General features: G+C 38.8%; 1 protein-coding gene across 1 annotated transcript; it reads left to right on the top strand.

Moving 5' to 3' along the window:
• Nucleotides 1-44,676: 44,676 nt before the first annotated feature.
• Nucleotides 44,677-71,554, top strand: LOC148037859 (uncharacterized). Its single transcript, XM_087676822.1, has 2 exons — nucleotides 44,677-45,118; nucleotides 70,442-71,554. Exons 1-2 carry the CDS (start codon nucleotides 44,807-44,809, stop codon nucleotides 71,093-71,095), a joined length of 966 nt encoding a protein of 321 aa, XP_087532948.1. The 5' UTR covers nucleotides 44,677-44,806; the 3' UTR covers nucleotides 71,096-71,554.
• The last annotated feature ends 535 nt before the right edge of the window (nucleotides 71,555-72,089 follow it).

Raw genomic sequence — 72,089 nt, 5'->3', positions numbered from 1 at the left:
CCATGAGCTATAGACATTGCATCTATTATTTCATGTATTATATTTAGTATAGATTTTACAAATGCACATGATCTTTCCTTTTTTTACATCATTCAATACAAGATTAGAAGCTAGATTTTGAACTGAGCTTTGATATTTTGTAAGAGAGGGGGGACTTAATAACATGGAAATACTAGCTACACTTGCTGGTATATAAGGTGAGAGAGACTTAATTTTTCATCATCAGATAATTAATACAAGTCTTCTTTCTCCTTCACCTTGCTCTCCAAGCTTCCATGTCTTCTCTCTCTCTCTTCCTATCTTTCTCTCTCCATTTCTAGTCTTTCTCTCTCCTCGTACCTGTCTTTCTCTCTCTTCTACTCTTCTTCTTCTTCTTCTTGCAATCTTCTCTCTCTTCTTTCTCTCTCCTAGTCCCTCTCCTTGACGATTGTTATCAGAGCTTAGGTTCTTGGTCCCAGTTAGTCCTTCATCTTACCCAGTTATAACTTTCTAGTCACATGGAATTTTGAGTCACATGTACACAGGTACAGGGAGTAGTAGCGGAGTTCCCAAAGATTTTTGGACCACAAGGACTGCAGGTAGGAGCATTAATGGCAGCTTGGACCAAGTTTGGAGGAAGGAAGACCGACTTTGGCAGCTCGTTGGTCATTTTGGCCCCACCTCCCGGTGATCTGGAGCCCAAAACTCGTTTTCACGTGCATGTATTTCTTTGGAAATTGAGAAATTGACTTGGCATGATAGAAATTTTGATGACTATGGCATGACACACTCTTGTGTGCATGGGATGTATGATTGTACTTCAGCAAATGTATCTTTAGATACACACGCAGCTATATATGCAGTGATTTATGGGAATGTATTGCTTCACTTGGATTGAAGATGGATATATGTATCATGGGATACACCTATGCAGTAAGGGCAATGGTTATGCATGCATGAGAGCCTATCTTGTTGGATATGGTAGCATGGGAATGCTTACTCTTATGCTTAATAATGCTGAAGTGATGCCAAACATGCTAAGGGATGCTAAAGTGATGTATGATGTTAAGCAAACAGTGAATCCCACAGTGCAATAGAAGGGGAACCCAATTTTAGCCCTCTTGTGACTGTTTCAGGGTGCTATAGAGAAATTGCTTGCATTTGCAGAGGTGTTGCCATTCCCAAGAATTGAGATGCTGACCTTGGAGAATACCCTCAGGCCTTGCCGAGAACCTCGCTCAGTTTTGGATACCCACTTGGAACATACCAAATACCTATAGCCCAAAACAACCCTTTCCTAGGTGTAGACAGGGTGTTGGACTGCACAGAACAGTCCCACATTTCTGATTACAGAATTTTCTATATAAAACTTGGGAACATGTGCCTATGCTCATCTCGAAGAGGGCATTGCTGCCTCCGTTTTGAACAAAAAAATAGTCAATCGGAGTTGTCTAGCTCTAGTTATAGCCAAAACAATGACAAGTGGTCTCACGGGACTGCTACCTAGACATGGCGGGTAATAGGGGGAAAAACAAAGCAAATGAAGATGCTCAGCAATATATAAGGGATGCGCGCACCCCAAGGGATGACACCAACTTTGAGGCTGAAGAGGAAGACCTCTCTCACACCATGGGAAGTCTTAGTACACTCAATCATACCCTCAATTCACACGAGACTAGACATGCGGAGAGGCATAGGGAAGTAATGGAAGGTCAAGCTCAAATGGTGACGGAGATGCGCCAAATGATCTCTAACATGGAAGCACTTGTAGCCAAGTTCTCAGTGTGGATGGATTCCCAAATGAAAGGCAAGGAAAAAGAGGATAGACCAAGCATGCAAGCTGAAAGAGTGACCATCCCATCTGTGAATGCATCCTATGCAAGTACCCAATGTATTTTGGGAAGAACGGGCATTCCCAACATCAGCTTTGAGCAAGGAGAGCCCTCACAATAGCACGAGCAAGGAGAGCCCTCACAAAGGCATGAGGAGCCCATAAAAAATGGGTTGAGGAGTAAATTTCAGCCACCACCCTCGCCCATGCCACCTATGCGCGCTCAACGGTCTTTCGGAAGGAATCACTCAAACAATGGGTCATTTCTTGGCAGCCCAATGGATCAGCCCCACTTTGGGTATATGGGACAACCCCCCAACCATGAAAGGGAGTTGAGAGACAAAATCATTTTCTCAAAGTTCAATGGCCAATCATCCTCCCCGGCTGAATTAGAAGAATGGCTCTCGAAGCTTGAAGACTACTTTGACATAATGCCAAGAAATGACGATCAAAAGAAATACTTTGTCACAATACACTTAGAGGGCTTTGCCCACACGTGGTGGCAGTACATAAAGAGGAAAAATCAGCAGCTTTTTGACACTTGGGATGTATTCAAAGCTCTTATGATTCAAGCCTTTGTATCTCCGGTTGAGAAGGAGAAGCTTGCAAGGCAATGGTATGGCTTAGAGCAACATGGGATGACGGTGTGTGACTACACAAACCAATTCCTCAATCTCACAATGTATGTTGAGTCCATTAGTGACGATGCAAAGCTTCACAAGTACATTTATGGTTTGGATCCCCAACTCTCGGCTGATGTTTCAGCCCAAAGTCCATCAGATTTGTTCAAAGCTATTGAGTTGGCTGAGAGGTACTCTCATAAATATCGCCGAGATGCTTCATTTTAGCATGGATAGCAAAGAGGGGCATCTCAACCACTGTTTGGGCAGCAAAGAGGACCTATGCAGTCACATTTTGGGCAGCAAAGAAGTGTTGTAAGGCCCGGGTAGTTTGGGGCAAGTTATGGTGGTGGAAATGTGCCATTCAGCACCCCGAAGATCCCCACATTGTCGGGGGTAAAGGCGCCTCCACCATGCCGCCCCATGTATTACTACACTGACAGTACCCGCCATTACACACTGCAGGTGGCGGGCGCCTGTCACGTCACTTTATTCTTTATTCTTTTAGTGACAGTTTGAATAAAGGAAGGCCCGGTCACACATTGTGACTGTTGGAGTTCCCATTTCTTGTCTCTCTCTTTCTTGCTCTTGCTCTCCCGCCATAGCTCGCGTGCAAGCTTCGATCCTTCTCACCTTTCAACTGGTATCAGAGCTTGGCATTCTCTTGATCGAGCTCGACTCGGTGCTTCCCGACCTTCGCATTGACTCACTTCACGCATTGGGTCTCCATCCCGGCAGCCATATCCGATCTCCCCGAGCTCCCGTCACTCCCCGGCTTCCCGAACACCTTCCCAGCCTATTGAGGCACCTTCAAGGCATTAATACTAAGGTATTTGATCATTCTTTCAGGGTTTTATTTCAGTCTACAGGTTGCAAACAGCAAGGGCAGCCATGGCTTCAAACCCTTGAAGCTTATTCCCCTCATATTGTGCCTTACACCTATCAAGGCTCAAAGAGGCTTGTCATAGGCCTTTGATAGGCCCTTCTTGAGCCCCCCATTACCCCCTTTTCAACCCATGTGGAGCAGCAGCAAGTTCAGCACCAACAGGGCAGATTGCATCATTTTTTTCCAGACTGTGAGCACTCATCTACTTTAGCTCCACACTTGGCCATTGCTTCTTGCTCTCTACCTTGATCAAGAGGGCTATAGACTTCATGTTTGATGTCATTCAAGCTTTGGGCATTGGTCTTGATCATTCGGGGCTGATTTCTTCAGATTTGGGACTATCATAAACTGTCATCCACGAGCATGCCAAGTCGGTCCAAATGCCAGTGAAGACGGAGCTAATGCGAAGCTCAAAAGCATCCCATAATCTCATACATATGCTCCAAGCCATCCCCAAATGTCAGAGACATCATGCCAAAGCTCAAAGCATACATCCGGTATCGGTAGGTAAGTGCCAAAGCATGTAAAGTACCTTCAGCCCACTGTTATTCCAGCATGTATTTACTGTTCTAAACAGTAGATTTCAGCCCCGAATTCAAGCCAAAATCATGGTCAAACCAAATGCATACATCCCCAATACATCCGGGTAGGAAGTAGACCGCATACGGGCATCAAATAAGGTAACCAGAGTAGAGTATAAGCATCAAATGCCAATGCCAAGTGTGGCTGCCCTATTTCCAGCACTATATAACAGTAAATAACAGTCCCAAATCAGCCAATATTTCAGGCCAAAATCATGGCATAATCATGTGCATACATTCCCAAGGCACTAGGCCTCATGTCTCTGCTTGACAGTTAGGCTTTTGCATTACATGATTTGGTTCATGACATATGCTATTTGGTTCGTGTATGCCATACCGACATTTGGAGCTTGGATTTGGATGTATTTGAGCATTCTCAGCTTACTTGATCACTGATCTTGGTTGTTATTTGGATGTCATTGAGTTGACCGAGAGCTTATTTGGGCTTATGTATTGCTTCATGGTTAACACGACCGGTGCTTCATGTATGTCATGCTCTCTTGGATGCGCTTGATGCATTGACAGGGTCACTTATCACTGGTGCTTTCTCTTGGGTTGTTTGAGCTTCTGAGCTCGCTTTATACGCCTTTTGTGCCAGTGGGAGCATTTTACATGCTTGCTTGACCTTTGACAATTGCATGCTATTGAAGCACTTACATGTATTTGGAGCAGTTTATGTCTTGAGCAGCTACATACGCATTGAGACTTTGGGATCATACTCCGATCTTTATGGATATGCATTGATGTACTCTTGGTTTACAGGAACACTTTGCCTAGAGTGTCTCGGGTTGTGCCTTTCACTGGCAGATGTTATTTTGACATGCTTCGGTGTTGAGCTCATGTTCTTTTCACTGTCATTGGCCTTGCTTATGTCTGTTTCATGCCGGCTTTGGACCTAGCATTGTTTGCTTGACATTGGATCCTATTTTGGGACAGTTTGCTCTCTAGACTGCATACCTGCAATTTATTACAGCAAGCAGTTATTGGTGGACTGAGGTGTACTTTTCATGCTGAAATATCCTGATTTGGTGTACCGCACCTAGTACTAAGTGGGCAGCAACTTTTGGCACACTTTGCTCGCCCTTTGGACCCCGTTTTGGTCATTTTTGGGCAGTTTTTGCAGTAAAACAGCAAGCAGTTTTGGACTGTTTGGGCATTTCTAGCCTGCATAATGGCATCATCTTCGCATGATAGTGCCATCTTTAACATTACAAAGTTGGATGGTACCAACTACTCTTACTGGAAGAGTCAAATATGGTAGGTTTTGGTGCAAAAATCTCAGATTAAGCCACTTCGGTTGAGTGGGGAGCAGCCTGAAACTATGGACAATGACGACTGGCTTGAACTTGATTAGCTATGCAAGTCCACGATTGTATTGTCTCTCACTGAACAGGTACATTATAATGTATTTGAGGAAGCACAAAGTGCATGGGATCTATGGAATAAGATCAAGAATCTTTATGATAAGAAAAGTCCGGCGAGTCAGATGTACTAGTTGAAGCAGCTTATGGATGTGCGCATGAAGGATAATGCGACTATGTCTGCTCACTTGAGCCAGTTCCATGCTATACTGAAGAACCTGACTTCGCAGGATATCACCTTTGGAGAGGAAGTAACTCCTCTTTTCTTGCTTGGGACTCTGAATGAGTCATGGGATGTATTCCGCACTGCTCTTTGTGCCTCTAGTGCTACTCTAAAATTGGCAGATGTTGAGAGTACTCTTCTTCAGGAAGAGGTGAATCGCAAAAACTTGGATGCTTCTCGTGGTAGTCATGCTTTGATAGTTAGAGGCAGGAATGACAAGTATGACCATGGTAATAACCGTGGCTGTGACTCGCAGAAGGGTCGGTCTAAATCTCGTGGCAAGTCGTGTAGTAAGTCGCGTGGGCGCAATGCAAATGTCACTTGTCATCATTGTGGGAAAAAGGGCCATATTAGACCACAGTGTCATGAGTTGCACAATGAGAAGCGCAAGGATAAGGGGAAAGATAAAGTGCAAGAGAAGTCCTCTAATCGCAGCATAGTACCTACGAAGTCCAGCGTCAAGATTGAGGAAATTAATGTCACGCAGACTGAGGAGTCCGATGGTGGTGATGAGTTTATACTTGCAGCTAGTTCTTCTGATGCTTCACACTTGACTGAGACACCTAGTATGTATGCACAGTGCTGGTTATTGGATTCAGGTGCGTCCTTCCATGTGACGCCTTACCGTGAGTGGTTTCACTCTTACCGTACTGTATCTAGATCAGTCAGACTTGGAGATGACATGTCTCTTGATCTTGTGGGTTGTGGAGATATTCAGTTGCAGTTTTCCACTGGCAGTTCCTTTTTGCTCAGGGATGTACGTCATGTACCTGCGCTTACGCGCAGTCTTATGTCTGCAGGACAGTTGGATGATGCAGGGTTTCATGTCTGTTTTGGGGATTCTGCCTGGAAAATTACCAAAGGCAGACTTGTGCTTGCTAGAGGCGCCAAGGCTGGCAGCCTCTATCCTCTTGTTGTATCTGGGTCTTCTGTAGACCATGTTTTGGCAATGGGCTCTATCCCACATGTATCACTTTGGCATGCCCGTTTGGGGCATATGTCTTTGAAGGGAATGAAAATGTTATCTGGTTTGCAGTATCTTCCGCCTTTGGACTATGCACGTTTTGACTCGTGTGATCATTGTCTTTATGGTAAGCAGAATAGATCTACGCATAAGAAATCGGGTAGGCCACGCATGAGTGAGCCCTTGGCATTGGTGCATTCTGATGTTTGTGGGCCTATGCCTTGCATGTCTATGGGTGGCGCGAAGTACTTTGTTACCTTCATTGATGATTTTTCTAGGAAAGTGTGGGCTTATCCCATAAAGCAAAAGTCCGATGTCTTGGCAGTCTTTCAACGTTGGCTTGCTCTTGTTGAGAACCAGACTGGGTATAGGCTGAAATGCCTTAGGACTGACAATGGGGGAGAATATGTCTCACGCGCTTTTGAGCAGTTTTGTGATGACAGGGGTATTAAGCGTCAGTTGACCGCCCCTAACACCCCACCCCAGAATGGTTTGGCTAAGCGCATGAACAGGACTATTCAAGAGCGTGTGCGCTCTATGCTTAGCCATGCAGGCCTACCCCAGAGTTTTTGGGCTGAGGCAGTTAGTACGGCAGTGCATGTCATAAACCGATCGCCTTCCAGTGGATTGGATTTCCAGGTTGTAGAGGAAGTTTGGGCTAGTAAGCCACCCTCTTATGCGCATCTCCGTGTCTTTGGATGTGAGGCATTCTGCCATGTGCCCAAGGACAAGAGGAGTAAATTGGATCCAAAGAGCATTAAATGCATATTCCTTGGCTATGGTGAGTCAGGAGAGATGGGCTATCGCCTATGGGATCCGCAGGCATGGAAAATAGTATGCAGCCACGATGTCGTCTTCCATGAAGACAAGATGCACATGCAGCCTGAGAAGGTGGTTGAGATCCGCAGAGTGATCTTTCAGGAGGAGCCTAGAGCTCCAGCATAGCCAGTTGTACAGCCTGCAGCAATTTCTCGACAGGGCCAGGGTGTTGGACAGGCAGTTAGACAGGCAGCAGAGCCTGCGGTGAGACGGTCTACTAGAGACAGACGTCCACCTGACAGATTTCAGCCCTCTATGCATTATGTTTTGGTTACAGATGCAGGAGAGCCTTTCACTTATGATGAGGCTATGCGCAGGGGTGACAGTCACTCCTGGGAGAGGGCTATGCAGTCTGAGATAGACTCCCTACATAAGAATGAGACTTGGGATTTGGTTGCCTTGCCTAAGGGCAAGAAGGCTTTGCCATGCAAGTGGGTGTACAAGCTGAAAAGTACCCCTGGACACCCCAAGCCGGCATACAAGGCTAGATTGGTAGCAAAGGGTTTTAAGCAAGAACATGGTGTGGACTTTGATGAGGTCTTCTCTCCTGTGGTTAAGATGACCACCCTGCGCTTGGTCTTGGCTTTGGTTGCATAGCTTGACTTAGATCTATATCAGATGGATGTCAAGACGGCTTTTCTACATGGGGACTTGCATGATGAGATCTATATGGATCAGCCTAAGGGCTTTGCAGAACCTGGCAGGGAGCACCTAGTGTGCAAGTTGAAGAAGAGCTTGTATGGCTTGAAGCAGGCACCTAGGGAATGGTATCATAAGTTTGATGCCTTTATGCAGTCACAGGGCTATAGCAGGAGTGCTATGGATCCGTGTCTTTACAAGAAGAAAGCCCGTGATGGCAGTTTGCTTATCTTGGTACTCTATGTTGATGATATGCTGATAGCAAGGAAAGCTCATGATGAGCTAGATGCTCTTAAATCTCAACTGAAGAAGAGCTTTGAGATTAAGGATTTGGGACAGGCCTCACATATACTTGGGATGCGCATTAAGCGCGATAGGTATCAGGGGCTTTTGTATCTCTCACAGCGGGAGTACATTCATAAAGTCCTTGAGCGCTTCCGCATGCAGGACGTAAAGTCTATTGGCTGTCCATTACCTTCTTATGTGAAGGTATCACAGGCCGATTGTCCGCAGAGAGATGAGCAGAGGGCCGAGATGACCAATATCCCTTATGCTTCAGCCATGGGCAGTTTGATGTATGCCATGATAGCCACTCGTCCAGATATTGTGCATGCAGTTGGTGTTGTGGCACGCTATATGGCTACACCTGGCAGCAGACATTGGGATGCCGTGAAGGGTATCATGAGGTACCTGAAGGGCACAACAGATATGTGTATTTGCTATGGCAACCAGGATACAGGGGTCATGGGGACTGAGGCTTGCAAGGAGGCCATATGGTTAGGCCATCTAGTTGCTGACCTTGGGATTGATGCTACACCTACACTGCATTCGGATTCTATGAGTGCCATTCAGTTGGCTAAGAATCCGGTCTTCCATGCGAAGACGAAACACATTGAGGTGAGGTATCACTTCATACGTGGTGTCGTGGAGGACAGGTCTATTGACCTTGTCAAGATCTCCACTAACGATAATCCTGCAGATCTGCTCACGAAGAGCCTCACTACTGAGCGCTTTGCCTTCCTCAGGAGGTTGATGGGCATTGGATGAGATATCGCCTTTCCTCATCCCTTGTACCTATGTACATTTGTACTGTCTTTTCTTTTTTCTTTTCTCTCTCACTAGGGCAGATTCACCTTTAAGTGGGAAGTTGTCGGGGGTAAAGGCGCCTCTGTCGTGCCGCCCCGTGTATTACTACACTGACAGTACCCGCCACTACACACTGCAGGTGGCGGGCGCCCATCACATCACTTTATTCTTTATTCTTTTAGTGACAGTTTGAATAAAGGAAGGCCCGGTCACACATTGTGACTGTTGGAGTTCCCATTTCTTGTCTCTCTCTTTCTTGCTCTTGCTCTCCCGCCATAGCTCGCGTGCAAGCTTCGATCCTTCTCACCTTTCACACATAACCCACCTTTAATGCCTCTAGGCAAAATAGTAATTTTAGGACTGCAAATCAAGGAAGAGCTGAAATAGATAAGGGGACAGCATGGATAAAAATGCTTCAACTTTTGGTGGTCAACGCTCTATCCCGATGGACCTCTACAAAGAGAGGAAAGAAAAAGGACTTTGCTTTAAATGCGGAGAAAAGTATACAACCGAGCATGCATATAAATGTGCTCATAGGAATGCAAAAGCAAGGGTACATAGCATGTTAGTCTTTGATGAATCTAACGAGGATCATGAGGATGCAAGGGCCTTTGCAATCACTGCCGAAAATGATGAGGTTGAAGAGGAATGTGGGCAAGAAGAATTCTTTAACCCGGCTGACACCTTTCCATTTGACCCTGGCGGTTATGTAGATGTAAATATGGGTGATAAGAATGGCTCACATGCTACTGCCACTATTTGTAATCTCCCTGGATGCTTGGACGGGATCTAAGAGCCCCAATACTCTTCATCTTCAAGGAAAGATTCACGGGAAAGATGTATTTGTCTTGGTAGATAGTGGTAGCACACACAGTTTCATAAATAGAGCAGTCATGGACAGGCTGAAATGTTTTATCTCTGATTTACAGCAACCAATGAGGGTGCAAGTGGCCAATGGGAGTGAGGAAATTAGTACTCATGTATGCCCAGCTGTACCTATTAAGCTTGCTGAAAATTATGAGCAAAAACTGGATTTGATTGCACTCAATATGGGGCTAATAGACCTTGTGTTGGGCTGCTATTGGCTGAAAACTTTGGGCACCATTTCCATGGATTTTTCATTACTGTGTATGCAGTTTTTCAAGGCTGGACATCTTTTTCACATGTAGGGAATTAAAAGCAGCAGTGAATTTCAGCTTATTACAGCCAAACATCTCAAGAAAGAGTTCAAGAAATGCTCCCAAATTTTTGTGCTACAATTAAACAAGGAAAATGTAGATCAGTCCCGAAAAATGCATGATAATTCAGCCCTTAAGGCTCTACTTGCGGAGTATGGTGACTTGTTTCAGTTATCTACAGCATTACCTCCCAAGAGAGTGGTTGGTCATCCCATTGATTTGGAGCCCCACTCCAAGCCGGTCAATAAACCCCCTTACAGGTTGTCCAAATGTGAAAGAGAAGAAGTGGCCAAGTAGGTCAAGGATTTAGTAGATATGGGATTTATTGAGCCTAGCTCATCCCCTTTTGCATCACCTGTCTTGCTAGTCAAAAAGAAAGATGGCACTTTCAGGATGTGCATAGATTACATAGATCTGAAGAAGATCACTATCAAGAATAAATACCCTATTCCTAGGGTGGACGACCTATTAGATGAGTTGAAGGGAGCTAAGTATTTCACAAAGATTGATTTGAGATCCGACTACCATCAGATATGCATGCGTGAAGGGAATGAGATAAAGATTGCATTCAAGACTGATCGTGGGCTCTATCGCTTCTTCGTCATGCCCTTTGGCTTGACTAATGCACCAGCCACGTTTCAGAGCCTCATGAACAAAATACTTCAGCCGTACTTATTCAAATTTGTATTGATATTTTTCGATGGCATCCTCATTTATAGTCACTCAAAGAAAGCTCACCTTATGCACATGAGGTAGATATTTCATATGCTTAGACAGCATAGACTCTTTGCTAAGGAGACAAAGTGTTCGTTCATGCAGACTGGGGTTGAGTACTTGGGACATATTGTCAATGAGGCAAGCATTAGAGCTGACCCAAAGTAAGTGCAGTGTGTTAGAGATTGGCCCACACCTGCAAATACTACCTCTTTGAGAGGATTCTTGGGTCTCTCCTCATTTTACCGCGGATTCATTTGGGCACTATGCCACTATTGTAGCCCCTCTCACGGATAGGCTAAAGAAAGAAGCATTTTTCTAAGATGCATTGGTAGATAGAAGCTTTAACCAGCTGAAAGATTTGCTTACTTCAGCCCCTATCTTGGTATGCCCTGATTTTTCTAGGAAATTCACCATTCAGTGTGATGCCAGTGGGAGAGGAATTGGTGCAGTCTTGCTGCAAGAACATGGAGTCATAGCTTTTGAGAGCCGAAAGCTGGCTGAAAATGAGAGGGTTATGAATGTCTATGATCACGAAATGCTGGCCATCCTTCATGCCATCAAGAAATGGCATCATTATTTGTATGGCGGTCGGTTTAGAGTGAAAAGCGACCATAGAGTACTCAAGTACTTCTTGTCTCAGTCAAATCTAACTCCGAAGCAGAGGAGATGGGTAGCCACCTTACAGAACTATGACTTTGACATCACCCACACTCGTGGGAAGGACAATGTAGTGGTTGATTCCCTATCTAGGATGTGGGCATGTAAAGTCTCTGCTATCATGGAGTTACACAGTGATTGGATACATGAGCTTCAGGAGGCTTACCTATTAGACGCTGATTTCAGCAATGTATTTCAGAAATTACAGCAAGGACCATGTGTGGAAAACTCTTCGTATCAGCTGAAAAATGGGCTTTTATGTTATAATGGCCAAATTGCCATCCCTCATGCTTCCCCATTCAAGCAGAAAATCATGCAGGAGATGCATTCAGCCCCTATAGCTAGTCATTTGAGAGTCTTTAAGACCTATGACAAAATTGCTAAAAGCTTTTACTGGAAGGGCCTTTGGTGAGATGTGAAAGACTTTGTCTTAGGCTACATGCCTTGTCAGCAAAACAAGGACAGCACCTTAAAACCAGCTGGTTTACTTCAACCATTGCCTATGCCTAAAGGCAAGTGGACACACATCTCTATGGACTTCATTACCGGCCTACCGGTGACCAAGAAAGGTTGGGACAGTATCTATGCAGTTGTGGACAGACTCACAAAGGCAGCCCATTTCATTCCCACAAAGACTCAGTATAATGCTTCTCAAGTAGCCAGCTAATTCATGGAATATGTCTTCAAATTACATGGCTTACCACTGGTCATTGTGCATGACCGAGATGCTAAGTTTATGAGTAACTTTTGACAGGCAATTTTCAGCTCTATGGGCACTCAGTTAGCCCCTTCCCCTACTTACCATCCATAGACAGATGGTCAGATAGAAAGGGTTAACAAATGGCTGGAAACTTACTTGAGACATTTCTGTCATGATGTGCAGCATGCTTGGGACTCATGGTTACATTTGGTTGAGTTTACCTATAATAACTCTACACATGCTAGCATTGGAGTTTCACCTTTTGAGGCCCTGTATGGCTACAAGGTGCCCCTTCCTATGGTTATCTTCAATGATAAAATAAATCCACAAAGCAAGGAAGAATTGGATAGAATGCAGGCCTTACTTCAGCTGTGTAAAGCTAACTTGAAGAGAGCTCAAGATCAAATGAAGCTTTATGCTGATGACAAAAGACGGGATGTGGAATTCCAAGAAGGGGATTTTGTGCTCTTGAAAGTGCCTAAGTCTAGATATGCCTCCCTTAAAGATGGGTCCAACAATAAGTTTGCACACAAGTTCTATGGACCATACCGGATTATCAAGAGAATGGGAGACTTGGCATATCGATTGGCATTACCCCCATCTACGAAGATCCATAATGTCTTCCATGTGAGTCAGTTGAAGCCCTTCATTGGCTTAACAGTGGACTATGTTGAGGAACTCCCACCGATAGATGAAGAAGGCATCATTCAATACATACCCAAAAAAGTCATAGGACAAAGGGAAAAGAGGCTTCGCTCTCGCTCAATCATGGAATACTTGATTAAGTGGCAAGGTTTACCACTCTAGGAAGCGAGGCCAGCTTTAGTTTTGGAAGAGTTCCCATACCTTTTAGAAGCAGATTTTGCTGAAATCTAGCTAACTATGGCCCTGTTTTCTCCCAGATTGACTGCAGACAACACTCTATTTTAAAGCAGATTTTATTATGTACTATGGACAGCAATGCACACCATACATGAGCTGAAAGTACTTCTCAAGAGCTCCATTTTGATGTATAGCACACCCCGTTCGGAGCCTCCAACAGAAAGTTATGACAGATTCACTACAGCAGGGTCCTGCAATAAGCTGCTTGCTGTCCACTTTCTGCAGCCCACGTTTACTCCAGATATTTGGGTCAAAACTATTGTTTATAACTCCCCAATAAGGCCCATGTATCGTACATATCCCATGACCTATCATACACAATAATACATCTTCATTCATCAATATACCCTTGTAATAATGCAGCAGAGTAGTACTCTAATCGGCCCCTCCTAGTTACCACACGTGCCCAAATTGTTTTTGAGGGCAAAAACTTCGAGTGGGGATGGAATGTAAGAGAGAGGGGACTTAATAATGGGGAAATACTAGCTACACTGGCTGGTATATAAGGTGAGAGAGACTTAATTTTTCATCATCAGATAATTAATACAAGTCTTCTTTCTCCTTCACCTTGCTCTCCAAGCTTCTATGTCTTCCCTCTCTCTCTTCCTGTCTTTCTCTCTCCATTTTTAGTCTTTCTCTCTCCTCTTGCATGTCTTTCTCTCTCTTCTACTCTTCTTCTTCTTCTTCTCTGCAGTCTTCTTTCTCTTTCCAAGTCCCTCTCCTTGACATATTTTTCCCAAAATGATAATATGATAGGATGTCTTCTATTATGAACCCCCCATACAAGGTAAAGACATTAGCATGTTGTGAATGTACCTCCATTATAAAAAGGAATTGTTACAAATGGTTGGTATCTGCTAAATCCTATACATCTTACTAAACATCCATGGATTAATTGCATATTTTGCTTACAAAAGAAAGAGTAGATATTCTCGAGTATGCTTGCTTTGTATCCTTTTCCGCAATATGTTTCACTACTCATAAAATTGGGAACACTTTCAATGCTGAGAGTGTAACATTCTCCAAAACTAATCCCATCTGCAATTTGCTCTTCAAACTTAATTGCATTATATGACAAACTTGTCAATAACATTGTTTCTAACATTCTTACAATGTTTTCTTATGACTATTCCCAACGTTATTATTTGAAAAGCCAAACTTGTTATAAAAAGCATCACTCGCTTCTCTATATCTCTCGTTAATAATATCAACTTGAATTTCTAACATTCTTATCTTTTTTATGCATCTATGATTATTCCATATATCATCCCATTGTTTTAGATTTGACATGTCAAGAATTTTTGGAATATCAAAGCTAATATTTATGTGTGCTTTCTGTGTATTCCCATTAATGCTTTCCAATATTTATTTGACCATCTGAATTTGTGAGCAAAACATAAATGCTATTTCTTCATATATTTTTTAATATAATATTTTTAAGGTTTTTTTCAATATAATTTCTTTGAAGTTCTATATCCACACATTATCACTAATTACTTTCACCATCTCGTTGCTAGTGTGCTCACTAGTGCACTTATTCAAATTAGATATTATTACATATTTGATAACATTTATAATAACCTTTTTTTGCAATGAACCATATTTTGACTCCATTTACCATAGATAAAGTTTTTGAAAAAATAAAAAACAAATTATATATATATATATATATGTATGTATGTATGTATGTATGTATGTATGTATGTATGTATGTATGTATGTATGTATGTATGTATGTATGTATGTGTATGTATGTATGTATGTCCATAAATTATAATCATAACAAAATTCATCTTATAAAAGTGTGTATTTATTTTTTATTCTAATATTATTTAAAAACTTGCACCAAGAAGCTCATCAAATAAACAATATATTATCCATGCACATGAGATTTTGTTTTTTAGGAGATAAGAAACCCATATAAGTTATATATGTACTACTAGAATAATTAACTTAGTATACTTGTATAATACCCATTATATACCCTTATAAAATAAATTATGTACAAGTAAATTTATTTTCTATATAATAATAAATATATCCATATATCTCATTAATTATATCATAAATTAAATATAATATATTAAATATATAATAATATCAATATTTAAGAAATTTATTATCTTTAACACTTATAGTAAGAATAAACTATAAGTCTAATAATATCAATTATTTTTCATAGTAATTAGATATTTTATTAAGGCTATTTAAAGACTTTTAATGATATTAATAATGACCTAGTAACTCAATAGATTTTTTACATATAAAGTGTATTAATAACTTTTCAATCTTAAAAAATAGTAATTATGTTATCAAAATTATCATTTATTTTAAAACTTTCAACTTGGATTTTATATAATCATTTGTTTAGAGATAGTTTCACAAGGTTTCATTCAATATGAATTGTGATTTTATTACATTGGGTTGTACTTTTAAAAGATTGATTTATTAAATATTCTTTAAAATATTTTACTTAAATATTTAAATAATTCAATTTGGTAAAAGAAGTCCTAAATATAGGGGGAATGCACTTTTATAACTATATATGTAAGCTATTGCCTAAAATAAATAAGATCTACATTGATAAAACATAAATTTCTATATAAGAAGATAATATATTATACATTTAAAGAAGTTATTCCACAATTCAAAGAATTGTAAGAAGGCTTAAATTACACATTTAGTTAAGCAACTACCATACATTGAAAATATTTTTATCATAAGTTTGGAAGAATTATTATGATGTATATGAAAGTTATTCACAAATCTCACCAAGTTACAAACACCGAGAAAAATTATGGACTATTACTAAATTTATCCATTATCAACTTGTATAAATTATTTATTTGTTTGAACTAAAATTGAATGCTAAGATTTAAGGATTGTATTAATAGCAAAAAAATTATCATTCTTCTTTTTGAAAATATTGCGAACTCATCTTATAAATCATTTTGAATGATTAGATTTAGCAAATAAAGTTATAACATATGAATGTAATTTTTTAATCATGGATATTGGCTACTATCAAAATTATCTATGTAATTTCATAACCATATGTATATAAGCTATTAATCAAATTACAAACATAATAATAGTGGCAATGTATAAATAAGATATGTAAGTATACAATAAGATAATACTTTATAAATCTAAATGGTTAGACATTGGTTTTTTGGAAAAAAATATTGATAATGAATCGTACAAAAAAATTCTTACAACATATTGAGATGATCAAATTCATATATAGTAATTAGATCCTTCTAAAGTGTAACTATATGCCATTTAGTGAGGTAATCAAATTCATATACAATAATTACATGCTTATAAATTATAAACACATGACATATTAACATATGATTCAAATAATTTTTTTATAAACAACATTGTGACACTTAAGCTATTTAAGTATTGCTACAAGTTCTTCAAGAATTAAATAAGCATTTATACAATTGCAAAAGCATATTTTAGTAGAGATAAGAGGCTACTATATGTGCACATCCCTCGTAGGCCTAATGGATATAAAAAGAAAAGTGAATTTATACTTGGATAGCTTAGAATTATCATTTACAATGAAATTATTGCATAGCTCATCAAGCTCTTTTTTTATGAGGTCGACTACATTTGCTAAATAAGTTTTTATAAATAACATTATGTGACTTCAAGCTACTTAAGTATAGCTACAAGATCTTTAAGAGTTGAGATATCATGGACAGACTCATAAAATATATCTTAGCAAACATAAGAGGCTACTGTTTGTGCACATCCCTCATAGGTGCAATAGATTATAAAAACAAATGTGAATTTTTGTTTGAGCAATTTAAAAGCATAATGTACAATGAAGTTATTAGGTAGCTTGTCAAGCTAGTCTTTCAAAAAGAGTAGAGGTGCTAAAAGAAGAATATTTGCACTATTTAAAGAATCTCTCCCTTATATCATGTATTGACAAAGAACATTAGAAATAATACACATGTTTCAAGGAAATATAATAACTTATATTGTATACTATCTTTATCGTCCTTACACTCAATAACATCTTGATCACATATCCACTAAGTTTAGACTTTTTTTTCAGTAAACATTAGTATCTTTTAAACATAAAAACCAAATTTGCAACCTATTCCCACTCATGTGTCATCTTATATAGTAATTATTACTTTTTTATAAGTTATTTCTTTTACACGTGTTATTTTTTAAAATATATGGATGAAAAATACACCTTCAAAATATGCACATAATTTTCATATCCTTTATTTCATCAATACATGAGCATTTTACTCGTATTAGATAGTGAAAAAGCTTGGCTATTGATTCTCTTGGTAAAAAAAATTTGTAATGAGGGATGAAGTGAGCATCAAAGAGTTAAACACTATTGATGCTAGTTACTTGATTCTCATGCTTTCTTTCATGTGACCCTACATCACAGTTAGTTCTATACTTATTATACAACTTTTGGTTTAATACACATGGGAGATGATCTTGTCTCTAATATTGTTGGTCTTTGTGATTTATATTTGTAGTTTTCCATTGGTACTTCCTTTATTCTCCATGATGTATGTCATATACCAGCTTTGACCAAAAGCCTTATCTCTACAAAAAAATTGGATGATGTTGGATATCATGTCTCTTTTGGTGATTCTATATGGAAAATCACTTGTGGTAAGGCCTTGTGCATATGCCACTCAAAGGAATGAAAGTTTTGACCCATTTGCAGTATCTCCTACCACGAGATTATTTATGTTTTGATTCTTATGATCATTGTTTATATGGTAGGTAGACATGTAACACACATAAGAAGTCTAGTTTTATGCGCATGGTGAGCCCTCGGCTCTTGTTCATTCGAATAATTGTGATCCCATGCCCTGTTAATCCTTGGGTGGTGCTAAGTACTTTATCATGTTTATTGAATGACTTGGAATTAAAGTTTGGCCCTATCTTATCAAGCAAAAGTTAGAGGTTTTGGCCACGTTTCACTACTTTATTGCTTTGGTTGAGAATCAATTTGGGCATAGGATGAAATGCCTAAGATTTAATAATGGGGGTGAGTATGTCTCATGTGCTTTTGACTAGTTTTGTGATGATCGAGATATTAAGCATTAGTTGACTATAAGTTGTAGATATCTTCACAAAGTCACTTGCACCAAATAAGTTCGACACTTTCAAGAACAAGCTTAGAGTATGAAAGTGCACTTCTCTACTTGGGGGGGAGGGTGGGGGGTGATAAAGATTAGATACTAACTAGTACTTAGACATGTGCTAAATAGCATATAGTAGTTAGAACAAAAGTTAACATACTTATCTTGACTAGGATTATAGAATACAAACTTATTGAAATAATTCTATGTGCACTATCAATACTAATTATTTTGAAAGTTTCCCATTATTTTGGTTGAAAAAAGGAGATTTCATTAGCACTACTCATTTCTCAAAATGATAAGGCTTGCAAGAACTATACCATTCCATTGATAGAAAAAGCCACATGTAAGACCAAAGTAAAATTTTAACAAAATATAATAATTAATTGATATACCTAATTTGATTTAAAAAGCAAGAAAGCCACATGTAAGAGTAAGTAAAAACTTATTTGTTTTCTTTCCAATTAAAAATGCTTTATGGAGATTAAAAGATAAAGCATATTTATTAAGCTAGCTTTCAATTAGATTGATAATCTACTAACTATATTAATAAGGTACATCCAAATGCTTGAAAGCATTGTTTGATAGTGTATTTTTTGTTGTATTAAATCTTACCTGCAACATGAATATTGATGAAATATATGTATGTATACAACATAAAATATTACATATCCAATGAGTCAATAATTATTTTTTGAAAAATACTGATAATTAATTGTACATATAAATTATTACAGTATAATAAGGCCATCAAACTCATACACAATAATTTCATCCTTGTAAAGTATACCCACATAGTATACTAACATATATTTCCAATATTTTAAAAAACAATATTGTGTGACTTTAAGCTGCTTAAATATAACTACAAGGTCTTCATGAGTTAGAATAACATTCATACATTTATAAGACTATATCTTAGCAAAGATAAGAGGCTACTATTCGTGCACATACCTTATAGGTCCAATGGATTTTAAAAAGAAATGTGAGATTGTATTTAGATACTTTGGAATCATGATGCGCATTGAAGTTATTAGATGGGTCATAAAGCTAGTCTTTTAAAAGAAATATAAGTACTTAACAAAAGAAATTTAATCAATACATCGCACATAAGCACAATAGATTTTAAAAAGAAAGTTGAGTTTGTGTTTGCATAGTTTAAAAGCATCATCTACAATAAAGTTATAAGGTATCTCATCAAGCTAGTCTTTTAAAAGGAATAGAGGTGCTATAAAGAAGGGAGATTTAATCAATGATACTGACATGAGACACAACCTAATAAAGATGCCTTCAATGAGATTACTTAGAAATCTATACATTAGTCTTAGTTATTGATCTCACTATTTAAAGAATCTTTGACTACAATGAGATTGCTTATGGATCTATATATTAACATATATTTGTTTTTATAAACAATGTTGTGTGACTTTAAGCTACTCAAGTATAACCGCAAGATCTTCAAGAGTTAAAATAGCATTCATACAATTACAAAAGTATACCTTAGCAAAGATAACTATGTGCGATGTACTTAGCAAAGATAACACTTTGGTACTTTTGAATCATAATTCGTAGTAAAGTTATTAAATAGCTCATAAAGCTGGTGTTTCAAAAAATATATAAGTACTTAACAAAAGAAATCACTACAAGGGCACGAAGACATACCAACTGTCATCTCTAATGAAAATTGGCTATGTTGCTATCTGTGACATAAAAAGTGTCACAAAACGAGTTACTATTTGCAACACAGATTGCAATGCTATTTTACAACTCAAATTGCAACACTCTTTGCAATAAATTTAGCAACACACATAGATAGTGACAACATTCTGGGGGAAAAAACAAGGCCAAAAACCCGAGCACAACATAATGAGGGAAACAAAATAATTTTGAATGAAAGAGAGAGGGAGATAACTTGAAGCTTAGAGAGAGAGAGAGAGAAAGAGAGAGAGAGAGAGACCAACCAGTCCATCAATGCCACCACTGTTCGCAAGGCAAGAGGAGAGGAGCACGAAGGAGAAAAGGGAGGGAAACTACAAAAACAAAGTGTTTCTTCTTCGAGCCCTTGAGGTAGGTGCATTGTTTCTCCTCTCTTTGTTTGTGTATTTTCTTCTCCTCTTTATCTTCTTAATTTTGAAGAGATGCATTGGGAGAGAGATAGAGAAATAGAGAGAGGGAGGGAGGGAGGGAGGGAGAGAAACAAAGAAGAAGGGAGAGAAACAAAGAGGGAAAGGGGGGAGATAGAAATATATATATATATATATATATATATATATATATATATATATATATATATATATATATATATATATATATATATATATATATATATATATATATATAGAGAGAGAGAGAGAGAGAGAGAGAGAGAGAGAAGAGGGTGAGATAAAGGGAGGGAGGGAGAGAGAAATGAAGAGAGGAGAGAGGGAGAGAGAAATAAAGAGATGAAGGAAGGGATAGAGACAAAGAGAGGGAGGGAGAGGGAGAGAGAGACACAAAGAGAGAGAGAAAATATGATAAGATAAAGAGAGGGAGTGAGAGAGAGAGAAATGAAGAGAGGAGAGAGGAGGAGAGGGGAAGAGAGAAATAAGGAGATGGCAAGAAGGAGATATATATATATATATATATATATACATATATATAAGGAGAGAGATAAATTAAAAAAAGACGGGAGAAGATAGAGAGAGAATGAGAGAAGAGAAGAGAAACCAAGAGAAAGGGATGGAGGTTGAGAAACAATGACATAGAGAGAGGGGAAAGAGATGAAAGGAGGGAGAGAAAGAAATAGAAACAAGGAGAGAGAGGGATCGAGAGAGAGAGAGAGAGAGATAGAAATATAGGGGAGAGAGAAAAGGGAAATAGAGGGAGGAATAAGAAAAATAGAGAGAGGGTGAGAGAGAAAAATAGAGAGGGGAGAGAGAGGAAGAAAAACAAGGAAAGAGAGAGAGAGAGAGAGAGAGAGAGAGAATGAGAGAAGCCAAGAGAAAGGGATTGGGGGTAGAGAAACAAAGAGGTAAAGAGAGGGGAAAAGAGACAAAAATAGAGAGGGATGAAGAGAAAGAAATAGGAACAAAACAAAGAGAGAGGGGGAGGAAGAGAGAAATAAAGCTACGAGAAAAGAGTGGGGAAGAGAGAAATAAAGAGAGGGAGGGAGAAAGAGTTAAAGAGAGGGGGAGAGAAACAAAGAGAGAGAGTGGAAGAAATAAAGATGAGACAAAATTACAGGGAGAGAGAAACAAAAAAATAGAGAGAGGAAGGGAAAGAAACAAAAATAAAGACCCATAAAATATAAAATATAAAATTAAAATTAAAAAATTAAGAGAGAAACAAAGAAAGAGAAGGAAAGAGAGATAAAAAGTGAAAGGGGGCAGAGAAACAAAGAGAGGGTGGCAAAAGAAATAAATATGCGACGGGAGAGAGAGAAGTATATTGTCTACCATGACATAGAGAAGATGGACAACGATGAGCACCGCAATGTTCAAGATCAAGAGGCATATCTCAATCAATGTGTCCCATGTCTATGCACTCAATGCAAGCTTGCAATTCGATGAAACTGTAAGAGACGGGGAATACATGGGGAAATACGAAAATAAATAATGGAGGAAAAATACCTGCTACACTGGTGGATATATAAGATGTAAGGGGCTTGACATTTTTTTCATCAAATTATAGTAACAAGTCCCCTTCATCTTCTCTCCCTCTCTCTAGCTTTCATGGCTTCCTTTCTTCCTTTTCTATCTTTCTCTCTCTTCTTCTAGTATTTCTCTCTCCTTGTCACTCTCTTTCTCTCTCTTCTATATTCTTCTCTCTCCTCTTTCTCTCTACCAATCCTCTCCTTAATCATTGGTATCAGAGCCATAGGTTCTTGATCTAGTTGGCCAACATTCCATTTAGTTATCCTTTTTCAATCACACAGATCTAAGAGCCACATGTACAGACATGACATGGAGTAGCAATGGAGTTATCAAGGATCTTTGGACCACAAGGACTACAGGTCAAGAGCATTAATGGCAGCATGGACCAAGTTTGGAGGCTGGAAGACCAAATTTAGCAGCTCATGGGTCATTTTTGGCCAATTTTGAAGGTATTTTCCTAAAAACAATGGTAAATGGATTAGAAGAGAGTATAGTCTTGGTTACTTTTCATGAAGAGTCTTCTCTCTCATCATTCTCAAGCTCCTATCAAGCTTCCATGTAGGAAAACCAATCCAGATCTTTTCCCTCCCACCTCCATTAATAAAAAGGCTTCTAACTAGAGCTTCCCAGGGACCTTGAGCTTTATTTCAAGCAGTTATTTGGTCATTTCCACTCTGACTTGGCCTACAAGAGGCAGCCTGAAAAATCACAATACAGTTCACGCTACCTTACCTTATCAAAATCCTAGCACTCCTCAACTCTTGCTCCTCAAAAATGGCCATTCCTACCTTCTCCAGCAAGTTGTGATCAATGGGAAGCTTCCTTGCATCATTCTTGGACTCTCTTGAATCTCTAAAACCCTAGACAGGTGCAGGCCAGAACAACCATGAAATTTCTCTCTAAGCTCTTCAAATCTCGAAGGATTTTACTTTTTTGGCCCCAGGAGCTTCTGGATACATGCACATTTGAAGATTAGAGCATCAAGAAGCACAGATTTGAAGGAGGAAGCATTGGGGTAGCCATATCCATAGTGCAAGAACCTCAAGTTTCTTCAAGTTACCTTCAAATTTTGGTCATGAGACTTCAAGATTGGAGTCTACACAACCATTAGAGCTTTCTTACCAGTTTGGAAGAGCCTTTGATGCGCTTGGAAGGCATTATGGGGTACATTTATGGAAGATCTCCCTTCTATGCCCATCTATGCAAGCTGTGAGCTATTGAGAGCTCAATCCTCCCATCCCAATTGAAGATTTTTCTTCTTCAAGCTCAAAGATTCCTCTCTTGGCTTAGCATTGCAACCATGGAGCTTATTGGAGCATAATGGAGCATCTTGGAGCACTCAAGAAGGGCAATTCCATCTTCATCAAGCATCATAAGGTACTTGTTTCTTAAACTCTTATTCTCTCAAATTCATCCTCTTGCTGAGCCATAACCAATTGCTTGAGAGAATGCAAGAGCTCAAGTAGGCATTAAGAGATAGAATTGATGCTTATCTGCTGTCCAATTCTTCACAATCATTTTGCCTCACTCTCATTGCATTAGAATGGATAAATTCATGGTGAAACTCATTCAGGATTATTGCTTCTGCTTACCTTAACCAATTGAGTTGTTGTTTCTTGACTAAGCCACTTAAATAACAAAAACAAATACGTTGTATAAGGGTAAGTCAGCACAGTGAGTCACTACTTGGTAAGCCCCTACCCTTGATCCCAATTTTCCATTCCGTGCATTTCATGAAAAGGTTCAATTCCTACTTCCAAATGCATCTCATGCTAGGTTTTTGATTAATAAATGTCTACGATGTATATTCCTGGTGAGAAAAAAGCCCGATGCCAAGCAAGGTGGCAAGACAAAAGAGGGGTGATCCCCCCTTGCCATCAAGGACCCTAAAGGGGTGCACAACTCGATCCAAGGGGAACTTTGTCCACCTCCCAGTGACCCGAAGCTTGAAATTGCTTGTAGGTGTGCTGGTATCCACTTAAAGAACCGAGATATTGACTTGGCACTGATGTATGAGATGTATTTGCTGATGTATGGACATATTATTGGGTACAAATGTATGGAAAAATGCTATTGAAGGTGTATTTGCAGACATGAGAATACATATGCTATCAATGGTAGTGAATACAATGCTTGGAACATATGGGAGATGCCTATGCATGGGGAAATTATGCTAAGAGATGCTTATGGCATACTCAGTTTTGGAATGTTAGCCCCAACACGAAGAAACCAAAAGGAAATAAAAAAGACGCAGGGCAAAGGCGGAAAAAAGGCAACCCAACATGAGAAAGCATTAAAAAAAAGGCCAAAAGCGTAGAGGCAACCTTAAAAAGTCCAAGGCAAATGCAAAAGGGGAAAGGTGCATTTTAAAATACAAAGGCGCACCCTGAAATCTTGTAAAAGATTGCCATGCAGTGGAAAATCCGGAAAGCTAAAACAGAAGATAAAGACAAAGGCCAAGGCAAAGAGAAACGGAAGACAAAGGTGCGCAAGGAAAAGTGCAAGTAAAAACTTTCGTAAAAGGGTGCAAGCGCATCATGGTTTAATTCAAGGAGCGCCGGGCTCTCACCCATGCAATTTGTAAATGTAGTAGGTCTGGGGGAAGGAAGCTAGGAAGATAGAAGGACAATGGGAAAAAGGGCCTAGGCTACGGCCAGCCATGTAAAAAAGGAAAAAGGGGATGACCGCCCAAAAGGGATTTAGGGTTTTGTATATAAAGTTGAAAAGTGAATGAGAAGCTCATTCTTGTGTGTGGCCAAAAGTAGCTCTCCTCTTCTTCTTCTTCTTCTTCTTCTTCTTCTTGCTTGCTTGAGCTTGTGCTTGAGAGAGGGAGTGTGAGAGTGTGAGGGAGTGTGTGTGTGAGGGTGAGGGACCGTGGGGTGAAGAAGCTCTCCATCTTCTTATCTCTTCTTCTCTTCTCTTCTCTTCTCTTGCTCGCAGTGATGGAGCTTGGAGCGTGGAGCTTGAGAATGGAGCTTGCTTGAAGCTTGCACTTGGATCGTGGAGCTATCGGAGTGCGCGGGACAGGAGGTAACTTGAACGGCATGGAGGTAAGCTCACTACACCCGTAGATATGGATGGCGCATCAGCTATGTGAGAGGTAGCCATTAGTGCTTGGCTTGGAACGCTTGAAACAATAAGCGGTCCGTGGGTCTTGGCAGTTGAGTGAAAGCTCCCACATGGAATAAGGTTGCAAACAATGAATTTGAATGATTGGACAATGTATTATGCCCTATGGAAAGACCTTTCAATCATGTATTGACGAATTGATCCCTTTCAACCCCTTTCTTGACCCTGCAAGGTGCTGTAAGCAATTTGCTTGCATTTACAAAAGTATACCTACTCCTAAGAACTGAGGTGCAAGTCTTGTAGAGAGTGTCCACGTGTCCTACTAAGGGTCTTGATCAATTTTGGAGCTCTAGTTGGACCCTACAAGATACTTATAGGTCAAAATAAGCCTCCTATAGGTGTAGACAGGGTGTTGGGCTCCACACAGTACAACAGTTCTTTTCCTATTACAGAATTTTATGTACAAAAACTAAAGTGCGATGAATGACAATAGTACTTTTCCTATCAAAGACATGAGGCTATTTTGGAAAGACAAGAGGTTGTACTTGCAGGCATAGCATCAGACATAGAAAATCATGCTAAGATGATGAAGGAAATGCGTTAAATGAGAGCCACCATGGACACACTTAATGTCAATTTCTCTAAGTGGTTGGAGGTTCAAATTAAGGGAAAAGGGCAAGAAGATGGGTCACATGTACATGCTGAAAGAACCACCTTCCCATTAGTTAATGCAAATCCTCAAGGCATTTTAGAAAGAATGGGCATTCCCAATAGTAGCTTTGAGCTTGCTGAGCCTTCTCAAAGGCAAGAGGACCCGTTGGGGAATGTATCATGGGGAAATTCTTAGCTCCCATTAGCCCCCATGCCTCAGCAAGGTTTCAACAGTCTTTGGATAGGAATATCTCTCATAATAGTACCATTTTTAGCACTCAAAATGATCAATTTCAGCTTGGACAGTTTGGACAGGCCACTCCTCATGAATGAGAGCTGAGAGATAAGATTATCTTCTCCAAATTTAATGGCCAACCCTCTTCCTTAGCTGAATTGGAAGAATGGCTTTCAAAGCTTGAAGACTACTTAGATATTTTGCCAAGAAATGATGACCAAAATATCCACTTTGCCACGATCCACTTGGAAGGATTTGCTCATACGTGGTGGCAGTATATTAAGAGGGAAAATTAGCAAGTTGATACTTGGGATGCATTTAAAGCACTTATGGTTCAAGTTTTTGTGTCTCCCGTACAGAAAGAGAAGCTTTCCCGACACAGTGGTACATCTTAGAGTAGTGTGGCTTGCTAGTTCGGGACTACACTAATCAATTTCTTAATCTCACGATGTATGTTGAGTCCATAAGTGATGATGCAAAGCTGCATAAGTATATATATGGCTTGGATCCTCAGTTTATCAACTGATGTTTCAACACAGTCACCTTCCGATTTGTTCAAGGCTATTGAATTGGCTGAAAGGTACTCCCATAAGTATTATAGAGATACTTCAATTCATTCACAATATGGACAACAAAGAGGCTTGCCTCAGCCATCTCTTGGGCATCCTAGAGGGCCTACACAGTCCAATTTTGGACAACAAAGAGCTGCCATAAGGCAGGGCCAATTTGGGGCCAGTTATGGTGGTGCAAATATGCCATTTAGCACCCCTAGAGTTCCCACATATCCTACCTTCAATGCCTCAAGGCAAACCAATAATTTCAAGGTAGCAAACAATGGCACAACTAAGAATAAACAAGGGGACAGTAGAACAAGAATGCCTTAGCCTTTGGAGGTCAATGATCCATTCCCATGGATTTGTACAAAGAAAGAAAAGAAAAAGAACTTTGTTTCAAGTGTGGGGAAAAGTACACAGCTGAACATGCTTCCAAATGTGCTTATGGAAATGCAAAGGCAAGAGTCCAAAGTATGTTGGTCTTTGAAGACTCAGAGGATGACCATGAGGATGTAAGTGCCTTTGTAATCACTACTGAAAATGATGACGTTAATGAAGAAATTGGGCAGGAAGAGTTCTTTGATCCCGCATACACCTTTCATTTTGACCCCGATGGTCATGTACGTGTAGATACGGGTGACTAGAATGACTCATGTGCTACTGCTACTATTTATACTATCTCTTTGGATACTTGGACATGATCAAAGAGTCCTAATACTCTTCATCTTCAAGGCAAGATTCATGGGAAATATGTGTTTATCTTGGTAGACAATGGTAGCACACACAGTTTCATAAATAGAGCAGTCGTGGATAGTTGAAATGTTTTGCCACTGATTTACAGCAACCTTTAAGGGTGCAAGTTGCCAATGGGAGTGAGAAATTAGTACTCAAATATGCCAAGATGTATATATTCAGCTTGTTGAAAATTGTGGGCAGAATGTAAAGTTATTTGCACTTGACATGGGGCCAATAGACATTGTGTTGGGTTGTGATTGGTTGAAGACTTTGGACACCATTTCTATGGATTTCTCTTTGTTGTATATGCAATTTTTCAGTGCTAGACAACTTGTTCACTTTGTAGGGAATCCAAAACAGCAATGAATATCAGCTCATTACAGCCAAACAACTTAAGAAAGAGTTCAAGAAACGCTCTCAAATTTTTGTATTGTAGTTAAATAAGGAAAATATAGATCAATCCAGCAATGTGCAAGATAACTCAACTTTAAAGGCTCTTCTTGACAAGTACAGTGATTTGTTTCAGCTACCTACAGCACTATCTCCCAAGAGGATGGTTGACCATCCCATTGATTTGGAACCACACTCAAAGCCAGTGAATAAGCCTCCTTATAGGTTGTCCAAATGTGAAAGAGAAGAAGTGGCCAAACAGGTTAAGGATTTATTGAATACGGGGGTTCATAGAGCCTAGCATCACCTGTCTTGCTGGTCAAAAAGAAAGATGGCTCATTTAGAATGTCCATAGACTATAGAGATTTGAATAAGATCACCATGAAGAACAAATACCCTATCCCCAGGGTGGCTTGTTGGATGAACTAAAAGGGGCTAAATATTTCACAAAGATTGATTTGAGATCTAGCTACCATAAGATACATATGCTTGAAGGGGATGAGATTAAGACAACATTCACGACATTGATAGTGGGCTTTATCACTTCTTGGTTGTGCTCTTTGGTTTGACAAATGCACTCGCAACTTTTCAGAGCCTAACGAATAAAATACTTCAGCCATTTTTATTCAGATTTGTGTTGGTATTTTTTTAATGACATTCTCATCTATAGTCGTTCATTGGAAGCTCATCTATTGCAAATGAGGGAAGTATTTGATGTACTTAGACAGCATAGACTCTTTGCTAAGGAGTCAAAATGTTCATTCATGGAGATCGAGGTAGAGTATTTGGGCCACATTGTTAGTGAGGCATGCATTAGAGCTTATCCAAAGAAAGTGCAATGTGTCAGAGATAGGGCTACACCTGCAAATACCACCTCTTTGAGAGGATTCTTGGGTCTCTCTTCATTCTACCGCAGATTTATTTGACATTACACCACTATTGTAGCTCCTCTCACTGATAGGCTGAAGAAAGAACCATTTTTCTGGGATGCCATTGCATATGGAAGCTTTAATCAGCTAAAAGGTTTGCTTACTTTAGACCCGGTTTGCCTTGATTTCTCTAAGGAATTTACCATTCAATCTGATGCCAATGGGCGAGATATTGGTGCAGTATTGCTGCAAGAACATGGGGTAATAGCTTATGAAAACCAAAAACTTGCTGAAAATGAGATGGTAATGAATGTTTATGACTAGGAAATGCTGGCTATTCTTCATGCCATAAAGAAATTGCACCATTACTTGTATGGCGGCAGGTTTAGAGTCAAGAGTGACCATAGAGTTCTCAAATATTTATTATCTCAGTCCAACATTACTCCTAAGCAACATAGATGGGTGGCCACATTTCAAAATTATGACTTTGACATTACTCATACTTGTGGGAAAGACAATGTAGTGGCTAGAACGTGGGCATGTAAAGTCTCTGCCATCGTGGAACTGCATAGTGATTGGATACGTGAGCTTCAGGACGCTTACCTATTGGATGCTAATTTCAACAGTACATTCTAAAAATTATAGCAAGGTCAATATATAGAAAACTCTCCATTTCAACTAAAAAATGGGCTTTTATGGCTTAATGGTAGGATTGTTATCCCTCACACTTCCCCATTCAAGTAGAAGATCATGCAAGAAATGCATTCAACACCTACAACTGGTCATTTGGGAGTGTTCAAAACCTATGACAAAATTTCCAAGAGTTTTCATTGGAAGGGACTTTGGAGAGATGTTAAAGAATTTTTCTTGAGATGTGTGCCTTGTCAACAAAACAACACATTAAAGCCGAGTGGGTTGCTACAACCATTACCTATTCCCGAGGGCAAGTGGACTCATATAAACATGGATTTTATTACAGGTCTACCCCTCATTAAGAAAGGGTGGAATAGCATCTATGTGGTGGTGGATAGGCTCACAAAGGCGTCTCATTTTATCCCCACTAAAGCCCAATTTACTACATCACAAGTAACCAGCTAGTTTATGGAACATGTGTTCAAATTGCACGGTTTACCACATGTCATTGTGCATGATCGGGATACAAAATTTATGAGAAATTTTTGGCAAGCAATATTCAATTCTATGGGCACTAAGTTGGCTCCCTCTATAGCTTATCACCCCCAAACTGATCCCAAAGAGTTGACAACTGGCTATAAACTTATCAGAGACACTTTGTCATGATGTTTAGCATGCTTGGGATGCATGGTTACATTTGGCTAAGTTTGCCTACAATAACTCCACCCATGCTAGCATTGGAGTTTCACCTTTTGAGGCTTAATATGGGTCTCTCCCCATAGTCATCTTCAATGACAAGATCAACCCTCAAAGTAAGGAAGAATTGGACAGGATGTAGGTCCTACCTCAGCAATGTAAGCTGAACTTAAAGAGAGCTCAAGATCAAATGAAGCTTTATTCTGATGAGAAAAGATAGGACATTGAGTTTCAAGCTCGTTCCAGGAAGGGACATTTGGTTTTGTTGAAAGTACCTAAGTCTAGGTATGCCACTCTTAAGGATGGCTCCAACAACAAGTTAGCTCACAGGTTTTATGGGCCCTATCGGATTATCAAGCGTGTCAGTGACTTGGCTCATCAGTTGGAATTGCCTCCTTCCACCAAGATTCACAATTTTTTTCATGTTAGTCAACTCAAACCCTTCATTGGATCATCGATAGATTACTTAGAAGAGCTGCTAACTTGGCTGAAATGTAGTCAACGGGTAGCCTTTCCCAGTTCAGATAGCTCTCTATTTTCAACCAAATTTGATTATGAATTATGGATATCATTTAATGTCGTATATGGTCTCAAAGTACTCGAAGTAAGCTCCATTTCTATATGTCAAACACCTCGATCGGAGTTACCTATCAAAAGTTATTGTAGATTTACTACTGCAAGGTCCTATAGTAGTAGACAATATGTTGTTCACTGTCTACAACACTCAATTCCTCACTGAATATGGGTCAAAATTGAAATTTTCTTATTCCCCAATCATGCCCATACATCATACTAGATCCATAACCCAACATACATACATAACCCCCACATGATTTATTAAACAACCCCTTGTAATCATGCAATAGAGTAGTCTTTGGACTACCCTACCATGTTTTATAATAAGTGCCCATTTTGTTTTTAAGGGCAAAAAGCCTTGGGTGGGGATGGAATGTAAGAGACGGGGAATACAAGGGAAAATATGAGAATAAATAATAGTATAAGGGGAAATACGATAATAAATAATAGAGGAAAAATACCTACTACACTGGCGAGTATATAAGATATAAGGGACTTGACATTTTTTTCATCAGATTATAATAACAAGTCTCCTTCATCTTCTCCCCCTCTCTCCAGCTTTCATGGCTTCCTTTTTTCCTTTTTTGTCTTTCTCTCTCTTCTTCCAGTATTTCTCTCTCCTCATCACTCTCTTTCTCTCTATTATGCTTCTCTTCTTCTCTCTCTTCTGTAGTCTTCTCTCTCCTAGTCATCTCCATGACAAAAATTGTCACTTATCTATAGCCCATGTGCGATGCTTCGATGAGTTTCAATCGAAAATCATCGATCAAGTGGTCTTAAACTTTGAGTTAACGGTGAGCAAAAGTATGTATCATCCATGCTTTGCAATCAAACCCTAGTTGAAATCAACTTCAATAATATTAAATATACCCTACAAATGTCCATAGAGAGGTGCTACTCCATCTTAAGCGATGCACCTATTACATCCCATAAGAAGATTTTGTGGCTATACAGTAGGAGTGCTCGAGCTAATAAACCCATTAGAGGGCACTCCACCAACTACACTCTTGACACTATAAGACATTAGGGACTATCTAGACCTCCCTTAGATATTGGAGCTTGAGATGGAGGCTATGATTGATGCATTACTATCCATGGATACATGATCATCTGATCCATTAAGAGAGGAGGCATCCATACCATTATATCATGGATGCTAGGTATCTCACTTAAGGATGCTCCTTCTACTCCTAAGTAAACATGTAAAGTACAAATGAAGTGATACAAGCATGACTAAGTTGTTCACATATATGCTACACTCCTTTGTCTTGATGCATAAATAAGAATAGTTTTTTATTTCTTCAAAGGTATTTGGATTTTTTTCACGTTACTAAAATGTCACGTACTATTATCTGAAAACATGATGTCCGAATCTTGTGATGATGTGCAACAAGTGTTGCGAAAGCTCGACATAGATTATAACAGTATTCATGCATGTGTCAATGATTGTGTGATCTTTTGAGAAGAATAAGAGTCCATGAAAACATGTCTGAAGTGTGTTGCTAACAGGTATCGCTAAGACCTACAGGGGCAAGCCGTTTCTCAAAAGGTTCTCAGACACTTTTCACTTATATTGCACATCCGTACAATGTTTCACATAGCAAGCATGGAGATTTTAACAAAGAGGCACATGCAAAATAGGTCCACAAATGGAACCCAACAAATATCAAGAGACTTGTGTGCATAGGGTCACATTAACTCCACCTTTCCAAGCTTTTCATGAGAACCAAGAAGCTCTGTCTTCTTATGGATGGCATGAATCCATTCGGACTCTGCTCGACTTCTTACAATATTTGGCCAATAGTCCTTGTGAATTACAACATCCCACCATGGCTTTCTACGAAGAAGAGATACCTAATCCTTAGCTTGCTTGTTCCTAAGCGTTACAAAGTTAAGAATATAGACATCTATCTCTGTCCATTAGTTGATGAGCTCAAGATTTTGTGGAAGGAGAGGATTGTTGTGGAAGACATGACCAAGCATATTGGGAGGCATTTTGTTAACATACGAGCCATTCTTATGAGGACCATGCACAACTTTTTAGGCTTCAACGAGAGCTCATGTATGTTTGCTTCCATTCTATTGTCGGTGTCTCACATGGCTTGATTATGTTTGCATTGACAGTATAAATACTGTGACATGCTTGGTCACATCGAGTTAGTATGTGTGTCCATTGTGTGAACCAAAGTGGACTCTTGAAGGGGGTGAACCATGAAGAAGATGGTCTATTTAGGGACATGATATATTCTTGTCGAAGGGCCATGGGATGAGAGCGGGATTTCTTGGATGACCTCTCACAAGAATAAATGCCCAAAGCTTATATGAGTGGAAGATAGTCCACAAAGAGTCACTTCCATGTGAAATCTAACAGTTTTTAGTTTTTTATCAGTTGCCATATTGGACCCATCTATAGGTCAATCCCATGTACATTTTCAAGAATGTTGGTACCTTGCTATTGGACCCCCTAGAGACATGAATGGATTTGAAGAAGATAGGGAAGATGGAGGCACTTTAGTCACAAATGAGTTCTAATGGTCGTATGCAACTACCTCGTGCTCCTTGGGTCCTATCTAGTAAAGAGAAGTGCACGGTGAAGCAATTTATCAAATCTATCCAGACATCGATGGGTATGATGTGTTATCTCGTGTCTGCATTTTCTAAAGATGACCAAGTAACTTGACTAAAATCCCATGATTTACACAAGATATGCAAGGTTTGTCCTAACCTTGCTAGTACGACCATCTAGTATGTCATTACATTGTATCAATAGATAGTTTTTAATGCTTTTTTTTTGTAGTTCATATTACTAATTGCAGTCGAGGGGTGTCTCACATCGGAGACACCGATGATTTATACATTATTGAATTTGGTGCAGTGGATCTCATAGACGGAGATCAAGATATCATCCATTGAGTCTGCAATGAGCAGTGCAAACGATTTCTCTCTTTGAGAATCACTTACCCATGAGTATGCTGACGATATAGACTCACCTCTTAGTACATCTCATGGATGAAGTGGAGATTACAAGACCCGTTCATACCAGATGGGTGTTCTTCTTAGAGCGCTTGCTTTGTGTGACAATGGGCTGGGTAGCATGACTGAAGATTGACTATTATCAAAGGTGTATATTTCGGAGTGGCTATCAATGGTGGATATAGATAACATGATGCTGTGGACGTTGAAGAACAACGATCGACTAATAAGATGTGGCAGTGGAAAATGGAATAGAGAGGAGAATGGATGGCATAATGGAGGAGAAAGTGAATCGTTTTTGTATGTTGCATCACGTATCTATGGAGAAGTGGCTCCGTAAGTGTGAGAAGGCCAGAAGAGAACACGAGGTAGCATGATTAGAATATCGGCATAGTTCATGCCAATGACAAGTTCCATATCCCAAGGGTATGGAGGATATATTGTGGTTTATGTCTATGAGATGGTTGCATGATGCCTTGATCGACACTTCACACCAAGGGTTGGAAGTCTTTAGGGAGGAGTGGGAGTTCTCAAGGGGATGCAATCCAAAGGTAATCACATGTTGTCTTTGTTATTGTATCTTATCAACAACAGCTAACCTAGGTGTTTCAATGTATAATACAAAGTCTATAGCGCAACATGGTCACATGGGTGATACTTCTAAGTTGAGTGCATTGACAAAATACACTCAATGATGACCAACTATGGGGTCATGGCAATTTTTGAGTAAGAAAATCGACGACACTCCACGAATTTGAACATTATAGTGGATGAGATGGAGTATTTTGGCAACTTGCAAAGTATTCTTTTAGTAGATTATTATAGCTTCTCTATGATCATATTCGATGTACAATGGTTTATAGTATTATTGGAAGGAAAAGGGGCAACCTTTTGGCAAAGACCCTCTAGATTCTTAGAGGTAGACTTTGAGAAAAGATGGAATGATCTGCATATGACACGTTTTCTTGTCAGATCATGTGAATAGGTAATCTTCTATCCAAACCCACGATGACCTCATTCTTTGCAAAAAGCTTTTATGGCATATTATTGAACAAGTAATCTTCTACCCAAATCCGCGACAAACTTATTGGTAGTATGTTGTGTCATTGATGATTCAAAGTGTTCAAGTGTATGATGAAAACAATGTTTCTAGTGTTGTCGATGAGAGTATGTAGGTAGAGCAATTGTTATTACAAAGGGGTAGAGAAGGAGAATGGCTTATAGTGTGCAGATGAGACAACCACGTGCAATCTAGGCAAAGAGTCTGGAGTACAAAAATACTTCAAGAATGAAGTAGACTCCTCTTTTTGTGGGGACATATGCATAGACCTTCCAATGTATGCCGAGCTATGTCAAGATCTTGTCATGGAGTCATAGCACCGGTCATGTTTAGGTTCTCTTGTCAAATTTATTGACTATTCATTGTTATTGATATTTTATCACATATTTTTTAAACTAACATTCTTCTTCGTGAATATATATTATATTGGGTCACATTCATCCTTATATTGATTGTGTTGAAATCTTAATTTGGATATGTAGGTCATTGTGGATGATCTAGAGAGCATGATAAGTCAAGGGATAACATATAAGGAGCTACAAGACATCTTCGTGCATATGTCTCTAGATCAAATGATCCTCTTTAGCACGTTCTACCTCGGCATGCTCCAATGCATTGATCTCTAATAGGTAGAGTTGACACTCTAGGCTAGTCATACAATGAGGTTAGGGACAATCCTGCTTGATCGGTGGAGGTGGTGGGTGCCTTTCAAGAGCTATAGACTTCCTATCTCCTCATTTTAGGGGTGGTTTTGGGGGGTCTTGTGAAGATACAGATGTTATGACCCCGCGGGGCTGAATGCTACTCCTTGATATCCTACACCGGTTCTAGGGAGGCTGGCTCAGGTGGATGATGTGTAGACACTAATGCAATGCCCCCATCCTATCAATTGAGTAGACTCTTATCACCTCTAGGATTTGCTACATCTATAGGGACGTCTACTCCCCTGATTATAGGTTTCCCTCAGCCATCCACCATAGGTGGCACCCCTATGAGTGCCACTCTGAGAGATACCACTTCTACAGGTGCGCCAAACGGATAGGGGTCTCTTGGTTATGCCCAGGAGCATGGTCTCAAATGAGAGAGGGCACATCTTAGAACCACCCCACTAGGGTATGGATACTTAATGGATGAGAAAATTGGTGTCGTAATCATGAATGTTGAGGGAAGGAGAGTGATGTCACACATTAGGAAGTTGTGCAAGCAGATATTTAGGCACAATATTCTGGACTACTAAAAAAACATATAAGAGGGAGCCAAGGAGTATGTGATCGCATCCTTGCACAAGGAGTTCCTAGTACCTACAACGGCTAATCGGTTCTCCACTGGATGGATGATAGACTGTATGCATGCATATATGTCACACAGATGGTCGAATGCACGCAAGGTAGTCATCAAGAGTGGCTCTCCAAAGCCTAAATGGTTAGACACAGAGGATTGGAGGAGACTGAGGAAGAATGTCCCAAATTCTTTAGGACAATGGCAGCAATAGCCTGAGGTAGCGAGGGCATAATTGGAGGCAAGGGTTGTGCATCATCTCTTGGCAATGGTGGACATAGAACTTATTTGGAGGATTGCAAAAGTTTTCTTTCGGCTATGTTTACTTTCTTATTTAGTGTAGTACATGTACTAATAATTTTATTTCTTACAGTGCTACTTTGTTTTGTAACACTTGATCACAAACCGCAATCCTAAAGGGTTGGAGGCTCGTGAGGTATACAACAAAGCATGGCCTCACTTCTCTTATCATTAGATTGTATACGCACGGCGGTCCGATAAGTTGACTTTTTTGTGTTTTTAGTTTCTAGTTTTTTTATGAAGCATTATATTATATAGATTAATCTTTTGTTGTTTCATATTGTAGAGTCCATTCGATGCTCCATTGTGTTAGGATGAGTTCTCAAACATGGAGGACTTGTAGCAGTTGCTTAGGTTTGTGGAGCATGCATCTCTTTCTTTTTTGGCCCTACTGTCCATGTAAGCTCTTTCTATATAGGCTTCCTTCGATATATTTTGGGTACATGGCAGAAAGCCTCACAACCAAAGACACGTAAATGAGTATGCGAGGGAGGTTTTCTAGACCACATCTCCTCTGCAACTTGAAAGTAAATAGAACTGCAAGGAGATCGATTGATCAAGTGTACGATAGTAGTCACTGCCTCAGCCCAAAATTGCTATGGTAAGCTTACCTAGCTAAGCATACTACAAACCCGTTCATGTATTGTCATGTTCATGTGATCAACCATACCATTCTGGGGTGGGGTGTACGAGGTGATCAATTGACACTTAATACTCATCTCATAGCAAAACTGCCTCTAAGGCTTCAGAGACATACTCACCCCCATTATCTAACAATAGGCATTTTAGCCTATACCTAGATTGGTTCTCCCAATGCAAGCCAATGCTAAAAGGTAGCCAAAACATCAATTTTCAGCTTTATGGAATATACCTAAACCTTATGTAAGTAATTATCAATGAATGTGACAAAGTACTTCATGTCTCCTATGACTGACAGGGCATAGGTCTATAGACATCAGAATGAACAAGAACCAAAGGCTCACCCATGTGTAGAGTGCCAAATTTCTTATGCATACTTACGTGTTTGCCTACCATACAACAATGATCACATGACTGAAAACACTTATAGTTAAGGGGTAGAAGATACTGCAAACAAGTAAGCACTTTCATTCTCTTTAACGACATGTGCCCAAGGCGATGATTCCCAAAGAGATACATGTGTATTTCTCATTTTTGTATGGACTCACATTTGTTGATATTTATTGATACATCTGTGTGTTTTTGGATTTTGCTCTCTATCAATTTGTGTAATTTTATGAGATGTCATTTGTTGATGCTATACTTATTTGGAAATTAAATCAAATAACATTTTTTTTCTACCATCTCATGATGCATGTGTTTCGATAATAGTTATCCACTCAACCTATAAATGATTTATGAAACCTTTTTCAGCACATTTGGTTGAAATGATTTTTTTCCCATTTGTAACTATCGCTATTAATGTTACAAATAAACCTGCATGCATCACTATTATTATCAAAAATAAAATTGCACGTGTCACAATATGTGTCGCTATTTCATGCAAATAGTGACACATATTGCAATGATTTTGTAGAGATATGTATAGTGATCACTTTAAACATCGGTATAATATGGCTTATATCTTGTAGTGAATTTAATCAATGCATTATTCATAAGCACAATAGATTTAAAAAAGAAAACTGAATTTGTTATTTGGGTAGTTTAAAAGCATCATCTACAATGATGTTATTAGGTGACTCATTAGGCTAGTCTTTTAAAAGGAATAGAGGTGCTAAAAAAAGGAGATTTAATCAATCATACTAACACAAAATACAACCTATATAAAGATGCAACATATCAAGACTCATGTATATGTTTGAGACAATCTAATTACTTACATTGTATCATCTTCATAACCATTACACTCAATATTAAATTCCACTACTATCTCATTCACATCCTAATTACATATCCAATAATTTAAGATTTTTTTCAACAAATGTTAACATATTTTAGACTTGAAATCCAATTTGACAACCTCTTATTGCTCATATCTCATCTTACATAATGGTTATTGTTTTTTCATAGGTTATTACTTTTGCATAGTTTATTGATTTTACACAAGTTGTTGTTTTTAACATATGGATAACAAACACGCCTTTAAAATATTTCTATAATTCTCATATCCTTTGTTCCATCAATGTGTGAATTTTTTACTTGTATTAGATATTGACAAACCTTAGCTATTGATTCCTCTACCAAAATAAATTTTGTAACAAGGGATGGCCGAGTGTATGTAAAAAAATTTAACATTATTGTAAACTACATTTAAACATAATTTTTTGGTTGGATTATAAAATATATGTTTACATGAAGTAAACGGTTTTATGATTTTATGTGTACTTTCAACACTAATTATTCCAAAAGCTTGCTCTTAATTTGGTTTAAAAAGACAAATTTGAAGTTTGTTTTCTCAATTATTTAAATAATTAAATTTATTAAATCAAATCATAAATAAATAAAGAAAAATAAATACAAATTTATAACTATGTATGTGAGCTATTGCCTAAAATATCAACGTAATGATAGTCACAATATGTAAATAATATGTATATTGATCAAACATATGTTTGCATACAAGAAGGTAATATATTACATGCTCAAAAAATTGGGATTATTCCACAATCCAAAGAATTTGAGGAAGGTTTAAATATATAGTTGCATAAGCAACCACCATATATTGAAAACATTTCTATCATAAAATTGAAAAAAAAAATTGTACATGAAAGCTATTCGTAAATCTCACCAAGTCAAAATTATGGACTCTAGCTAAATTTATCCATTATAAACTTGTATAAATTTCTTATTTGTATCAATTGAAATTGAAGAACTATAACCCAATGCTACCTCATTCACATCCTAATTACATATCCAATAATTTAAGATTTTTTTCTACAAACATTAGTATCTTCTAAACCTAAAATCCAATTTGACAACCTCCTACCGCTCACATGTCATCTCACATCATGGTAATTGTTTTTTCATAGGTTATTGCTTTTGCATAGTTTATTGCTTTTACATATATTGATGTTTTTAACATATGGAAAACAAACATGCCTTTAAAATTTTTGTATAAATCTCATATTCTTTGTTCCATCAATGTGTGAATTTTTTTAGTTGTCTTAGATATTAACAAACCTCTTTATTGATTCCCCTACTGAAATAATTTTTGTAGCAACGGATGGAGTGTACATTAAAACATATTTTTTTAGTTGGACAATAAAATATGTGTTTACATAAAGTAAATCATTTTATGATTTTATGTGTACTTTCAACATTAATTATTCCAAAAGCTTGCTCTTAGTTTGGCAAAAAAAGACAAAATTTGAAGTTCGTTTTGCTTAAATATTTCAAGAATTGAATTTAATGGATCGAGTCATAAATATAGATAGAAATAAAAATAAATACAATTTTATAACTATGTACATGAGTTATTACCTAAAATGCCAAGTAATGATAGCAATATATAAATAAGATGTATATTGATCAAACGTATGTCTGTATACAAGAAGATAATATATTACACACTCAAAATTTTGGGATTATTCCACAATCCAAAGAACTAAATGAAGGCTTAAATATATATTTACCCAAGCAACCACCATATATTGAAAATATTTTTATGAGAAGATTGAACAATTTCTATTTTGTACATGAAAGCTATTCGTAAATCTCACTAAGTCACAACATCAAGCAAAATTATGGACTCTAACTAAATTTATCCATTATCAACTTATATAATTTTTAAAATTTGTATCGACTAAAATTGAAGAACTATAACCCAATGCTACAATTTGAGGACTTTATTAATAAAAGAAAATGTATAATTCTTTAAGAAAATATATTATGGACTCATCCTATAAATATTTTTGAATGATTAGATTTAGCAAATCAATATAAAGTAATACTCGTGTATGTCACCTATTATCCAAATCATCAATGTAATTTCATAGCCATATGTATATAAGTTATCACTCAAATAGCAAATCAAGTCATAAGAAACAAATAAAATTTAATAACCATGTATGTCAGCTACTATCCAAATTATCAATGATACATAAGTTATTACTCAACATACAAACAATTTAGTTTTTTAAAATATTGATAATCAATCTTGTAATTTAAATATATTAATATAAGTCAAAAATTTTAAATTATTAATAATTTGTAATCACTTTTGCAACCTCTATATCAATCATATTCACACACACACACACACACAAAATTTTGATTTAATAAACTGTTCAGAATAATAAACACTTTAAATAAAAATCATACTACAAGCTACTAATATTTTTAAACATCTTTCACTGTAACAAAGCATATAAATCAATAATAAACTTAAATAAAATCTCAATAAGATTTATTACCATCTCTATTGCAATTGCAATTTAATAAAGCACACAAATTAATAACCAATTTACATAAAAATCTTACAAAAATTTACCAACACTCTTAGTACATAATTTTCTTCAATCGAATACAAAAACTTTACAGTTTCCTATGTTCTTATAATTTATTTATTTATTTACTTGTATTTATGCTAATTTAACTATTGATATAGAAGTGATACATACAAGCGATACTTGGCTTTAAAAGTTGCTAAAACAATTATCACTCAAAATAAAAAGTATGTATTAAAATTACATGATGACACATAATACTGAGAGAAAAATGAGAAATCATTTTTCTAATTATTCAATGCCAAAATGTAATTTCTATATAAGAAAATATGGTTTCATTATAATTCTTCTTTATAGAATGTATTTGCATAAACATGTTTGCAATAATTGCAATGATATTTTAAAAAAATAATAACTAATGAAAAAATCCAATATTATTCCAAAAAGTAATCTACTTTTTAATCATTAATCTAAAATATAAATAATACAAATATTTTCAATATGAAAATATGTATTTGTAAATCTCTATAATAAATCACGCGAATTGTAACAAAAACAATCAATAGAAGAAAAATATTAAAAATTAATATATTCATTAATTTAATTTTTACATAAAAATAAATAATTTATAAAATAATCATAATTTATAATCTCTTTATTATTTTCTCTAGCCTAATATATACAAGAACACACACACATACTACTATATTACTATCTTTTTTATTATCAAATTAATAAAAAATAATTCATCTTTAAAAAAATCACTACTACTATCACACACACACACACACACACACACACACACACACACACACACACACACACACACACACACACTCACTCACTCACTCACTCTCTCTCTCTCTCTCTCTCTCTCTCTCTCTCTCTCTCTCTCTTTTCATCTAACATCTAACAAAAAATATATTATTAACAAACTAACATATAATAATATATCAAGAAAACGTATATATACACACAATCAAGAAAAACACATATATATTTATCTAAACACATACACACATATGAACATATAAAAAATAAAAATCTATAAATGTTAATAATATATTTTATATTTAATAATAATAAAATATTAACTTATTTTTTCAATATTAATTTTAAAATATTAATTATGATAAATTAACATTAAAATAATAAAAGTTTTAACAATTTATTAAAATAAAATTATCATAAAAATTTAAAAAAATCTAATATCTAATCAAATTGGTAAACAATAAATACTTAAGAAAGTTAAAAAATTAAATTAAAAATGTTAAACATTAAAAAAGCAAAACACAATTTAAAACTACTTACATTTGGTTCGATAATAATATCAATACATTGTAAAAAATAATAATCAGTAAATTATTTTAAAAATTTAAAATCAACATAATATTTTTAAAACAAAAAATCTATATTTGTTTATGTAACTTTGACCCCCCTCTCTCTCTCTCAAGCCATGTGGGCAGTCGTTGAATGGGGGTACGTCTTTCGAATGGCTCTCTATCTCTCTTTGTCTCAAGCCACATGGGGGCACGGGGTGACGTCTTCCAAACGCCTCTCTCTCTCTCTCTCTCTCTCTCTCTCTCTCTCTCTCTCTCTCTCTCTCTCTCTCTCTCTCTCTCTCTCTCTCTCTCTCTCTCTCTCTCTCTCTCTCTCTCTCTCTCTCTCTCTCTCTCAAGCGCCACGTGGGTAGCTACCGTTGGAGGTGGGAGCGACGACAACACCTCTTCTTGCAAGGGGGGAACAGACAAAATACCATTTGCCACAAGGCCAAAACGAGTAGAGGGGCACCTTTCTCTTGGTGTCTCTCTCTCTCTCTCTCGCCCTCGGTCAACCACCACACTCTTTCACCTCCCCTCTCCTCTCTCTCTCTCTCTCAACCTTGCTCTTCCTCTATCTTTCCATCCCACACTCTCACTCTACCTCTCTTGTTTTGTGCGTACTTCTTTTTTTCTGCTCATGATCCACATTAAAAAAAACTAGGTTGACATGTGCACCTCAGTAAAGGAGTCTGAAGTTCTATATGAAGTTCTTGCATGTTTGTTATGTCATAGCTTTATCGATGCTGTTTAGACATGCGGTGTGTTTCGAAGCAAGGTACATTTGTAGATAAGTTTTTGTGTTGTTTAAATACATGGAGGATGTCGGAAGGAGAATATGTATGCATATGTAGTTTGAGTCATTGATCGTGATTTTGAACGTTCATATTTCTTTTAGTTGTAGGCGCCATGGTCAAGTGGGAATAAGAACGGAAACACTGCATTTTCCAAGGTGATATCTAGGGAGGGTGAGGTTCTTACAAGCAAGCCGTTTGTCCTGAATGTCATTATTCTTTCAATGAGAGACGGTTATTATTTCGTAATATGATGCATGCGAACTCATGCTGATCAGCTCTTTGGAATAATTGTTTTGTCGGCTTGATTCGACTACATTTTCGAGCAAACTATAACATCTTTCATCCTCATGATTTGCTTGGAGCATTAAGTCGAATGGAGAGCTTTCACGATGGAGCTCTATATTTCGATGGATTGCTTATTGAGGATGCAAAACCCTATCCTTGGATATGGATGTTCTACTATAGCCATGTACTTCTAGATTGATGGATTATGTAGCATGTTGAAAGTAAACACATCCACATATATTAGATGTAGTCAAGTCAATTCTAGTAGATGGTTGTGAAAGCGATCCATCATTCCAAGAGACTAGAGAGTTATCAAGAATAGATCGATGGTCCAACGTTCCGTTCGCAATCGCTTTTGTCATTTTGCAAACCGAGATGGATGTATCAATGATGCTCAATAGTTGAAGCTATAACGACTTTGCATTGAGAATTCGTTTTGTATAGTCTGGTAAGAGTGACATCACATATTTATTTCTCTCTTTCTTCGCAATAAATGCAAGGATAAGAACAATGCTCGACAAAGCTACTGTAACTTGTATTTATTCTATAGATGAATAGTTCTTTTGTGAGTTGACACTATGATGTTGCATTGTGACTATACCACAAGATGCGCACATTGTCAGTCTTCCAATGATGCTTTCACATTCTATCGCCCAAGTTGATTTGGATTTTTCTATGTCGTACCAAGTGGTATCAAGTGGTTTTAGTGATGTTTTTCTAGAAGCCATAGTTTTCCTTTTTTTAGAAGCCTTAAAGGATGCCTTGTGACTTTGTTTCTTCATAGCGTCAATTGATGTTGATGAGAATAATATGTTTTTATCATAAAACTGTAGTACACTTGTTCACAAAAAAATATACTATATTTTGCAATTTTAATTAAAAAAGACAATTCATTTTTTCGACGTGTAAGGATGATGATTTTTTTAATTCTTAATAGTAATCCTAATAAAATAAATAAATAAAATTAATAAACAATAACAATACTTCAAAAACTAAAAAAAAGAAATGAAAAAACATGCTATATAGCATGTCAAAGAGTTGATACAAATCTCTTTGTAATTAAATAATTATGGGAGAAGGTGCCATTCCCCTGTCCATTTAAAATATATGGTTTGTTGAAGTTTTATATTTTTGTTTTTTTTTCAGCGCATTCGAAAGTTCATTACGCTTTCATTTTCACCTTATGTTTAAAAGATCATTTTCTTACATTTTCATTTCACTACTATTTACTAATCCTAAAAAGAACGAATGATGAAGATTTGAATCTAATCTTAATAAACTAAAAAGACGAAGGACAAAATTGTTTAAACTAATCCTTTAAAAAAAATGAGAAAGATTTAAATATAACTTTTTAGCTTGCAAATGTGATGACCGAGGAATTGACGTATGTGTCTCCACACACTTGTGTATGATTTTCCTCTCTTCTTAAATAAAAGACAAATTTCATAATGGAAGAGAATGACCCATACTACTTAACTCTCCCCCCTTTATATAGACTTAAGGCTTCCTGATGTTCATAGATTTTTTAGTTACAAACTTGAAAAACCTAAAAGCTTTCAAATGTTTAAGCTTTTCTTAAAAAGTTTTTCTTCAATTTTGGGTGTACACTTATGTTTTCCTTCTTTAACCCAAAAAAATAACAAAAAAGATAATTATAAAATGTCACATAGTTGCACTTGTAAAAAAACAAACTTTTTATATTCGTTATCGAACCAAATACAACGTGCTTCTCCCTACGTGTTCTTTATGGCTTCCAAATTTTCAATGCAAAACTTTTATACTTATAAGGTAGTGTCATTTACAAGGAGGACAAAAAACCATTTGGAGCAAGTAAGACTTAGAAACGCAAGGTTTTGGACAAATTAAAGTTATCGTGCGCCTTCCAAGGATTTTTGAGAAAACTACTTGCTCCTCATTATCGTAATATTGGAAAACAAGAAGCAAAGTAGGTCGACCCGGGTGGGGGACAGAAAGAGCTGGTGCTTCTTTTTCTTGTGCGGCAACGAACCCCGGTGCTGTGTCCACCCATCCCGCCCCCGGCGCTCTTCTAACGACCTTTCCCAAACTTCACGAGAATGTCTTTTCCTCCTCCTCCTGAGCACGAGCCAGAGGAAGAGGCCTCTGCTTCCCCGACGAGCCCCGACGCCTCTATCAATCTTCTCTTCCACCATCACCACCTCCACCCTCACCAGCAGCAGCAGCAGGAAGACGGCTGCCATCACCACACACAAGAGCATGAACCGCACCACCACCCACACCATGAACCACATCACCACCAGGAACAGGCCCCGCAGCAGCAGCAGGAGGAGGAGGACGAGGAAGTGTTCCAGCATGACGAGCCCCACCTTGCAGTTCCGCGAGCTATTCGCTCCAACCTCCATACTCTGGTTAGTGCACGAGAGAGAGAGAGAGAGAGAGAGAGAGAGAGAGAGAGAGAGAGAGAGAGTGCGCGCGCGCGCGTGTGTGTGTGTTCCCACTGTTGAGACGCATGCTTTTTTATCCTCATAATGCACGACCGTCAAAACGCAGTCTTCTTGCCACGACTCCTGACGTTTTAGTTTGTCAACTCTGTGTCGGGCCTTGGCTCTTTTGGTCACGCGACGTGTAAGTTCTTTGCCTGTTGCAAAAGACATGGGTTATCATCTTTCCTAGTCGATTAGGCCTCATCTTTTTTCATTTTTGGGGTCAAGAAATACAGGTGCTAGGTTTGTTTTGCTTCCCCATCCACAATTTTCCACAACCTTGATATCGTAACTTTAGGGGCTGCTAATTCTTTGGCAGACAGATACCAATAGGGTTTTATTTAAAGTGTACAGAAGGTTATAAAGTTCAAGAGAACCAGTGGTAATGGCATTTTGGGGAATTACGTATTAACTCTGAAAATAATTTAAGTATTAAGTCATGGTGTAGGACCTACAGCTATGTGTGCAGCAGATCTTTTTGTAAGGCAAAGGAGATTGGATAACTCTTTATGTCCTCCGCATTTGTGTGCAAGCTCTATATGGCTATTCAACCAAGTTAAGGCATTAAAAATTAATTTGGATTGGTGAAAGGGCCTCATAGGCTCATTCCTTCTTTTAGGATCTTTCCTTTAAAAAGAAATGGACTTTTTATGCGAGACAATGTGAGGATACACTCGGGTTTGCAAAGAGAACCCAGAGTGTGTATGGACATGCCTAACACATGCAATGAACTTAGACAAGAACACAAATAGAGAAGAAGATGATGTATGCTGAAATGAAGGAAGAATGAATGAGGGTAGAGACACAACTGAGTGCGCTGAAGGAGTGCAGGTTGTCCAACAACCACCTTCTCTCATGGGAGTGGGCCAAGGGAGAGTGTCATGCTCCTTGGTTGATTCCTAGTGCAGCAAACCACCAATATCAATGAAGGAATTTGATGTACACCCCTATGGCAACAAGACAAACGAGGGTTGTCAAACATAGTAGGTTTGAAGAGGATAGGTCATGGTAGACGGCTGAAGACAGCATGGCAGCATGCTGGATGTTAAAAGACAACTGTGTTAGAGGCTGAGGATGACGAACACAACTGTGTGCAGCTTGGCAATAGGCTTTGGAGGCAATAGCAGCAGCTGGAGACAAAGTGCAGCTGAGGGAGATGGCTGCAAGTGGAAAGCACCATGCTGGAGGGGGTGGAGAAGTAGGCTATAGCACCAGGAGATGAAGGGGCAGCTGGATCTCAGCCTGCAGGAGAGAGAGTGAACCACTGCAGGTGTAGACAACAGGGTGACACCATCAACAGGCAAGGCAGAAGCAACCAAAGGCTGGGCTGTAAGGAATTGCTAGAGCAGACAGTGAAACAGATCAATAGGCAAGGTGGAAGCAACCAAAGGTTGGGCTGTAAGGAATTGCTAGAGTAGACAAAGAGAAGCACAAAATGTGGAAACATAATTTGATGAATGCTCAATGAAGATGAAGGTGTATAGAGATCATGAATGATACAAAGGGGCCTTGAATCTTTGTGTCTCAAAGACCAGGATAGAGCTGAGCTGAGAATGGTGTCGGAGATGGCAAGAACAACTATGAGAGTGTGTCATACTTGGGATGAATTCCAAGACACATATAGTAGTAATCATTGCGATTGATGATAAGGTTGGCAACAACAAAGGGAGCGAAACATAGTCCTCTAGGTAGTAGGATGTCTAATGTCCTTGGGCATTGCACACATACACATGCTCATACACTTGCAGGCAATGGCAAGAACAAATCCCAAGACACACAATACTAGTCATTGAAAGTGATGATAACATAGGCAACAATAGAGGGAGCAAAACATAGTTCTTCAGGCAGTAGGACCTTCGCAAGGTACATGGGCACTGTGGATATACATGTGCTTATACGCTTGCTAGCCAATGGGATTGGTGGAGGCAAATGATGTGGCAAGGGAGTGCGTGAGAGAATGGTTGTGTGCAAGGCAAGCCAAGGTGTGCAAGGTCATCACATACAAATCGTGCCTTGGTGAACATGGTAGCAAGTTGGGTCAAATTGTGAAGGTAGAAGTGATGCTTTTCCCAATAAACACAATCTTTAAAATGTTCATGACATGGCTTATTGAGGTTGGACTGATTTAATCAATTGAAGGTTGGTTGTTTGATGATTGGAAGGTGTTAGGCTATTTTTGGAGTGAGTTTCACATCTCCTCTTTGTTGGATAAGAATGAGAACAATGATGACCGTTGGAGATCATCGTGGTGCTCATCCTTGTGTAGACAAGCAATTGCAGCTACTTTTGTTCGCGTTGAGTCGCGAGGAGCAGAGTGTAAGTCTACATGCATGCAGGAGTGCATGCGAGATTGAGGCGAGTTAGAGTTTTCATGGCTTGATCAAGGTGAACACTATTTAAGGTAGATTGAGATGGAGTGAAGAGATGTCCCAAATAAGATAGTTGGGTTACTTGGTGGATTTGAAGTGTTGGTTCAACTCTTGGATCCAATACTTGCAAGTTGTACAAATCTCTACTTAACTTGTATCATTAAGATTTGAGGACCTCTTCCACCTTTCTTGGATTCTTTGATATTGTTAAGTTGTGTATTAGGACGAGTCTTATAGTTTGTATTTGAGCCAACATGCAAGGAGCTATTCGATCAAAGGATTCTAGAAAATTTACTTATTTTTTTGTAGGTCGCAGGGATTTGGTTTTTTTGACCATGGATGATTTGTATGGTGACACTTTTATGTTGGCCTTGTGATGCAAGTGGAGACAACATGAGTGGCTCACCTTTGTAGATGTAGCACATAAGTTGGATGCGTTGTATGATGACACTTTTATGTTGGCCTCATGATGCAAGTGGAGGCAACGTGAGTGGCTCACCTTTGTAGATGTAGCACAACAGTTGATTGATAGCTTTCTATCATTTCCACAATGGCGCTTCTACCTAATCCCATGGTATAGTGGTTTCATAGCTGAGAGCTTTGCACTCCAAATAGATTCTTTCGGTATTCGGTCACCCTTTTCTTCCTGAACTAGTAATCGAGTATTGCGAATTAGTAGAGGATTTTGGGTGCCTTTTTGGCACACTCTTGCCTCTCTCATTTGCTGATGCAATGATGTGCAGAGGGGTCCTGAAAGTATAAGTGGTAGTGGAAGATACCAAGAAAATGCTTGAAAATACCTAAGTTTTTGCAGATCCAAGTGGGTAGACACATATTTAGATAAGAGATCATTGTGTCTAGGCAACTTGGTCAGTGCCTTCACTACGAGGGCTATGTGCATTGGGCCTTTGAGTGTACACACTTTAGGGCCAAGGTCACATAGTAGGGAGCCATGTAGGTAGAGAATGATGGCACAAGGGTCCAACAACATAGGGCAGGAGGTAGGTAGGGACTCAATAAGACACAAGGCCACATTACCCCTAATGAGGGTAGGTGGCCGTGTTGACGCCCCTCGTAGTAGCACGGCCCCCCAACCATGGGATCATAGGTAACCCCTTATGCCTCCCCTACACCTGGGTCCTGACACAATCCACCGCACCTCCACTTGCACAAAGCCCCCTCCTTAGCATCTCCCCCAGCCCCACCCCTTGACTTGATACTCCACCCTTCTTCCGTGCCACCATCCCCTAAGTTAGTTCACCACCCATCTTTCCCCCACCACATGCTTCTTCACAATACTCCACTCTCCTCTCACCTCCATCCACTTGCCGCCTACCATCCTCGACTACCACCCTTGCACTACCTATTCCCCTTGCGCTTTCCTTGTCCCAAAAAAAAAACCAAACATAAAAACTCACCCTTCGGGAGCGACAAGCTTCACACACTAGTATCCTCTTGTTGACAATAGTTGAATGGTCCCTCCCACACAGCATCTAGCTACTTAGCCTCGTCAACATGCAACACTTTTTCCTGACGTACAATTGCTCCCACAAGAGTTCTTAGGTATGTATGTATGCATGTATGCAAGCTATATTTTATAAGTTTGTATCTATTTTTCCCCCTCTGCTTTATTTTCTCTCTTCTCTATTTCATAGTTCTCTCTCTTTCTTAGCAAAATTTTCAAGCTGCCCCCCCTCTCTTTGTATTTTTTTCTCTTGCTCATATTTTTACGTGTGTACATGTATGTGTACATATGTGCATACATGAGTATATATTTGCACATATATGTGCATGTATATGTGTGTGCATGTGTGCATGTATATATGTGCATGTATGTGTGTACATGTGCATATATATTGTGTACATGTGTGCTATTTAAAAGTATATGTGCAGATGTGGGGGTTTTTTAGAATATACACTCATTGCATGCATGCATGCATATGTTCAACCATTAAAATATCACTTCATTAAGAAATTTTATCTATTTATATAGTATATGTGTATTTGTGGGTGTTTTTAGAATATACATAATGCATGCACATGTTAAAACATTAAAATATCATTTTCTCTCATATATCTTCAATTAGAAAAGAAATTCATCTATCTAAGAGAGCCATCAGCCATGTGTCTCTTGCATTCGTGGGAAACTGTCCCGGGATGCCACAAAGATATTCTTTTTCACAAAGATCCGTAGATACAAGGTCCATAGGTGAAACTGTATCGGGATGCCACAAAGATATTCGTGGGAAACTGTAGATACAAGATATTCTACAAAGATACCTAGGTGAAACTGTATCGGGATGCCACAAAGATATTCGTGGGAAACTGTATCGGGATGCCACAAAGATATTGAAGTCAGAGGCTTTCTCACACTTCAAGGTTTGGCTTCTCTTTGAGGAGAACCGATTTGGCTGGCAATTGAAGACCTTGCATTCAAACAAGGGTGGTGAATTTATGTCTAATGAGTTTGCTCGGTTTTGTGCAGATAGGGGCATTCACCAGTTTGCTAACACCAATACTCCTCAAGAGAATGGCATTTTGGAGCGGAAGAACATAAGTGTGATCAAGATGGCGCATAGCATGATGGAGCACCAACAGACACCTCAGCATCTGTGGGTTGAGGCCGTGCCTACTACAGTTTACATCCTCAATCGATCTCCCACTTCGGCTGTTGACAGGATGACACCTTTTGAGGCTTACTTTGAGACTAAGCCTGATGTCTCTTATTTCCGGATCTTTGGGTGTGATGCCTATGTGCACATCCCGAAGATGCAGTGTGACAAGTTCAAGGCGGCTTCCCGACAACAGGTTTTTGTTGGCTAAAGCTCCCTGTCCCAAGGTTATCGTCTGTTTGATCCTATCAAGCGGGATGTTTACACAAGTCGAGATGTACGGTTCATGGAAGTTCCGGCCTTAGAGAGGGGTGAGGAGCACCTCATCCTTGGAGATCTAGGAGAGAGTTGGGCTCTTAAGACAGTTCCTTTGGAGCCAGAGCCTCTTGATCGAGATTCTTTTTCTGATTTAGAGTTTTCCCTTCCACCAGCCACCCTAGTGGAGCTTCTGCCGGTGGATGTTCCCGAGTCTTTAGCAGATGGAGAGCGACGGGGAGAGGTCCGAGCCTCCCCCTCGTTGGGCCTGTGACACACTTCGAGATTCAGGGATCGAGGGGGTCCTTGAGGAGTAGGAACTATAGGATGGACCGCGGAGGTCACGTAGGAATCAAGCACATTCTACGGAGCTTGTTTGCTCTAACTATTGTTTGATGACCCATTTTATGTAGGATCGAGAGCCCACTTCAGTGAAGGAGGCTTTGTAGTCTGATCATTGGCGGAAGGCTATGGAAGCTGAGTTGGAGGCTATTGAGAGGAATGCACTTGTCCCTTGTGCCTCGTCCGTCTCACAAGAAGGTGATTGGGACAGCAAAGTGCCACGCCAGCAGTACGGATAGCGCAGATGAGCCACGTCAACAGGCAGTATAGTTAGACAGGGTGGACAGGTGCCACGTCAGCCAAGTCGAACAGGGACAGGAGCAATTGGACTGTTTTATGGAGCCGACCTGTTTTTAATCATTTTTGTGGCATTTTTCCACTGTTATTTATAGCACATTGGTCCATGACTTGATCATATTCTGATCTTGAGATCTGATAGAGACAGCCTGCTGTGATTGACGACATGTGGGCTGACGGAGATCGAGTTCCTCAAGGCAGAGACATGCAGATATTTTCTCTGCACCCGTGTATATTTCTGCACTCCTATACAGCATACTACACTGCAGATTTTCTGCGTTTCATTGTCTCCTTTTCTCTCTCTCTCTTCTCTCTGTGTTCACTCTCTCTCAGTCTTTGTCCTACGCTTCCGCATGGTTGCACTCTGATAGGTCCTACACGAGAGGTGGGTTAGGTGGAGTTCCTGCTCCCTTTGGAGGTGGGAATCTTGATTATTTGCAAGTCAAGGGGTTGCAAGGCCCATTTGCTTGGTTCCACGGATGAGCTGAACTATGTCTTCTACCTCTAGACTTCCCACTTTAGTCGTAGCTGGACAAAGACACACGTGGAGGAGGTTTTGAGGGATCAGGTGTCTGAGCATGTCTCTTAGTGGTTGGGAGAGACCGGGCTACAACTACCATTGTAGGAGTGTTGAAGTGCATGATGGACATTAGTTGGTGGCAGGGTAGAGGTCTCACACCTCATTATCCTCAATCTAGGCCTCTCCACAGTGGATATTGCTGATGGATATGATTGAGTGGCCATTCATTCAGGCTGCATGATTCTACTAAACCATTAAGGTGTGCCTCTTAGCTTGATTATTGGAGGCTTTTGTAGTGGTTTAAGGAGCAATCATCACTTCCCTCCACATTGGGACCACCATGGGGGGACGGAGTTCACCCTCTAGGCCCATCGCGAATTGCCAATGCATGTGAAGTAGCTCTCCTTCATTGTCTCTGCACACGTCGAGTAGGTGCTTGCTTGCGTAGCAAGGCCAAGTTTGTTGCGATGGGTCAATGATTCCTAGTTTTTCCTCTAAGTGATGTGTGATGATACTCCCCCAAGCCACCTTGGCATGGGAATCAATAGATCCATTTGAATTGACCCAGAGGAAATTTCACACCAAGTAGCAAAGCCATATCACACGTCAAGGGGAAACAACAATAGGAAGCAATGCACCGAGCTGTTGCCAGGAGAACCTAGTTGACCACTTGGGCGTGGCATGCTAGAGATGGACTGTACTCCGGTAAGTTAGCTTTTGTTTGATGGAGCCAAGTACCAGAATGACCTCTTGGTTTGGAGTAATGTCTAGTTCTACTTGGAACCCAAGATATTGGATCGTTTGCCCCTTGCTTACCCATCCAAAACCCAATTGGATGCCCCACTCGGCGTTGGAATTTGGGCTCATAAGAAAACCAACTGACTTTTGCCATTTGATTTTCACATCTATAGCTATGTAAAACACCTCCAATGTAGTCTCACCCTCTCGAGCATCACCTCATCATCCTTGACATAGAGGGCCATGTCATTAGCACACTCCAAGTCCACCAACTTTGTCTCCTCCCTTGCAAGGAGCTCGAGGCTCTACAGGCCACTCACTCTCGAGCAAAGGAAACAGGAAATCACCTTTTCAAAGAGCAAGAAGAGGTATGGCTCATATGGGTTTAGAGGTATAAGCATTTTGCTCGTGGCAATGTAACCAGTCTTCCTTCCGTGGATGGGTGGTAAATCCCTGATTACAACTTAATTACAGTAGCAAACAGTTAATGCAAATCTGAAAATACAAATTTACCTATTGATCTTGGATAATGCACACCCGATTGGCCCCAAAATTGGCGTCCTTTCAGTATTTCTTTAGCTTTATTGAAGAAGAAGTTGATTTATAATGGGATTCTCCCAATTCCTTTTGGTATTTCAACTCCCTTTGCTATTCAAAATCACTAGCAAGTCTTTAATCTGATTTGCCCTTGATTCGGACAATCAATTGGCCTTCACTTGGTTTGATGGAGACGGAAAATGCCCCAAATTCAATTATTTATTGGTCCCTCCACTTGAATAGGCTAAAAACAGCTCCAGCCTTGTTGAATCCAAGTCTTGGAGCTTCCAATTTTTGGCACGCTTCTCGAGGCTGTTGCTAAACCCTAATTTTTGTTGTAAATTAGGGTTTACACTAGAGAAATTTGAAATTTCTCAACCTCCAAGGGTCCAAATGGTGAGATCTTTGGAGCAAGGCTGTGAAATGACTGGAGATAGAGAGTTGACCAGAGGGAGCAAGCTCTACCTCCTTACATGAATAAGTACTCTCCATAGCTGATGTACTTGCAACAATCTGCCCTCAGCCCCTAAAAACTTTACGCTCTGATTTGCCTCTCTTGCATATTAGGTTTTTTTAAAAAAATGCTCTCTCTCTCTCTCTCTCTTTGACTTTGTGCCCAAATTGTGACATATGGTATACATGTAACAATTTTTCCGTTTAAACCTTCGGGTGTAAATTCTCCATGATTGGTGCAAAATTTAACCTCGGCACAGACAAAAGAATTAATCCTCGTGCAAAAATGAAGATAATGACGCGAACAGATTTTAGGGTCCAAAAATAGTAACTACTTAAATTTTAGGGATGGTGATCCCCTACATTCCTTAAGTTGTTCTGAGCAACTTTTATCATTGCAACCACATCAAAAAGTGAAACGTGGCTCAGTTACAGCGACTTTTATTCCGTTGGCATTCTCACATGTGCATCTTCTGTCTTGGCAGGCTCATTGTCTTGCACTTTCTCCAATTGCTAAGCACAGTCCCAAACCACTGGCATTCTATTCTTTAGTGCCTATTTAATATGGAACTAGTCCTAAGGCTCAGACAAACCAAAAGTCCAATTTGTCCCAATGGTTGCCTCTTCTGGCCATGCAAAGCTCCCAGCTTAATCCAAGAGAACTTTGGGGGTAAAAAGCAACAACAACTAAAGAAAAGCAAAATAAAATATTTATATAAGTACATAAGGAAAGCAACTGCAAAAAGTATCACCACCTGGTGACATGCCTCCCTCTTGAAAGAAGCAAGTGACATCGATTGCATGTCACACATGCTAATGGATGACACAGGATGATAACAAGATTCTCCATGTTATTAGTGCTATCGCATGTATTACTTGCCAACAGATGACACAGGGCGATGATAGGAGTTTTCCCACTACCATTTCTGCCATTACAAGTTCAAGTCTCACATAGGTGGAGGATTACATCTTGTATCCAATTATGATTACTAGGAGCCTTTCTAATATACATGTTTCCAGATACAACACAGGGTGATAGCACGTATCCCCGAACTATTAGTGTCACAACATGTATAATCATTTAATTGAAGTGTAACAAATACAGCTTCAAAGCACTGAGATTTCATTCAATGATACACATGTTAATGCTAAGTGTAAACCATACATTGTGCATTATTCAATGAGATGTAGTATTCAACTGTGCAATAGAGAATGCATATTGCTTCAAAAAGCATTCTAAGTCATTGTAGATTCCAGTAAGAAAGCTTCTCGGTAAAGTTACAATAACTGAGGCGAATTTGCCAATTCAACCTCTTCTATCCATTTTGCATCCATTGGTGAATAGTTCTTGAACTTCATGAAAAATCTTCTTATAACTCTACCTTTCACTTTCCTATCTACATGCCAGGATCTGCTCAGGAACTAGAATCTCATCTAATTCCTCTACTTCAAGCAGTTCCTCTTGAAGCATATCTTCTGGCACTTCAATAAAAGGCCTCAATAGACTCACATGGAATGCATTATGCATTTTCCAATTCTTTGGCAATTTCAGTCTATATGCCACATCATTGATCTTCTCTGAGACTTGAAAAGGGCCATAGTAACGCATACTCAGCTTTGGAAACAAGCGTTCATTGCCTTTATATTTTCTCAAATGTGCCTTTTCAAAACGCAATAAGATCCAATCATCCATTTTGAACAAGAGTTCTTGACGATGACTATCAGCAGCTCTTTTCTGTTTAGCTTGTGACTTTTCTAAGGCATACTTGACCTTTTTATATGCTTCTTCCCAATCTTTTACATAACGATTTGCTTCAAAAATATTTTTGAACAAGAGTTCCTGATGATGACTATCAACAGCTCTTTTCTGTTTAGCTTGTGACTTTTCTAAGGCATACTTGACCTTTTTATATGCTTCTTCCCAATCTTTTACATAATGATTTGCTTCAAAAATGTTATCTTTTGTCTGCAAAATGGCAGGTAATTTCTTTCCACCTTCCACAATCTCAAAAGGTGCTTTGCTAGTAGATGAGTGCATGGTATTATTGTATGCATACTCAACCAATGGCAAGTAGTGTTCCCAAGAAGTCTTATGATTTGAAACATAACACTTCAATAGATCTAAAACAGTCGAATTTGCTTCTTTAAACTGTCTATCAGTTTGTGGATGGAAAGAAGATGAAAATTTCAGTGTAGTGCCCATGTTTTCAAACAATGCTTTCCAAAACAAGCTAGTCATTCTTGGGTCTCTATCACTGACAATTGACCATGGCATTCCATTGCACTTGAAGATATTATGCATAAATATCTTTACCATGTGTTTTGACCTAACCTTTTTCCTTACAGGAATGAAATGTGCCTGTTTGTTGAATTTGCAAATGATAGTCCAGATTCCATCATTCCCTTAAGAAGTTCTTGGAAGATAAAAAATGAAATCCATGGCAATACTTTCCCATGGCCTTTCTGGAATAGGCAGTGGTTGCAATAACCCTTGTGCCTTCTGTCTATCAAATTTGACCTTTTGGCATACAAGGCAAGATTTGACATATGCATCAACATTAGATCTCAAGGCTGACCAATAGAAGAAAGTCTCAACGGCTTTGACTGTAGTATCTATACCATGATGTCCTGCATACGGTGGAGCATGACTTTTTAATAAAACTTTTGGCCTTAGCTGTTTTGTAATGCATAGTCTTTTATGCATCATGATAAATCCTTCTTTGAATACATAATGATCATGATATTAGCCATTGATCAAGTGTTCATAGATTTCAGAGAAATCTTCATCATCAGCATATTGCTCTTTCATATCATCCAATTCATAAAAGCAAAGAAACACATTTCTTTGCTTTCGAAACTTACAAAACGTTTCTTTGCATAAAAAACGTGGGGAGGGGGGACAAAAAAAAAACGTGACGTCTATAAAAAAACAAGAGTTAGTGTTAGTCTAGGGTCGATAAAAAAAAAAAAAGAGTTATTTCGTCACTCGTGAGTCGTGACTTGTCGCATGGATAGCCTGTCATGACTCACGCCTCTCGTCTTGCTCGTCTGTCGTGATTCTGCCCTACTGATCGTTGGCAGTCCCATGCCACTTCCTCCGCCTGGGCGTCTGTTCGCTCTTGCCCCGCTGACCATCGAGAGTCCCAACTCCCACGCTAATAGAAGGTTCCAGTAGGATGGTAGCAGCTAGTGCTTGAGCTAGTGTCATAAATTCCAATAGAAGGTTCCAGTAGCATGGTAGCAGCTAGTGCTTGAGCTAGTGTCATAAATGAGAAATGACATAGAGGATGATTGGAGTGTGAGTGAGGAGGATGAGCGTGGGGATGATGATGAGTCTGAGTAGTGACTCATGAATCATAACTTATGAGGGTTCATGATTTTGGATTAGACTCTAGAGTTACCTTTTTCGGATTTTCACTTAGTCAGTGTAGTGTCCATGGACCATTATTATTTGGACAATTCATTATATGACTCTAGTTTCATTTATGAGTTATCTATGATTTATCACAATTCATTTTGGATTTTGACATTTTGTCATTTTGTAACTTGTTTTGAAATGAGAATCATGATATTGCCGCTTCAACCATTTTATATTACTATTTGCACATGGGCTATGTAAAATGTCTTCCAATTTTCTTTATGTGATATGTGCTAATCAATGATCTTGATGTTTAAGGTTTGATTATAGTATAGCTTATTCAAAGATTAATCTTTGACAATAGTCAACAATGGATTATGGATCATGGATGTGTAATGTGTTATTTTGAATTGACTACATTGTTTCATGTTTTATCACTTTTACTCAATTTACTTGTTTTTGTTTAGGAGAAAGTTCCATGGAGGTTTAAAACATGCTTCCCTAGTTTAAAACTATTAAAAAACCCTTTATAAAAAAATCTCGTGTTTCTTATTTTACCTCTTCTCGAAAGAAACTTACGACATTCTTCTTGCCTTCCACATGCACTATCTGAAAATGAAACATAGATAGGAAATTTGCCCAACGCATGTGTTTCTTTGACAATTTAGCATGTGTGAGAAAGTATCTAAGTGTTTGATGATCCGTTTGCACTGCAAATCAGTACCAATCAAATAGTGCTTCCAACTAGAAAGTGCATGGATCTCAACCAATAGCTCTTTCTCATAAATTTGGTAAGTTCTTTCAACGACAGAGAGTACTCTACTCTCGTATGCCACAACTTGGCCATCCTGCATTAATACAGCACCAATGCATATTTCCACATGCATCACACTGCACTACGAATGGCTTAGACAGATCTGGCAAAATAAATACTGGATTTGTAGTCATTTTTCCCTTCAAATATCTAAATGCTGATTTCTCTTTGTTAGTCCATTGCCATTTGATATCCTTCTTTTCAAGCGCATGTAAAGGTGGAGCAATCTTTGCAAAGTGTCTTACAAATCTTCTGTAGTAAGAGCATAGGCCAAGGAAATTGCGGACATCATGAACAGTTTTCAAGTTTTGCCAAGAGACAATTGCTTCTATCTTTGCAGGATCCATCTTCACACCATCTTTAGAAACTACGTGCCCAAGGAAGTGAATCTCTTCCAAAAAGAACTCACTCTTCTTGCCATTAATGAGCAATTTGTTATGCTTAAGCTCATTAAAGACTATAACTAAGTGTTTTCTATGCTTCTCTTCATTCTTTGAAAATATAATCATATTATCAAAGAATATGCCAGCGAAACTTCAATAAGGGGGGAAAATTTTATTCATCATCCTGTTAAACGTGGCAGGAGCATTGGTCAATCCAAACGGCATGACTATAAATTCATAGAGACCAAATGTCGTTCTAAAAGCAGTCTTATGGATATCCTTTGGCCTGATTTTGATCTAATGGTACCCACTTTTCAAGTCTATCTTGCTAAACATTCCTACTCCCTGTAATCGATCAAGAATGTCATCTATCCTCGGAATCGGAAACGTGTTCTTGATCGTATTCTTATTCAAGGCTCTATAGTCAATATACATTCGCCAAGAGCCGTCCTTTTTCTGAACTAGCAACACAGGTGAACAAAACGGAGAACTACTGGGCTGAATTAGTCCCTTCTCTAAAAGCTCATTAACCTATGTCATAATCTCTTTCTGCTGCGTTGCATTGACCCTGTACAGTGGCCTATTGGGCAGACTAGTCCTTGGAATAAGATCTATGGTACGAACTTCAGGCCTCTCAGGGGGTACGAATCTGAGAAACAGCCATTGAATTTATCCAAGAAAGCCCTTATATTTTCATCTAGTATAGACACAATATTGTCAACTTCATTAACTTGCTTTGTAAAAACCAAGTACACAAAAATATGATTTTTCATTACGGAAGTAATTGCAGAAGTAGAAACAATTGGGACAGACTCTCCTTTAAGCTTCGCATCTAACACATGAGTCTTGCCCTTATGTACAAGAGTAATCGTTCTATTGTAAGTATTCAAGATAGCATGCTTTCTATTGCACCATAGAATACCCAACAAAACATCACAGCTCTCTAAAGGCATGATATGGAACTCCTCTGTGTCCACATAGCTTTGAATGTGCATACGAAGTTTGCTAAGAATGAGGGTGATAGGTTCAGTATGTCATGGGCATGCCTAATCAGCCTGTCCAACTGGTCCCATTCAGGACGTATACCCAGCTTAGTTGCCAATGCCGATGAGTTAAAGTTTGCATGAGCTCCAGGATCAAAGAAAATAAGCACTGTGGAATCTTTGATCTTTTCCCAAGCTCTACACAATTCTATAGCATCATCAGATGATTGATCTCCCACCATATCAGACACTAAGCCAATGCTGGGCTTCTTTTTACTTGGCGCATCTTTAGAAGATTGCTGTGGGCACTTAGAAGCAATATAGCCTTTCTGTTCACATATAAAGCATTCCCCAGCCATCATTAAAGCCTTTCTTTCTTTAAATGATTTGCCAAAAAGTGGCCTCTTATGTCCTTTCCCCTGTTGAAAAGAAGTCTGAGGCTGTTGCTGAAAACTTTTCTTCCAAAAAGACTTCTTTGTAAAGATGGTCTTTTCTAGAAGTTGCTTCTTCTTCTTGCAAGGATCCTGCTTAAATTGGGAATCCTTCTTTTCAGTGCCCTTAAAGCTGTCAGCTTTTTCTTTCAACAATGCATTTGCCACACTAGCATTTTCTATTAACTGTACCATATTTGTAACCTTGGTTTTGGTACAATAATCCCTAATGGCTTCAGGAAAACCTCAATAGTACTTTTCAATTTGTTTTGACAGAGGCACTGCCCTGTAAGAACTCACAAGCAAAAGTGCTTTCCAAAATTTCTTATTGTACTCTTCTAAATCCTCACAATTTGCTGCGTTCAATTTATGCCATGCAATCATGACATCTACTTCAAACGTGTTAGTTAACCATGAAGCTGCAAACAACTGTTTAAAATGGACCGAAGTGGCAAGTGCATGTCCTTGCATCAACAATATGTTCCACCACTACAAAGCATCACCTTTCAAAAAAGTTGTAGCCTTCAGCACCTTAGAAGTCTAAGTAAAATTTCCTCCAGTGTAAGCTACATCAAACTGCTTTATAAATGTCAAAGCTTTTAGCTTATCTTGCATACCACTGAAGGTTTCAAACTTTAATGCTTGCCCACCCTCTTTATAGTCTTTAGGCTTTGCACTTTTTGGTGTTAGGTTGTCATAGATAGGTGGCTGTAAAAAGGGGAGTTCCTTATGCGCATTATTAGCATTAATTTCACACGTCTTAGCTGCTATATTCCCACTAGACTGAGAAAAACCAGTCGCTGCATTTTGCACTCCAGGCATCAAATAAAGACTCTGCAAAGTTTGATAACCGGGCTGTAGACCAATATTAGCATAAAGTGGGTTCACTGCCTCAATAGGCATCATTCGCTGGGCAAATATCCTTGATAACTAGTGGGTAATCCAGCCATTGCTTGAAAAACTGACCCACCACCAAAGTAACCAGGATAGGTAGCAAATTGAGGAGGAATAGTTTGTTGTGCCACTTGTGCATTATTGCCTTGACCATTCACTCCTTGGTCTTGTGCTTGTGCTTCTTGTTGCATCGAACCTGTCTCCATGTTTGGTGTCTTTTCCACATGCTCACGCATGTTAGAGGTTTGCCTTTTTGAGTGCTCCATGGCATGATGTGATGACTCAGCCTGAGAATCCTCATTATGTGACTTTCAAAATTTTTTACATCTGAGGATTCTTTACAAGCTATTCGAAAGAGCCAACCACATTGTGGAGTTGTGCCATAAACAAGTCCTCCTGTTCTTGCTCCTCATCCTGTGGTTCAATCTTGGTTCTAGAAGGTGTTGACACCTGTGCACCAATACTCTCTCTTCGGTGTCTATGAGTAGAAGAAGAACTCCCTTCTTCATGAGGGAGTTTTCCTTTGCCTTTGCCCATGTTTGCCATCTCTCAGTCATGTATCCAGCAAATACTATATCCAAGAAAAATCTCGTAGCCTTTCTCACCTGTAATCTTTGTAAATCCTGTGCGTATGGCCTTTTCACCCAAAACTGTCCGAGCTTGAATTCTTACAGGAAAGAATTCAAATCCCGAGGATGGAACCATGACACCCATCTATGACTCACATAAAGCGGTAGTCCCTTCAATTAATACTTGGTCTTTGCATTATAGACACACAAACAGAGACCTCACTCCCTCGCTCAATACCAGATTGGTCTTGAAGTCCGGCGCCCCTTTCGGTATTTCTTTATCAATTAAAAGATAGAAAGTTGCAAAAAAAAAAAAAGAAATGTTTCAATGTACAAAACTTGTGAACAGTTGGCTTTCATCTTTATTGAATAAATTTTGGTTGCATAAGGACAGTACAATATATCCAGAACAACATCCCAAGTAGGAAAACACTTTCTATGACCAAAACTCAATAATTCAACTGTAGAATTGCAATCTGTAGAACTTTGTATTTACTATTTTTCACCTGTTTCTTGACTTGTTCTCAGCCTTATTCCATTGCAGATTTGTTCCATACCAGTTGGACTACAAACCCTTTGATCTTGGCATAAATCCAGTAGTAAAACAATCCATAAACAACACTAAATCAGAGCTGAAAACCCTGTTCGTGTGTAGCGTGGTCATCACTTTCTTTAGTTCCTGCATTGGAGAAGCAATCAGCTGCTCCTGAACCTGGATAGTGAGGCTCTTGCCTCAGCAAAAGAGCAAAGAAACCACAGAATTGTACATTCGATGAAATTAGCGCATCATGCAAAGCATTTTCTCTGAGAATAGAGAGAGAGTTGACCAGAGGAAGCAAGCTCTACCTTCGTATATGAGTCAGAGACGAATAAGTACTCTCCACAATTGATGTACTTGTAGTAATCTGCCCTCAGTCCTTGAAAACTTTACACTCAAATCTGCCTCTCCTGCCTATTACGTTTTTTGAAAAAAATGCTCTCTCTCTCTCTCTCTCTCTCTCAGGACTTTGTGCCTAAATTGTGACTATAACAAAAACCTTCGGGTCTAAAATTCTCCATGATCGGTGTAAAATTTGACCTCGGCACAGACCAAAGAATTAATCCTCGTGCAAAAACGAAGATAATGATGCAAACAGATTCTAGGTTCCAAAAATAGTAACTCCCTAAATTTTTAGGGATGGTGATCCCGTGCATTCCTCAAGTTGTTATGAGCAACTTTTATCATTGCAACCATATCAAAAAGTGTAATGTGGCTTAGTTACGGTGACTTTTATTCCATGGGTATTCTTACATGTGCATCTTCTGTCTTGGCTAGACTCATTGTCTTGCACTATCTCTAGTGGCTAAGCACACAGTCCCAAACCACTGGCATTCTATTCTTCAGTGCCCATTCAATCCGGTCCTTAGGCTCAAACAAACCAATAGTCCAATTTGTCCCAATGGCTATCTCTTCTGGCCATGCAAAGATCCCGGCTTAATCCAAGAGAACTCTGGGGTTAAAAAGCAACAGTAACTAAAGAAAAGAAAAATAAAATATTTATATAAGTAAATAAGCAAAGCAAGTGCAAAAAGTATCACCACCTGGTGACACGATGGAGATGCAATTTCAGCAAACCCGCATGCATACCTCATATAGTAAGAACATAAACTCAAGAAGTTGCAGATCTCATGTACATTTCTCAAAGGCGGCCATAATTGTATCGCCTTAACTTTTGTAGGGTCAATGTGAATACCATCAGCCGATACAATATGCCCCAAAAAGTGGATTTCATGCAAAGAGAATTTACTTTTCTTATAATTGATAACTAGTCTATGCTCACGCAGTTCATTGAAGACAATGTCCAAGGTTCTTAAATCTTTTATGCTTTGCCTCATTCTTTGAATAGACAATCATGTCATCAAAGAAGGTGTCCACAAATCCTCTATGTGGTCTGAAAATGCGATCCATCATCTGAGTGAAAGTAGCAAGAGCATTCGTAAGTCCAAAAAGGCATCACATGAAACTCATATAGCCCAAAAGATATTCTAAAAGTTGTCTTAGGCACATCCTCTGGTCTAATGCATATTTGACGATACCCACTTTTTAAATCTATACGTTTGAATATAGTTGTCCCTGTAATCTATCCATAGCATCATCGATCTGAGAAACCAAAAAGCGATTCTTTATTGTGATCTTGTTTAGAGCACGATAATCAATGCATATATGCCATGAACCATTCTTTTTTTGCATCAGAAGTATCAAAGAACAAAAAGGCGACGAGGTAGGTTGAATCAATCATTTTTTCAACAACTCATTCACTTGACTTATAATCTTCTCCTATTGGGCTGCACTAACTCTGTAGGGTGGCTTATTAGATGGGCTACTTCTAGGGATAAGATCTATGCTATGATCTTCAGGCTATTCAAGTGGTAGTTGCCCTAGAAGTGATTGAGAAAAGCAATCCGCGTAGATTTTCAAAAATGACATGCAATCCTTCTCTAACTTAGACATGTTTCTAGCATTCTCACTATCATCTTTACCCTTAGTAAAAACTAAGTATGTTGAAAGATGATTTTTCATTACTTTAGATATGGAAGTTGTAGATACAATAGGGACAGATTCACCTTTCAATTTTACATTAAGTGTAAATATTTTTTCTTAAGCTGAATAGTAATCTCTTTTGCACGAGAATCAATTGCTGCATGCATATGGTGACACTATGGCATTCCAAGCAATACATCACAACCTTCAAGTGGAGCAATGAAGAACTCTTTGTTGCCCACATATCCTTGTATACGCAACCGAAGTTTTTCAATGAGTGGTGTGACAAGTTCTGCATGGCCTTTACATGCTGTTCCATCTTATCTCTCTAATGCCTAGATGGGGGCTACCATGTCAACAGAGATGAAGTTGGCTTAAGCACCATTATCAAAGAAAATCAATGCATATTGATCTTTTGCCCCATACTTTACACAATTGAGTAGCATCATCATTGGGTTGGTCACTAACAAGATTGGGCACTTATCCGATTGATGTTTTGGACTTCTTTCCCTTAAGATCTCGATTTTTTGATTTTCCAGCTTGCTACCTATTGGGATAGTCTCTTGCAATGTGACCCCCCTGTTCACAAGTGAAGCATTTATTTGCAGCTATCAATTCCCCATGTTGCACCAATGTTTTCGAGTCCTTTCTTTATTGTTTGGCCCTCTTTTCAGGCTGATTTTCAGATTTTCCCTTTTTCTTAGCCTTAAACAACTATTTATTTGGCTCTTAAAGACAGTGGATTTGATCCCAACTTGCTGATGAAGGGATATGTGGCGATAAGAAGTAATAGGCAACAATACATCCCAAAACTTCTTATTATATTGCTCTAAATTCTTACATTCCTTAGCATCCAACTTATTCCAAGTTGTCATGATGTCCACCTCAAAGGTACTTGTCAACCAAATTGATGCAAACATTTGCTTGAATTGTACCCATGTTGACAGTGCTCTACCTAGCATCAAAAGAGTTGACCACCATTGTGCTTCAAGAAAGTGACTGCCTTTCGAATCTTTGAGGACTCCGTGAAGTTTCCCCTTGAAAAGGCTGCATCAAAGTGCTGAATGAAAGTCAAAGCTTTCAGTCCATCTTGTGGACCATTGAAGGACTCAAACTTCACTGCTTTTCCACCCTCATCATAGTCTTTTGCTCCTCCTTTGGGTGTCAAGTCTTCATACACTAGTTGTTGCAAAATGGATACATTTGCTGAATTTGCATCAAGACCAATACCAAATGGAGCATTTGCATGACCAACACTCATTCCTTGAGCCCTATAACCATTTGGAGGTGCAGATGCATTACTAAACATGCTACTTTGTGCCTTAGGCATCAAGCTAGTGTTGCCGTACATAGGGTTTTTTATACATCCAAAATCCATTGGATTGGCACTTCCAAGATGGCCTTGTATTTGCATTCCTTGCCATGTAGATACCAACTATTTTACTTCATTAACACTTTGGGAGCTTTAAGTGAAAGCTTTGGCATTACCTTCGGTGCACCTTGCTGTTCTGAAGGTGTGGAATATAACTTCTTTTTCTTGCCCTAGCTGTCATTCTTCGGAGTATTAAAAATTTGGGTGAATTGAGGATTCTTTAACAATTTAGCAAAGAGATTTGTTGCTATTCTCATCTAATTCTTAAACTAGTCATCGAATTCCTCTTTACTCTGTTAGTAATATTTTCAACTTGCGGCTGTCCATGGTCTGAGCCTTGTCTAAGATTAGGCATTACATTTCCTTTTTCCCAATGTGAGTGTCCATACAGAGAGGCACCATCATTGCTTGATTGTATCTAATTGTATGAAGACATACTGTTGTAATTTCTTAGCTGAGAGCAAAAATCAGCACTAGCAGGAAGCTTTGGTTTGTAATCGAGTGTCTTAGGTTCACCTCATCAAATGAAGGGATTGAGTGGAATCCAAGCAATGGAACCATGAAACCACTCTTTCTTCTTGGAGAGGGTGGTAACTCCTTGATTAAGCACTTAATTACAACAATCAACAAATAAACATAAATTAAAATGCACAATTTACCTTAATAATCTTGGATATTGGACACCTTGTTGGCCCCAAAAATCGCGCCCCTTTCGATATTTCTTGAGCTTTGAATGCTAATGGAATGAGTACAAACTGAGATTCCACAATCTCCTTTACTTCTCCAAAAGCCTCTTGCTGTAATAACAATCAATAAGAAATTCGAGCCATTTGTCCCTCGACTAAACTAGTGCCCCTTTAGGTATTTCTTAAACTTTGATTGCTAATGGAATGAGTACAAACTAAGACTCCACAATCTCCTTTGCTGTTCCAAAAGCCTCTTGTTGTGATAACAATCAGCAAGCAATTTATGCCATTTGCCCTTTGACTTTTTACCTAAGACTTGCACAATTGGTACCACAAATTGGCCAAATGTTATCTCTATTTACAATGAATGGGCTGGCATGTGAATTTCTTAACAATTACGCAAATTTCAAGTGCTGAATTTAGTGTACGATGTCTTTTCCTATTGGCACGGGTCTCAAGGTGGCTATCAAACCCTAATTTTTGTAGAAATTTTGGTTTTACAACAGAAATTCTCATGCTATCCACCAAATATGGATGAGATTTGCTCCAAATGGTTGAGAAATGTTGAGATGCTTTGAAAAATTAATGGAGAAGGTGAGAGAAAGCCAAGATGAGAGAGCAATTTGATTTTCTTCGTGAGAAAACCCTAAAATTTGCTTGCTACTTGCTCTAGTCTACATTTAATACATTCAGCTATTGCCAGGCACCTCCCAAATGCTGTCACCCGATCAGCAATGTTGTTGCCAGGCTCTGGAAGGTGTCTCTTTGCTGTCCCCTACCTATTGAGACTCTGAGATGGCTATCTTTTGTAGCAAATTGCTGTTTTTTGAAATGGACTAGTATCTTCCTCTTTCCCTCTCCCTAGCTGTAAAGTAATTGAATGGGTGAGACCCAACCCCCTGAAAACGTTTTTCAATTTGCATGAGTATTTTTGTGAAGTGGTAGTCTTTTGAATCTATTTTTCAGCATTATCCAGGGATTTAATTAATTTCCAGAATCAAATCATCTTGAAAAGTAATTTGAGTTTTTTTGACCCTGCCCAGAATTAAACATGCCCATCCATAATTAAATTGGCTAGGCCATTTGCAACCTGGAGTGGTTCCCAATCTTTGTTGACCCTTAGATTGACATTAATTAATTAATTAATGCTAGTCCTTAGTGTCACCATTGACACTTATTGACCAAACAACTGTGCCAGGGTTAAAACTGACACCAACTGACTCCCAAAGCCCAAGTGGCACAACTTTTCACAACTTTTGTCTTTGACATCCAATGCATCCTCGAGGTTCTTGGCCTGTTACCATGAATTAACTGCCATGTGTATCACATGTGCTAAACAACCTTGCACATTTGATTTGTAACTTATTCAAATGTTATCGGCAAGATTAAAGCATCTTAAAATTTTACATCCTCATGAGACTACTCTCAACATTAGCACTTGTAAGACTACTTGTGAATGTAGAATTACTAATGGTAGTCCTGAAAGTGTTTCAACTCTCAAGCAAGGTGACTAACAAGAATATGGCTTTCATTGAATCATGAAAGACTATCTATTGAGATGTTAGTTGGTTAAAAATGATATTGAATTCATTGAGGTGACTAGACATTGAAGCGCCTTTTTCATGCGGAGACCAATAAATTTTTTAAGAAAGTAAGTCTACAAGGCTGCACTTTTTTTAAAATATAGATCACCGAGTTTTCTCCATATCACATGCATGTGTCGTATCTTTCACATTAGAATATACGGGCTTTGAGTGCCAATATAATATTGGATTGTGTCGGCTTATCGAAATCCTCCCATGCATTTGCATCATGTCCTTAGGCTTAATCCAACTATAGTTGATTGATTTCATTTGCTTCTTTTGGACCAGTACATTGTATATTTGCTTCTTCCAATTTGAAAAGTTTGTTTCATCAAGCTTTTCAATATCAAACATTGTATATTTGCTCGATGAAGAAGCCATATTGAGAAAAGTATGACAACAAGATATATCCAACTGCAAGCTCAAAATAGACCAAAGGACTGTAAACATAGTGCCCTTAAAGTTAAGTAACAGCTATTCAAATATCAAACTTGCATAAAATTAATTCAAAAATGATATTTTAGCACTCCCAAAGGCATATAAATTTTTTTGCAAAATTTCAAAGTATTTTTACTATCTTTTGAGTATAAAGCAACCATTGGAGACTAAGTACATGCAAACTGCCTTTGCAAAATAATTTTAGCCCGCATAATCACTGCAAGATGAGCATAAACTAGTATGGAAAATTCTCCAAGTCAACAAAATCGTCGAAATCAGTATGGAATCCAAAGCTGAGAGTAATCCAAGAGTCTCTGAGTGTGAGTTGCTGCCAAGCTAGAATAGTTTTGTTCTGTGTAAAACAGAGAACTAAAAACTACATTGAATCAACTTTGTGATTACCGTGATTTGTAGCTCTCATTGTGCTCTTCGTTTTGAGTTATAGATCACTTTGATCTAATATTGTATGCAAAAGTGATGGCCAAAATATTGAAATATTGTCAAGCTGCCATAGCTGTCCAAGTTTTTGCAGGATACTCTATATCCACTCAAAATGGATAGAATGACTCCGAAGTGAATGCATCAAAGGTATCCTCACTTTCTCTTCTATTGTATATATATTTGAGAGCAAAAAATAGAAGAGAATTCTGATTTCTTTTCTCTTGGAAAGCTTCAATGCTGTTTAATCTCTCTAAATATCCAAAACCGCTTTCTAGGCATCCAAAGCCAAGTTGTTTTGCATCAATTCTAGCCACTGATGGCTGCCCAAATGCAATCAAATCGGGCTATGGAAGCGCTTGAATCAAATCTCAATTGCTTCTGAAGCTAAAACACCTGTTTGTCTTAGATATAGAGCTTAGTGATGAGAATGGTACCTCTATCAAGAGGCGGGCAGCAAGCTTCAATGTCGAAAAAGAAGCTCAAATCTCCTAAATCTCCTTTGATACCACGTGAGAGGGAAGTAATGGTGGGATGTGAAGTAGAAGCTATGGAGTGCCACAGAGAGAGAGAGAGAGAGAGAGAGAGAGAGAGAGAGAGATATAGAATATACAAGAGAGTTACGTGGTTACAAAATGAATAGTAACCTTGTTAGGTTCACTTAGTGTGTACATAGAGAAGGGGTGTCCACCTTGCTGTAGGCCATTCGCCTTTACCCCAACAGTTGCCTCATAACTTTTGTAGATGACATTGCCCATATGTGTCTGATGCATGGACATATTTTGATAGGTGATAGTCTTCTTGTTTCTATATAGGGAAAGGGTAATATGCAGCCGATTCTAGATGGGCACGGTCATGCTCATACTTTGGAGGTTTTGTATGTTCCAGGCTTGGGCTATCGTCTTCTTTCAGTGAGTAAGATTTGTAGACTTGGCCTCATGGTTGAGTTTGACAAGGATTCCTCTTGGGTTCTTGATGGAAAGATGAGATATGCTTTGATAGGGGCATGAACAGGGTTTTCAGGTATGATAAAATATGGTACTAATTGGTACCTTAGGATTTTATAAGGTACGGTATGATATTAGTACAAAAACAAAAAAACAAAAACTTGGTTATTTTGGATTATAGATAATAGAACACATATTTAGAGCTAAAATAGCAATGGCACTTGAGTTAATAGGATGAATACATGAGGATAACAAGGTAAAACCTCATGCACAACATACGCAATGCACTACTAGAAGATAGATGGGAGTGTATATGTAATACATCATACAATAAAGCAAAGTGTAGGGTGGATGGACAAAGAGGCTCTTCATTCTTTTGTGTGTGTGTGTGTGTGAGAGAGAGAGAGAGAGAGAGAGAGAGAGAGAGAGAGAGAGAGAGGGGGGAGGGGGGAGTGATGCGCCTGGAATGGCATATTCATCTTGGAAGTTGAGAGAGAGAGAGAGAGAGAGAGAGAGAGAGAGAGAGAGAGAGTTTTTATGAAAAAAGAGAGAGATAGAGTTGAAATTATGATAATAAACATAAGGCTTGGGATACAAATGCAACTATGGGCATGAGGAGAATGGTGTCTATACGATGTGGAGTTGCAATGTCTGGGCAGCATCAAGTAGACAGGCGGGCTGCAGCAATAGCCTGCATTTAGGGGGCCAGCAGCAATGCTGGAGCAGCAAGGTGTTCGCTGGGCAGTGGACAGGAATGCTAGCAAACAGTAGCGCCTACCTGTTGATGATGCTGCAGGATGGTGAGGACAATAGGCTCAAAAAGTTCTAGAATAGGGAACCAAGGGCATGGCCACTTCTCACCCCACCAAAATTTGGTTTTCTATTGTATAACTTTTTGAGCCAATTGTTCTACCAAATCTTCTGGAGTTTGGTTTTTAGCTTGAGATTCCTTTTTTTTTTTTTTTCTGAGGCTGTATGAGGACATAGTGTCTTTGCTCTTGTTAGGCAAGTAAACTGGACTTGCTGATAATGGGACATGACCTGTAGAATATTAATTACAAAATAAACAAATGTTCCTTAGAAGATATAAAGTGCTTATAGCCCTTGTTTGGCAAGTAAATCTGACTTGCTGATTATTTGAACATGAACTGTAGGATGTTGGTTGCTAAATAAGTAGATTTTTCTTGGAAGGTATGAAGTGTGTATGTAAGCATGCAATCTTTCGTGTCAAAGTAATATTGGGAAGTGAAGGGTGTTTAAGATGAGTGCACCGCAAGAAGACTTATTATGAAGGGCAGTAACTGACTTCCATGAAGCATATGTATTAGCTGTGAAGGGGTTACATTGAAGCACTGAACTGTTGACCATAAAAGATGAGTCATATTTGCCGTTTGGTATCATGGAATTTCTAGGTCTAGTTGTTCCATTTGCTCTTTTTGGATTCATCTGAGACATCCTCAATGATACTGCCCATCATTACTAAGGGGTTGCTGCCACTATCACAAGAATACTTTGTTCCCTTCCACCACCATTCAGGGCATCTACTGTTGTGCCCAGTCCTTCCTCCAAATATAAATTTCTGCATATTCAAGTTCATTGTGCTTTCAAATGCTCTTTCTCACTTGTTTCAGATCTTGTAACTAGGTCATTTCCTGCTCGCCTCGCTTTTTTTCATTTCTTTTAATTAGTTTTTCATGTGTGTGTGCAGACTGATGAAAATGCCATGGATATTATAGCAGGTCTGGTGGAGTCAGATTTACAAAAACGTTATAGAGGTGGAGCCTGGAAAGATGAGTGGGTTGCTACACTGATACAGCTCAGAGGTTCCATGCATGATGAATTTGTGAAGCCTCAAAAAGCTGGTGTTGATATGTGGGCGAGGGTGGCCATGGGAGTAGCAGAAATCCACAATGATTTTGATAAGAACAGTGAGAGTTGTAGGAAGAAATGGCAAAGAGTATATAAAGCATATAAGGATCTGAAGGTAAGTAATGGAATTGCTGCCACTGAAGAGCAGGCTGCATGCAGATGGTTCAACCTGGTGGATCATTACATGCGTAATTGGGTAAGCCACCCTCTTGCTAGAGATGAGCATTTGTTTTTGGAGGATGTCACAGACATGGATTCTACAGAATTTTTGTCTGTAGAACCTGGCATGAATGGCAATCATGATTTTGATTACCCAAAAGCTAATGTAAAACGTGCTCGTAGAGATGATGGGGTGGAGGGCTGCTTGTCTCAGATGGTTGAGACATGGAGAGAGTCATTGGAAGTAATGAAGCAATCGGAGGCACGGAGAATTGAGATTCTCAAGACACTGAGTGCAACAATGGTTGGACTTTTAGATGTACTGAAAAAATAATTCCACAGTATGTCAACTCCATCTAATTTCTTGGTTGAGAGCTTTCCTCGTGCGGGATTCTCCTTTTGCCGGTGAGTGAAATTCAGGGGGGATTTGCCATGTGAATCACGATCAAACACAGGCATATTTCCTGTGGGTAGTCATCAATTTATTTACAAGCTTGGTCCTAAGGCTGCTTTGGTTGATGTTTGTTGGTCAATGCCTCTTCATGTGGATTCTGGATTAAAGCGTTGCACCTTGGAATGAGTGAAATCATTGCACTGCAGTGCAAAAAAGCTAGGTGGTAGTCAAAGCTTTTTATGATGAAACAGTAAGGGACATGTGACTTGTGAGTAAAACCTCTTTTTTTTTTGGTGTACACGGATTCTCATTATGTATCATCAATGATTCAGTATGTTTGATAATTTCTTTTAAAAGAAGCTTGGGGCCTAAAGTTCACTGCCCAAAAACCAAGTTACACAAGGATCCTCTTTAAGAGTTTGTAACCAATTTTAAAGATATGGGCTTTATTCCTAAACTTCCTAAGAAAAACTAGAATCTCTTTCACTAGATTGGCCACGGAGGACTCAGATTGGATTCTGGTCTCCTTGGCCATTGCTAACTTATTTCTGTTTCTCCATATTGCTCTTAAGCACAAAGCTCTAATGATGTTCCAAAGTTTCAGAGATTCTTTATCTAGCTTGCCCTTGTTACACCAGAGTGCTGTCTTTAATCTAACATTGGAGTTGAGGCCAGCCCTTTGTGTCCATGTCTTGACTCTGTCGTATTGTTTGGGTTGCAGGGTAGTGCCAAAGGGCATGTGGGATGGTTTCCTTGGCCGTGTAGCACATAGGGCACCAAGGGGATACCTTTGTGAACTTGCTCAATATGTCCTTAGTACTCAGCTTTTTAGAACTAAATTTCCACAATAAAGTATTGAGTTTGTTGGATGGGTACTGGTCCATACTTTTTGAGTGCGCGTTGTCCAAGCTTTCTAGTGATCTTTGGGGAAGAT

Source organism: Lygodium microphyllum, chromosome 4, assembly GCF_053477565.2.
Source record: "Lygodium microphyllum isolate KBCC chromosome 4, Lygodium_microphyllum_v1.1.10, whole genome shotgun sequence".
In the NCBI taxonomy this organism is placed as follows: domain Eukaryota; kingdom Viridiplantae; phylum Streptophyta; class Polypodiopsida; order Schizaeales; family Lygodiaceae; genus Lygodium; species Lygodium microphyllum.
This window is presented reverse-complemented; position numbering and strand designations above follow the sequence as displayed.

Excerpts from the sequence above, each read along its gene's own strand:
- LOC148037859 (XM_087676822.1), top strand. The coding sequence starts at position 44,807 with ATGTCTTTTCCTCCTCCTCCTGAGCACGAGCCAGAGGAAGAGGCCTCT. Across the intron at positions 45,119-70,441 it reads GCTCCAACCTCCATACTCTG|ACTGATGAAAATGCCATGGA; the intron begins GTTAGTGCACGA and ends GTGTGTGTGCAG.